Below are 72,089 nucleotides of genomic sequence, written 5' to 3'. Positions count from 1 at the left end.
CCTACCTGCTGGGAGTGCTGTTACTGTTCCGGTTTCCCTGCCTGGTTGCCGGCCGCTGCGCCACACCACGCCTCGCGGCCCCCGCTCCGCGGGTGCCGCTCGCAGGCGCAAGACTTTGTTGGGGACCTTCTGCCACCTGGTCTCTTGTGCATTGGAGCACCAACGAGCCCTCAGGAACTTCCCATCCACACACGAAGGCCGGAGGCGGGACTGCGAGGACCAGCGTGCTGAGCGGCGCTGATCGGCCGCAGCTGGTCCTCTTCCCGCCCCCTTAACCTGCCCTTGATTTCCAGAGCCAGTAACGCGCACGCGGGACGCGCGCGGGGCTTAGGCCGGGGCTAAGACCGGGCAAAGAGCGGGCCGTTTGAGGCCGTTCGAGGACGGCAGAGAACGGCCCTGGCCCACTCCCCTTATTGCCACCAACTTGATTATTGTATTATCGTGCTGATATAGGCAAGCTTAAACTGTTATACCTTATCTTATAAGTTGAGTGACGACCCCCTCTCCATCTCAAGCATCATGAGTACTAGGGTGACACGCAGTAAGGCCTCCAAAGGTGCTTCACAAATCTGTGGCCCTATGGACGACTTCATTACCCGCACAAATATAGCCATAGATGAAGAAATATCTAAACTTCAAACCCGGGTTTCCTTAGAACTAGTAGCTGCAAGAAGGCTGTCTCAAGTAATTGCACTCTCAAAAAAATCATCCCTAGGCCATATAGCCTCTTCTGTTACTCCAGAGCGTCCTGTTCGCCCTAACAGTATCATTACTCAGGTCGATGTACATCAGTCCCCGATTCTTCTTACTTCCACCTTGCCCTGGGAGCAATCACCTACTGCAGAAGGGACTAATTGCCCTGTACCTTCTAATGCCCAGAGTCCTACCCTTAACCCACCCCCCCAAGCATTCCCAATTACTACTTGCGCTAGCGGCATACAACCTAAAAGAAAACGCCGCTCACGCTCAGTCTATTCTCGGAAGAAGGCAAAAGTTGCAGTCTCTCAACATCTGACACTGACTAACGCCCCGGCACGTAACGGTTTACCGGAGTGTTTGTCGAGCATACAGCCATCATGCCAAAGCAAGGGAGAGGGTATAGCTACACCCCCTACCACCACCCTAGTAGTTGAGGGCCCGCAGGTGGAGGACCTGGGTAGGAATGATAGGGAATTTATAGATCAAGTCTGGGAAACATTAAAAAAACTTCTCTCACCTCTTGACCTAAGATTGTCGAGGATAGAAAACAATCTGCTCGAGATGGAGAAGAGCGTTATTGCGCTGGCCACTCTCGGCCTGAGAAGTCTTGAAAATCAGGGCCTGTCCCCAACTGACCCAATACCATTGGCTTCTGTCTTGCAAGCTGAGCAGCACCCCCTTCCAGCTCCAGTTGCTGCAAGGCCTGTTCCTAAACCGAGGTCTGTGGTCGTGGATCAAGTTAACACTACCGCTAAACCTCAGGCCTCCAAACCCCAGGTTCCCAAACGGAACTCCAAGTCTCAAATAGTAAATCCAAATCCGGGGGTAGCTCCTAGACCTCATACTGTTGAAACCCAGGGCCATTGTCCAAAAGATAATTTTAGAGGGGGTTACATTGATCTCCCCCCAGAGGCCAATGACTATGTGGTTGTGTTGACAGGTGTTCCTGTGATCGACATTGCCCAACACGAAAATCATTGGTCATTGAAAAATAAGATTATGCATTGGCTCAACGTTAACAGGCCGATTCCCAATGGTAGAAGAAGTCGAGTACTGATGGTCCGCAGAACACCCTGGGTGGGTCCAACCAAGAAATCTAAACCAGGGGACTGTGTAGTTGTGACCTTTGAGGACCCGCACACGGCACACCATATCTGTTCCTGGCCAAGCAGTGAAGAATCCTCAGTCATACCAAGGCCGCTATCCTACTTTTACCCTACACGGCAAGTCCACACTCAAGTGGATAACTGGTCATTGGTACAGTACCACCCATGGAATAGCCATCCGATGAGGCAAAACAACACTCTCCTACATTGGAATGGCCTTTCAACCTACAACAGATTTCGTGGCTTAGAGGAGGTTGATTGACTCTCTATGTTCCCTGTCTGCCCACAATTGGAAAAAGCAACAGTATTCCAGGCTGTAGACAACGCTGAAAATCTAACTCATGGCCCTTTAACTAGCCAAGGCGGGCTTTTGAACAGCTTGCCCCGTGACATGGGGCCGACTAAATCGAATACTCTAGATCGCAATGGAGTGGAAACAAGGACAGATCTACCTTGCTTGATCCCCCTTCTTCCTGTCCAAAGTGAACTAGTGGAGATTAACCCGCTTGATAGAGCCACAACCTCAGTTTTCCGCCAGACTGAGATTCTCCCAAGACCATCTGCACCGGCTGTGATAAACCCTCCCTCACTTATCCATTCACCTAAAAACTCTACATGTGGTGAACCTTTTCTGAAGATCCTAAGCTGGAATGTGGCAGGTCTCGCGCATAACTTTGATATCCCGGAATGGAATGCCTTCCTGGCACCTTATGACATTTGTCTCCTACAGGAAACCTGGTGCCAGGAACCAAGACATAGAGTGGGTTTTTCGACCTTCTTTGTCCCGGCTGTCCATCACCTAGGATCTAAAGGACGCCCGTCCGGCGGTCTTCTTATATGGATCAGTATAGCACTAGGTCTTAGAGTGTCCCAAAGGATTACTCAATCATCTGACCTTCAATGGATATCACTACACTGTAAAGGGGGAAGGAATCTAGAACTATTTAATCTCTACCTAAGGGGCACCAGGAGCGGAGCATCACTTTTAAATTCAATAGGCTTAAGTAATAACTTGGCTGCCTGCGACGCTGATTCTCTTGTCCTTCTAGCAGGCGATTTTAATTGCTGTTTTGAGCCTTTAGCTAAGGAAGATATTCTGGATACCTATGATGAGGATAACAGGAGGGGTATACCTATCTTGAACCTTGAACCGATTCCTAAATGGACTCAAAGCGCAATCGATATAAACGCTCTTTGTATGGAGCATAACCTGAGATCAACGAATGGTCGTTCCAAATCGGACCCCATGGGTGCCCATACATACAATAGGACGGGTCACTCATCCAGAATTGACTTTATCATGCTCAACTATAACCTCTGGCCATACCATCACGACATGGAGGTTATAGAGACCTGTGATAGCGACCACAACCCTCTTTCTTTAACCATCTCTATCCCTTGGCAAACTGGGAACCAAGACGCTCTTGATCACACATGGAAAGCTTCACATGAGATTCTTCCCTCAAACTGTGGCAGGCGTTTGAAATGGGCTAGAGTCTCAGCAGATGAGGCAAGGATGACGCAAGCCGGAATCATTGTATCAGAGGCAGAACCTCGGCTAGATACCACAAACTCTACTAGTAAGATGGTTTTATCGCTATTTACAGATACTATAACGGCACTAAGCGGGTTGTTCATCATACCTAAACCCAGCTCCAGAACTGCTTCAAAAGGAGCTCCAAGGGCAAGAGAAAAGTGGTTTACATCTAAATGTCGAACTGCTAAGGGTGATCTTGTTGCTGCAGTGAAAAAAAAAGATCAAGCCAACATCAGCTCTGCAAGGAAACTTTATAGAAAAACTGTGACTGAGGCCAAGCAGGCACATGATTTCAACTTTTGGCGTGAATTAACGGAGGCGAGCACAAGGAAAGATGCCAAGGGGTTTTGGGACTTGCTAAGATCTAGAGAAAAGCCCATTGACCAACAATTGACTTGTAATATTCCTGGCGATGCTTGGTTTGCCCATTTTTCGAAACTGTATTCGGCTCCTTCAGGGCCACTTCATCCAGATCTGGTCCAATTGTCCAGCCCCACAGATTTTCTATCGAAGGATGGCTTATTCACTAGCTTAGAAGTAGAGAAGGCAATTGGGTGTATTGTTCCTAACAAAGCTGCAGGCCCCGATGGGATCCCGGGAGATCTGATAAAGAATAATCCCCTATTTTGGAGCAGATTAATAGCTGCGCTTCTTAATGAGGTTATGTTGGGGGGGTCTTTCCCTGATTCATGGAGGGGCGCTGAAGTCGTCCCCATTTTTAAGAAAGGCCGCAGGGAAGACCCAGCTAATTATCGCCCCATTAGCTTGCTGGACTCGACGCAAAAGGTAGCGGGGAAAGCGGTATTGGGCAGGATTTTGCAGTGGGTGGATGAAAATCAGATTTTGTCTGATTTTCAAGCAGGGTTTAGAACGGGGACAGGCACCATCGAGCAGACATTCCGCCTTTTATTGCTTTACTGGAAAGTAGTGGTGCTAGGAGGGGGCAGTTTATATCTGGTCTTTATAGACTTAAGAACAGCCTTCGACCTGGTCCCACGCGCATTATTGTGGAAGGTCCTCGATGGGCTAGGTCTACCTCCCTACCTGCTGGCCTTGCTTATAAAATTTCATGATAGTAATTTTGCCCAAATCAGATGGGGTGCCCAGGGAGAAAAAACACCGCGTATCCCAGTAGACAGGGGCGTCCGCCAGGGGTGTGTGCTTGCCCCCACTCTGTTTTCTCTCTACGTCAACGGAGTGGTGGAGCACCTCCTCCAACATCCAGCAGATGCACCATCCCTGGCTGGAAAGAAAATCCCGACGCTCCTGTTTGCGGATGACACCCTTCTGATTTCGAAATCACCTGTGGGTATACAGTCATTACTCTCCAGTTTCAAGGCCTTTTGTGACACCAGGGGATTGGCCATAAACATCGGTAAGACCAAATTTCTTGTCCTCAACCCCCCCAACAAATCTGTTAAACCCCCCGCTCTAGACTCTGTTACATTAGAAAGAGTCAAAGAATTTGACTATCTGGGCATACGTCTTAGCGATAGTATGAGTTGGAAGGCACACCACCAAAAAGTGTTTCTGACCCACAAGAGGGTTGTTGGTGCTCTGCTCCAAGAACAGCGTGCTTCCTCTACGAAACCTATTGGGGCACTTCTTGATATTTATAGGGGAAGGGTTGTGAGTGCAGCACTGTACGGCGCTGAACTTTGGGGCACTCAGAGAGTGGACACTTTGGCCCACTTAGAAAATAAATTTCATAAAGATCTGATGAGACTACCCCGTAGCACTCCCACAATTCCCCTTTTGCTCGACGCAGGCACCCGCCCAATCTGTGAGCAAGCCAAACTACGCCCTCTTTTATTATGGTCCAGAATTTGGAATGTCCCCGAACTCCACAGCTATGCAGATGCCCTAAAAGATCTATTGGCTCTACCAGGTTGGCACAAGGTCACCTGGCTTAGGGAGGTCAAGAGGCTTCTGTACAAACTGGGCCTAGGTGCCGCGTGGGAAAATAAAACAGCACCTCCAAAACAAGTACTGAAGAAGGCCTATTGGTCATGGGTGGACAATGAGAGAGTAGGCAAAATAAATCATCCCAAATCTGTTGCCAATTTCTTGACAGTTAAAGAAAACCCCTATAGGGAACCCTATTTGGATCTGATCCATAGTTCACATGACAGAGCATTATATTTTAAATTTAGGGTCGGGGTACTACCTTTATGCCAGTTTACCTCTACTTGGAAACCACCCCTGCAAACTGTACCCTACTGCCCATTCTGTGAGCTAAAAGTTGAATCTGTTGCCCATTTGCTGTTTGAGTGTAGAGCCTATGTGGCCCCTAGACGGAGGTGGCTGAAGCCTCTTTGTAGGAGCCTGGGAACTCGCTCACATTTGGAAGCTATAAGAATACTGCTTTCAGATGCTAGACCCTTTTTTGCCATTTGTTTGGCAAAATTCCTAGGTTGGGCCTGGCGCATAAGAACTGCGAAACAACTGACGATCCAATAATGTGTTCCCTTTTATTTTGTCTATTTAATGCTTTTTTCGTGCAAACGATGAGATGCTTTTCTTTTTATAATAATGAAATGTAAGTTGCTTTATTTAGATTACTATTAAACTGTTTTTATGCTATGATGTTCTGCTTTTATGATATGTTTTTATATCGAAATAAAGCTTATATACGTAATTAGGGGGGAGGAGAAGTCGCGCTGGGGTGATTGCCTGAGGCTTGTGGGAAGGAGGCTGGGCTGCCTTTGATGTGGTAATGCGAGGCAGGCAGGCAGGCGGCTGGTGGCATTGTGCACGCGCTTTTTAGGGCTTGCGCTTGCACAATGACCTAAAAAGCGCACATGCACTGCAATGAATCGCCAGTGGTTAAACTCTGGATAAGCCACTATAGAGCTTCGCCAGCTATGCGCATGCGCATCAGCAGGCGAGCCCTAAAAATATATATTTTTGTAATGGGGAGGTGGCTGCAATTTTGGCCCTGGGGACCCCATCCCAAAGGATCTGGCCTTTTTTATAAAGTATATATAGATTTATTAGGGGAAGGGGCGTTCGGCCCACTCCCCAGGCCAATTTCAGACCCAGGAACCTCATCACCCGGGACCTGGCCTTTTAGAAAATATTTTATTTATTAATGGAAGGGTGTCCTTCCCCTAATGAAGGGGCCCAGTGTCTCTATTCTGGGTGCCCCTACCTAAGTTGGGAATCGTGGGTGGAGCCTCAAGGTCTCAGGGTCCCTGCTTCTTGTGGGAGCTGGCATTACTGTGAAGACAGGGGGCTGCTGAAAGGCAGCATCCAGTCTGTCAAAGCAATGTTTTCATCTGTTTCTCTGCACACATATTTGCGTACAGATAAACAGATGAAATATCCGCTTTTTGCAAGTCAGAGCTGTTTGACAGATCTGGCTTGCAGAAAGCTGGGTTGTGTTTGTTTTTGCTTGGTGGTAGCTGGCAGCTCTCACCAAGCAAAAGTAAACAGCTACCTCCTGAGGTTGGGCTCCTCGGGAGGTAGCAGGAGCCGGCCCTAGGGGTTGGCGCGTCCCCAGGGCTATCCACGGCTCCACGAGGGGGGCCGTGCAGCCTCCCTCCAACATACAAGTTAGCCCCAGGGAGAGTGTTGGAAGCTAATCAAAGCTCTGCATTTCCCTGCACAAGCTAAGTCTTTGCAGCCACAGATTTCATTAACTTTTTTTTTCTTCAACATTTACTGAACACATTTATGTCAAATAACTGAAAGCGTGGTCGATGTAACCAAATCTGCCTAACTGCCAAATTTGGTGTATTCCATCCAGTGCTTATGGTTGCAGCTTTGAGTAAGGTCCTATGGGAGTTAACATGGGAAATGCACCTTTTTTAGATCCCCCCTTTTTCTCAGGCCCTGCTTAACGGATCACCCCAGAACTTTCCATGCACAACAAGAATCACCGGGGAACTTTTTGGGGAAAAGTTCGTGAAGATTCGTCAAACGGCGCCAAAGAAATAGGCAAGTCAAAAAACGCTTTTCATATGGAGACATGGTCCTAACTATAACTACCTACTGGCGACCGTCGGTAGGTAATATATATATATATGATATATATATATATAGATATATATCTCTCATCAGTGATATCATTGACCTTGTCAAGAGTGATGTAATATGGATATCATCAGCAGTGTATTGTGCGGCGCGAATTATAGTTAGCTAAGCTAACTAAAACAGCTGAATTTCATAGGTTTTGTATAAGTGAAATGTTAGCCTAAATATAACGTTTCTGTGACCTGTTTTCTTTGTTGAATATCTAAGGTTTTTTTTAAATGTTAATTTCTAACTATGGCGTCCCTGAAAGCTGTGTTTTTTTTAGTACATTTCTAAGGTTTTATAAATGCTAATTCCTAACTATAACGTCCTTATAACCTTTGGGGTTCCCAATGAATTTCTTAGGTTTTTTAACTAGCAGTCACGTTTGCAGAGTGGCGGTGAAAATGGGCTGGGCCTCCAACCAGCTCTGAGGAATTCTGTTGCATAGGACTTACAAGAGCTACCAGGAGGGCTTCTTGGCCCCAATGTACCTCAGGAGCAAAGTGAACTTCAGCCCCCAATCAGTAGTGCGCCAGGAGGTGCGTTTGCAGAGTGGTGGAGAAAGGGGGCGTGGCCCCTGAAGACCTCTTAGTAATCCCACTGTGTGGGACTTACTCGCGGTAACAAGAGGGGTAGTTGGCCCCTAGGATGTCCTTGTGGGACAATTACCCCTCCTGTTACAAGTCCCACACAGCATGATTGCTGAGTTCTAATAGCAGGTCATGCTCCCTTTCTCCATCAGTCTGCAGACCCGCCTCCTGGTGCGCTCTTGGTTGGGGATGAAGTCCCCTTAGCTGCTGGGGGTCCTTAGGGGCCAACTAGCATACCTGTTACCTCCAGAAAGCCCCACACAGTGGGATTGCTGAAAGTGGACGCATGCCACACCCCCTTTCTCCACCACTCTGCAAACGCGCCTCCTGATGCGCCCTTGTTTGGGGGATTAAAGTCCCCTTAGCTGCTTGGGGTCCTTAGGACCCAACTAGCCTACCTGTTATCTCCAGTAAGCCCAACACAGTGGGATTGCTGAGAGGTGGTCTCAGGCTACGCTTCCTTTCTCCACCACTCTGCAAATGTGCCTCGTGGCGCTCTCTTGGTTGGGGGATGAATCCCCTTGCCTCTTGAATGTCCCTGGGGGTCAACTAGCCCTACTGTTACCTCTATTAAGCCCCACACAGCTGGATTGCTGAAAGGTGGTCAGAGGCTACGCCCCCTTTCTCCACCACTCAGAAAACGCGCCTCCTGTTTGGGGGATGAAGGCCACTTTAGTCCAGATGCCCTCAGGACGCAAAGGGACCTCATTGCCCCACCAGCAGTGCGCTGAGAGGGGCGTTTGCAGAGTGGTGGGGAAAGGGCCTTGGCCTGCGGCTACCTCTCAGCAATCCCACTGTGTGGGGCTTACTGGAGGTAACAGGTGGGAGCAGCCTCCCTCCCGGGCTATTTTCGGTCCCGGATAACCCATCCCTCAGGGTCAGGCCATTTCGTTTGACATTTAAATTGTTAAAGGCGGGCCGCGCGGCTCCCCTTCCCAGGCCAATATTGGCTCCGGGGACCCCACCCCCCAGGGCATGGGCTTTTTTTTTAAAAATAAAAAAGGGAGGCGGACGAATGGCCCCCCACCTGGACCATTTGCGGCCCTGGGGACCCCCTCCCACGGGGCATGGCCAGCTGGTTGGGGACCGCTCGGGGAGCCTAAATGCCCCCAGGGTCCCGGATGGCTCCTGCCTCATGCGGGAGCCGACATGGCTTTTTACCCCTGGGTAGCTGCTGACATGCAGCTCCCAGGAGGTAAAAAGCAAAGTGTACTCCCTGTGAACAAGCAAGAGCAAAGTGCCAACATTTCCTGGTTTGAAGTGTTGGCAGCCAATCAGATTGCAGGCACAAGATCTGGAGGGTTCGCGGATTCTCCACGTCACCAGTTGTATATCTTAGAAAAATGTTAATATGCCAGGAACTACGGAATGGATTTACATCATTTAACAAAAAAGAGTGCTTTCTGAACCAAGAGCTATCTTTTTGCCAAATTTGGTGTAATTCCGTTCAGCAGTTCGGGCTGTAGCCGTGTCTAAAGTTTCCTATGGAAAGTAACATAGAGAAAAAGCATTTTGGGACACTCCCTTTTTCTCGGCCCCCGCTTGACTAATCACCCCGAAACTTTCAACACAACAGCTGAAGTGTATGGGCCATTAGTTGTGAAAAGTAAACAAAGATTCGTCAAACGGCACCAAAGATATTGGCAAAAGACAGAAGGCTTTTTCCATAGAAACAAGGTCCTAACGATAACTACCTACTAGCAACCGCCAGTAGGTATATATGGTCCAGGAGGGGGGCCATTCGTCCCCCTCCCTTTTTTTATTTAAAAAAAAAAAAAGCCCATGCCCTTGGGGGTGGGGTCCCCGGAGCTAATATCGGCCTGGGGAGGGGAGCCGCGCGGCCCGCCTTTAACAATTTAAATGTCAAACGAAATGGCCTGACCCTGAGGGATGGGTTATCCGGGACCGAAAATAGCCCGGGAGGGAGGCTGCTCCCACCTGTTACCTCCAGTAAGCCACACACAGTGGGATTGCTGAGAGGTAGCCGAACGCCAAGGCCCTTTCCCCACCACTCTGCAAACGCACCTCTCAGCGCACTGCTGGTGGGGCGATGAGGTTTCTTGGCGTCCTGAGGGCCTCAGGACTAAAGTGGACTTCATCCCCCAAACAGGAGGTGCGTTTGATGAGTGGTGGAGAAAGGGGGCGTAGCCTCTGACCACCTCTCAGCAATCCAGCTGCGTGGGGCTTAATAGAGGTAACAGTAGGGCTATTTGACCCCCAGGGACATTCAAGAGGCAAGGGGATTCATCCCCCAACCAAGAGAGCGCACGAGGCACATTTGCAGAGTGGTGGAGAAAGGAAGCATAGCCTGAGACCACCTCTCAGCAATCCCACTGTGTTGGGCTTACTGAAGATAACAGGTAGGCTAGTTGGGTCCTAAGGACCCCAAGCAGCTAACGGGACTTTAATCCCCCAAACAAGGGCGCATCAGGAGGCGCGTTTGCAGAGTGGTGGAGAAAGGGGGTATAGCATGTGTCCACTTTCAGCAATCCCACTGTGTTGGGCTTTCTGGAGGTAACAGGTATGCTAGTTGGCCCCCAAGGACCCCCAGCAGCTAAGGGGACTTCATCCCCAACCAAGAGCGCACCAGGAGGCGGGTCTGCAGACTGATGGAGAAAGGGAGCATGACCTGCTATTAGAACTCAGCAATCATGCTGTGTGGGACTTGTAACAGGAGGGGTAATTGTCCCACAAGGACATCCTAGGGGCCAACTACCCCTCTTGTTACCGCGAGTAAGTCCCACACAGTGGGATTACTAAGAGGTCTTCAGGGGCCACGCCCCCTTTCTCCACCACTCTGCAAATGCACCTCCTGGCGCACTACTGATTGGGGGCTGAAGTTCACTTTGCTCCTGAGGTACATTGGGGCCAAGAAGCCCTCCTGGTAGCTCTTGTAAGTCCTATGCAACAGAATTCCTCAGAGCTGGTTGGAGGCCCAGCCAATTTTCACCGCCACTCTGCAAACGTGACTGCTAGTTAAAAAACCTAAGAAATTCATTGGGAACCCCAAAGGTTATAAGGACGTTATAGTTAGGAATTAGCATTTATAAAACCTTAGAAATGTACTATAAAAAACACAGCTTTCAGGGACGCCATAGTTAGAAATTAACATTTAAAAAAAAACTTAGATATTCAACAAAGAAAACAGGTTACAGAAACCTTATAGATAGGCTAACATTTCACTTATTCAAAACCTACGAAATTCAGCTGTTATAGTTAGCTGAGCTAACTATAATTCGCGCCGCACAATACACTGCTGATGATATTCATATTACATCACTCTTGACAAGGTCAATGATATCACTGATGAGAGATATATATCTATATATATATCATATATATATATATATTACCTACCGACGGTCGCCAGTAGGTAGTTATAGTTAGGACCATGTCTCCATAGGAAAAGCGTTTTTTGACTTGCCTATTTCTTTGGCGCCGTTTGATGAATCTTCACGAACTTTTCCCCAAAAAGTTCCCCGGTGATTCTTGTTGTGCATGGAAAGTTCCGGGGTGATCCGTTAAGCAGGGCCTGAGAAAAAGGAGGGATCTAAAAAAGGTGCATTTCCCATGTTAACTCCCATAGGACCTTACTCGAAGCTGCAACCATAAGCACTGGATGGAATACACCAAATTTGGCAGTTAGGCAGTTTTGGTTACACCGACCACCCTTTCAGTTATTTGGCATAAATGTGTTCAGTAAATGTTGAAGAAAAAAAAAGTTAATGATATCTGTGGCTGCAAAGACTTGGCTTGTGCAGGGAAATGCAGAGCTTTGATTAGCTTCCAACACTCTCCCTGGGGCTAACTTGTATGTTGGAGGGAGGCTGCACGGCCCCCCTCGTGGAGCCGTGGATAGCCCTGGGGACGCGCCAACCCCTAGGGCCGGCTCCTGCTACCTCCCGAGGAGCCCACCCTCAGGAGGTAGCTGTTTACTTTTGCTTGGTGAGAGCTGCCAGAGACCACCAAGCAAAAACAAACACAACCCAGCTTTCTGCAAGCCAGATCTGTCAAACAGCTCTGACTTGCAAAAAGCGGATATTTCATCTGTTTATCTGTACGCAAATATGTGTGCAGAGAAACAGATGAAAACATTGCTTTGACAGACAGGGTGCTGCCTTTCAGCAGCCCCCTGTCTTCACAGTAATGCCAGCTCCCACAAGAGGCAGGGACCCTGAGACCTTGAGGCTCCACCCACGATTCCCAACTTAGGTAGGGGCACCCAGAATAGAGACACTGGGCCCCTTCATTAGGGGAAGGACACCCTTCCTCTAATAAATAAAATATTTTCTAAAAGGCCAGGTCCCGGGTGATGAGGTTCCTGGGTCTGAAATTGGCCTGGGGAGTGGGCCGAACGCCCCTTCCCCTAATAAATCTATATATACTTTATAAAAAAAGGCCAGATCCTTTGGGATGGGGTCCCCAGGGCCATAATTGCAGCCCCCTCCCCATTACAAAAATATATATTTTTTTAAATGTAAAAGCTGTCCTGGGGAAGTCGCCGTAGGCCCCGTCCTCTTCCTCAACCACTCTGCAAAGGGGCATCCTAGAGCAAACTTGCTGGGGGATGAAGTCCCCTTGGCTGGTGAGGTTCCTTGGGGGCCAACAACCCCTCCTGTTACCTCCAGTAAGTCCCACACACCAGGATAACTGAGTGCTTGTAGGAGGCCCGACCCTTTCTCCACCATTCTACATATGCGCCTCCTGGCGCACTACTGGTTGGGGGGATGAAGTCCCCTTAGATGCTGAGGATCCTTGGTGACCATTAAAGTAATGGGGTGACCCAAAAAGGTACTGGACCTGGGTTTCTTATGATACAGAAAAATGGTCCAAGACCTCTATATTTTGCAATGCATGAATAAATCAATAACTTTTCTATTTCAACCGAATCAGAAGCTTGTCACTACGGATCAGCTCTAATCAATAAATGTATTCTCATTATACACAACACAAGAAGTATAAAGAAAGCAGCCGGAAGAACACAATATCCAATCCAGAGTAATGTTTAATATCTCAAGGTCAGCAAGTTAATCACTTCAAACATTATTTTAGTTAATAGCAATGGCTGCCCCAATTAGAGCGTGCAGATAGAAAAGGTATAAGTGAAACAGTGTGTGAGAGATTAAGAAAGAAAAGGAATTCACAGAGAATATTTGTGACATACAATATTCATAACAATTTATTATACAACATACGAAAAAATATATTTGATCGTACTGTACAACCTGGCCAAACGGATCCTTGGTGGCCAACAACCCCTCCTGTTATCTCCAGTAAGTCCCACACAGCTGGATTGCTCAGAGCTTGTGGGAGGCCCTGCCCCCTTTCTCCACGACTCTGCAAACGTACCTCCTGGCACACTACTTATTGGGGGATGAAATCCTCTTGTCTGCTGAGGGTCCTTGGGGGCCAACAACCCCTCCTATTACTTCTGGTAAGTTCCACACAGTAGGATTGCTGAGAGTTTGTGGGACGCCCCGTCCTCTTTCACCACCACTCTGCAAACGGGCCCTACTTGTTTGGGGATGAAGTCCCCATGGATGCTGAGGGTCCTTGGGGGCTAAGAACACCTCCTGCTACCTCCAGTAATTTCACCCAGTGGGATTGCTGAGAGGTTCTGGGAGGCCCGCCCCCTTTCTCCAATAGTTGGTTAAAAGAATTTTAAAAACCTTAGAAACTTATATATATATATATATATATATATATATATATATATATATATATATATAGTTGCACTTGGCCCTATTTGCTGGGTTATCCCCAAATGTTTTACTTCTTCCTCCTATATTTTCCTGACCTGGTGTTGTTTGTTTTTTTGGACTCTGGGCACTTTACAACTGCTGGTCAGTGCTAAAGTGCATACGCTCTCTGTGTAAATTGTGAACATGATTTTGTATCCATGATTGGCATATTTTATTTACTGATAAGCCCCTAGTAAAGTGCACTGAGTGTGGCAGGGCCTGTAAATAAAATGCTACTAGTGGGCCTGCAGCACTGATTGTGCCACTCACATAAGTAGCTCTGAAAAGGTGACTTAGACCTGCCACTGCAGTGTCTGTTCACAGTTGTTAACTGCCATGTCGACTTGGCAAGAGCACCCACTTGCCAGGCCCTAACCTTCCATTTTCCTTCATGTAAGGCAACCTTATGGTAGGCCCAAGGTATGCCCCTGGGCAGGGGGCAGCATATGTGAAAGGTAGGACATGTACTGGTGTGTGTGACATGTCCTGATAGTGAAATACTGCCAATTTAGTTTTTCACTATTGAATGGCTATCTTGCCCCATAGGTTAGAATGGGAAATGCTTTGTAACATCTTACAAGTATAACTTCTTATTGGGACAAGATAGAGAAATAACGTTTAGGCTCTCTGAACTCAGAATGTAATAACACGTCTTTTAGTAAAGATGGTTTTTAAATTGTGTGTTGAAAATGCCACTTTTAGAAAATAGGCATTTTCTTGTTTAACCATTCTGTGTGCCTCTGCCTGTTTGTGTATTGACTGTCTGGTTTTGGAGTGACAGGGGCTGGGGAGGTGCATTCTCTCAGACAGCCACCGGGAGGGGGTTGATGTGTGTCCTGCCTTTCCTGAATGACTCAAAGTGGGGCTGAATAGACCCTGGCCGAATTTAGAGTAGTAGGGGGAGATTTCCTTGCACCTGAATAGGATCTGTCTCCTTGCACAATGCTGTCTCTACCCCCTGTGGTCATGCTGCACTAGTGAGGACAGAACTGGTTTGGACTGGGCTCAGAGACCCTTGCACAAAGAGTACAAATACATTTTGGGGTATAAGTATTACACCTGAAACCCCAGAACTTTAGGCTACTTCTATAATCAAGAGGAAATGGCCACTATGTTGGTTTTGGATTGGCTAGCCAGCTCCACAGTTTCAGGTTTGACAACCTGGTATTGTTTGGCGGATGGCCTCTTTTTACTTTTGATAGTACGCTGGTACTTACACCATAATCTTTTACTAAAGTCGTCAATGATTTTTCCCCATTGGTCTTATGGAACTTTGTTGGTTGACTTGAAGCACTGTAAGGGAGAAGACATCATTAATATATTTCTAGGTTGTAAAGCCAATGTGACTCTGAAATAAGAGCAAGGAATCACCAAATATGGTTAAAGGGATTTTAATTTGGATTACTAATCAGTCCAGTATATAAGCAAACCGAAAGTAAGTTCACAAGAGACAAGCTGAAATATCTCAGTAGATTGAAGTGTAATAAAATAAGATACAGAATAGTGATAGCCATGTCAATAAAGAAACAAATTAAAGCAAACAGGTGTTCCATAAAGAAACTTCCCTTCTCTCTTCTTAACATAAGTTAGCTATAGGGATATTTACCCAGGGTCTATATTGCAGGAGATTAGAAGGTGTGAGCTGGATCAGATTTCAGTAGAAGTTTTGGAAAATAAATGTGTTTAGCCTAAAGCTTCACACTTGAAAGAATAAGGCAAGTAGAGAGGTCTGTCCTTCTCTAAGGCTAAAGAAAATCTGCCGTTCTTACTGTGAAAACCCCTATTAAGATAATAGGAGATTCAGAAATGCCTTTATCTCCTTTCACACCACCAGGAAGAAACCAATCCATTACTTGAGAAGAGTATCTGCAACATCCCTTCAGTTTCCCATTGGAATTTGGGCTGTCATTTGCAACCTTGAAGATCACTCCGTCTTAGTACATGATGAACAGAAGGCGCCTTTTGACCATTAATTCTCCATGTTCACTGCCAAGTTCTTCTCTCCAGGCCTCACTATCAGCAGTCTAATACAAACAATTAGCCTACCCCCTAACTAATGAGAATCACGATAATGCACGTGCAAAAAGAAGGAAAGAATATGCTGGCAAAGCTAAATGCACTTCACTTGAGGCCTGTATTCAACAGTTATTATGAACTGTGAATACATGGTTATACATACACATGTATAATGTCAAGAATAAATGTAAAACGTGAAGAAAATGACATGATTAAGTGTTTCAACTGAACATAAGTGTACATGTATATAAATCTCTAATGCCTAGAATGGTCACAGTTCATTAATATGTTTAAATGTTTCACACACGTTAATAAAGTTAGGGTACAAAGTGAATATAATGTCAGTTATTAGTATATAATTGCAAAATCGTGACAAATAAGGATGGAGCCTAAATTGCGCTGCTCCACTTTCAAACGTTTGCTGAGATTTTTCTTTTCTGTTCCATGCCTACCTCCTCTATTCACTTTCCAAAAAGTATAATCCTTTCCTTTGATTGTGAAATTCGATTATCTGTATCAAATTTGTAGATTTGCCTTCAAAAAGTTTTTTTTTTGCTCAAGTTCATTTGGACATAAATGTTTCTAAGTGTGTTGTGTGAACGTTGATATTTTGGGGGTTTAAATGTTGACAAATGTGGTGTTATAAAAGTATTCTGCTGCTGCAAAAAACCTCTTACTGTAATGTACTAGGTTTTGAACTTGCTTCTTCAAAGATGACACCCATTTGGTATCCTGAGCATTGCTGTTTACTGGAATGGTTAGTGGGCTAGCCTATGATTGGCTAGCCCGACCCATCCGAGTTTTTCATGAGGCAGTATTGTAACCTTTTTCTTCACATTTACCAAGGGGTTCTATTTCCCCGGGCATATTTTGGTTACGGGCGTATAAGGTGAAGAGCAACTCTGTGAAGCAACTCCCCTGTTTGGGCCTGGACGAAACTTGGGTCAGAACCCCTGCTCCTGCAACAGCAGGTCACATCATTCCCAGCAAGAACTGAAACGACCCACCATTTTAAAAAAAAACAATCTTCAAGTGCCACCATAAAGAGCATTGTAATGCCAATCATACAACTTTTGTAACAATAAACGTTTCTGTGTCACATATTTTTTTATTTTGAAATTTTTATATAGTGTGAACATTACCCTTGCGGGTATCAGAGTGCTTCACAATTGTTCGCAGAGCAAAGGCAAAATAAATCAATAATATAATGGTCAAGAAAAATACAGGATAAGGCAGCACGCAGATAAGGGAGGGTACAACACACTATAGATCAAAAACAATAACATAGCAGGAGAGCAGGAGTCATGAGTGTCATTGACATGTCATGAGAGATACGAAGGGAGGAGATCCTAGGATCTGGGGCAGAAATGTGTTCATAAGTAGCACTTTGACTAATTTCTTGAAAGATGCAGTTGAAAGATTCAGTCTGATTTCAGGGGGCAAAGCATTCCAAATTCTCAGGCGATCCGAGAGAAAGCTCAGTTGTTGGTTTTCTTTTTGAGGAATCTCTGAGCTTTCAGCAGTGAGGTGTTAGAGTTTCTGGAGGATCTGCCACCACGAGAACATTCTAGCTTCTAAGCGATGGATTTCTGGGTATATGTATAGACTAGTTTATCTGTCGCTAATGGGTGGCCCCATGGGCTTTTTTGCTGCTGACTGTAAACAGTGCACACAATGTACTGCTCCTCTCAGTCCTGGGCAGACCAAATAGTAATTTGTCTGGCTGTCTCTGACCAGTACACACCAGGTCTGGCCGCTCTTTTGCTGCTTGAGATTCCAGATTATATTCTGGTTGCTTGTAATTAAGGCTCCCTGTTTTCCGTTTTTACGGGGTTTTTACAGATAGAGACAGAAAACAGTTTTTTTTTCTGTCTGCATTTATTTTTAAAAATGGGTAAATACAGAAAATGTGCTTCTTTTAAGTGGCTCTTTGTGCTGTCATTCATGAATTATAGCCCAACAGCTGAGCAGATGGACAGCATGGAAAATTAAAAAACAGGATGAAATTTCTTCAAATAAGTGCATATGTCAGCATACATTTGTGGTATAATGCTAATATTTGCCAGTAAATATACTGTTATGTAATATTTGGCAACTTAAATAGCTAAAACACGAAAGGCAGTATGAGGGCACGTCTATCATTTAAATAAATATGGAAATGTACAGTTTTACACCTACATTTATACGCAAAACACAAAATAAATATGGATAAATACAGATAAAATGGCCCAAAAATAAATATGGATCAATAAAGACGGAAATGTTAAAAAAATAAATACCATAAAACCGAGAGCCCTACTTGCAATCAATACATGCCACATTCAGCTCAGCTTTCTATCCTGAGTACGCTCAGTGGGCATTTACTTGCGGCCTGTAGCCAGTACATTCCATGTGCTATGCCTCTATCATTCCTGGAAACAGCACTTGGCATTGATCCTGGATGGAGTTAACCGCTTCATCCCTCAGACGACTGCTCTGTTATTCCTGGGAGGAAATAATAGGCATTTATCTGACTGCCTATAATCAGTGCACGCCATGTGCTGCTCCTCTGTTGCTCATGCGTGGACCCTATAACCATTTATCTGATTCTACTAGGTTGAGTCCATATTGTACTTCCTGGTGCTTCTATCACACCTAGGTTAACCCATTATTGTACTTCCTGGTGACCTAACATTACCTGGGCTTCTATCGCTTCTAGTTATTTCACTCATGGTTACTGGTATTGGTATTTTTATGACGTTTTGGTGTACTTGCCTTGAAACTCCTCCAGACCCATCAAACTACCTGTGGGCCCATTCCCAAAGGTCAAAGTGCTCATTAACAGATTTGGTAAGCAAGTGAGTTGGGCAGAGGTGTATGCACAGGCCATTCCTGGTGCCTGATAACTGGGCACAGTCATCTAGAATCCTACAATACCATGTGCCAGGCATTGGGGCAACAGCTTATGTCAGTGCAAGCTCATCAAAATATCCTAATGCACTTTACAATCCGTGCCACCTTAACGCATGGACGCGCTGGGCAGTTGCCCGGGGGGCCACATGAGCATAGGGGACCCATGCAGAACAGAATTTAACACTAATTTTCTGTTAAACATTTGTATTCCTGTGAGTGGTTGTGTAATCAGGGCCCTGTGCACTCCTTTGTCCAGGGGCCTATAATGGTGTTAAGACTGCCCTGATTACAATGTACCTGCTGCGGTGTTGGCTTGGGGTCCGACTGTATATATCTCCCGAACCACATTTGCTAGTCCAGGGACCTCTCTAAGTCAACAGGCCAGGTGTCAGGATTAGAACGGAAGATTAGGAAGTGGAGGAACACACACGCTATCACAGGTTTTTGCCCTTCAGTTAAGATCCGAAGAGGGTAAGCATTGAAGATATGGAGTAAGGAGAGTTGGAAACTAGTATGAGAACTCACTATCCTCACTTCCAGTTTAGAGGTGGGACTTCAAGGCAAGAGTGGTAGATCTGCTACAAAATATACAAATAGATTATGGCAAGGTGCCTTTCATCATCTACCAATTGTTTCTGCACTTAATACTTACGTCAGCTCGTCACCCATTATTGTGTGCCTATATTTTATTTTCTCCCCTTAATTCGCTCTGCAATTAATCCCTTCCTCTTATATTTTCTGCTTGTTCCTCTTCCCTCATCTGTTAATTCTGTATTCAGCCATAGCTGTATTTGCTGTGCTCTCCAAGAACTCCTGGCTCTATGTGACATTTTTCAGGTTGATTGCACTTCGCAGGCCTCCTCACTGTATGAGGCTGTGGGCTTGTATACTTGTAAATACATTTTTTATAGGTATTTGCAACCAAAATGAGCATCATATATAACAACACATCAGGTCGTTGTATCGACATGGTATTCAACAATAAATGACATTCTGAGCCCGCAAAAACAATCCTACCTCCCTCCCCCCTTCAGACCCCCCACCCCCTGTCAGTGCGCCTGCGACCAATAACCGAAACGTACAACCTACATGGGCTACCACCGTACATCAAGAATTCTCCTCAGTGTGTGATGCAAAGGGGATGTCTTTCAAGCTAAGCTGGAAGGGGAAAACCCCACCCACCCCTCCTACGCCAGGTGCAGGTCCAGTGGGTAATGCATCCCTACTCTCCATCTTCCTCTCCTTCACTTGATCCCTCTGCAGGAGTCTGTAGCGCTGTTACCAGCGCTTCCCAAGCTCTGGCTACAGCTAGGGATTTATCGTTATCTAACCATCTGGCCTGTTGCAGCCGGAGCGTTCCCTCAGCTTGCGCCCAGCGCAGTAGATTCGCCTTCCACCTCAGATAACTAGGGCCTATGTTCGATTTCCAATGCATGGTGAGTTCCCTCTTGGCCAGAATCAGACCCAGGTCGTAAAACTTACTAGTAACTTTTGTCCGGGATGTATGCGGGAACCACAATAATAGACAGGTTCCCATGTCCGCCTCAAGCTGCCGACCTGTGACAGTATTTAAACAATCCACCACCGCCTTCAGTACCCTGTCAGGTGTGGGCATGACCAAAACATGTGGGAGAAATCAGCCCCATTGACTCTGCACCTCGGGCATTGCGAAGGAGCGCCATTAAAATACTGTGAGATCTTGACCGGAGTCAGGTATGCCGGATGTAAGGTAAAAAACTGTACTAATTGAAATCTAACATTCCGAGTACCCTTCCAGGCGCGTCGGATCAACTGGGGCCATGTCGACTCAGGAATGGGCTTTCCAATATCCGCTTCCCACTTACTTCGCAATCCCTCGAGCGGCAACAAAGTCTCTGTTAAGAGCCTCCTATAAAGGTACGTCACAGCTTTGTAAGTACCAGCGGCCATAACCACGTATTGGCAGCCCAGAGAGGTCGGAGGCTCAGAGAGCCCCACACTCCAATGTTTCTGGATGCCAGCGATCAACGCAGCATGAAGCAAATAATCTCCCCTCGGGAGCCCGTAAGCAGTCTGCAACTCTTGAAAAGTCAGTAGGGCCCCGTCTTTATATAGATCGCCAATCATATGCAGCCCAAGGTCTTCCCAACCAGCCAATGTCGACCAATTGCCGCCGTGCGGGAGAGCTGTGCACATTCCCAGATGGATCTCCGGTGCATACGGATGAGTGGCACCCGATCGTTTATGACACCGATTCCAACAGAGACTAATGGTGCGTTCCTCAAGTGTGAGTTGATCTAAGTCGATCCTCTGGCGTAATACTATAAAAGAGAGTATATGTCTGGGAATCAGTCTGCCCTGCGGACCTTCCGCTCCCCTGAACTCCCGAGCCACTGCCTGCGTAAACCATTGCAATTGTGCCGCCAGATAGTACCATTCAAAATCAGGGACTGCTAGGCCTCCCTCAGCTCTGGGACGCAGCAGGGTGGTCAAAGTGACTCGTCGTCTGCCCGAACCCCAGATGAATCCTGTGGTCAAAGAGCGAAGTTTCCGAAAAACCGACGCTGGGATCCATATCGGCAACGTGCGAAAAAAATACAGTAGGCGAGGGAGCACCACCAATTTCAGCAGGGCCACCCTCCCCGCTACCGAGAGAGGCAGGGTACGCCAAAACCCCATGCTACTCTGTAGGTTCCTGATCGCCCTGTGCACATTACCCTCCAGTAGATCTAGTTGAGAGTGATAGATATGGGTGCCCAAATAAGGGAGACAGTGATGCTCCCAGCGAAGGTTTCCGGTGATCAGGGGTGCAGTTTCTCTGGGGGCCATTGGGAAGAGACAAGACTTTCGTCAATTGACCTTCAGTCCCGAGAGGTGGCCAACCTTATGAAGCAGGAGTTCGGCTCTGTGTAGGGAGTCGCGTATATCCGCCAGGAACATTAGTAAATCGTGAGCGTACAGGGAGATATACTGGGTCTCGCACCTCAGTATCAAACCTTCGTACGCCTGACCTAGCCGAGCATGAGATGCTAAGGGCTCAATGGCCAGCGCAAACAAAAGGGGGGATTGTGAGCACCCCTGGCGCGTCCCACGACCCACCCGATATGCAGCCGATATTGTGGCTCCCGTCTTCAGCCTAGCCGTAGTTGCATTATAGACAAACGTAGTCCATTTTACAAACAGGTCGCCCAATCCGAATGCTTCCAGAACTCGAAACAAGTAGGGCCACTCAACACTGTCAAATGCCTTTTCAATGTCGATTGAAAGCACAGCAGCCTCTGGGAGCCCTTCGAAATTCTCCCCCATTAGTCGAATGAGCCGGCGTATACATGTCGCCGTGGTGCGCTGGGGAATAAAACCCACCTGATCCGGATGAATCAGCGCCCTCATGTGTGTTAGGAGACAAGTCGCTAGAATCTTGCTCAAGATTTTATAGTCAACCGTAAGCATGGATAATGGGCGATAAGCTGAGCGAGAGCTGGCATCCCCCCCACGCTTCAATAACAGGATTATAAGGGCCTCCCGGGCAGTCGCAGGCAATATCCCGGTGTCCCACGCTTCCCTGTAGACAGTTCGCAATCGTGGGGCAAGTATGTCTGCATATGCTGCGTAAAACTCGATTGGTAAACCATTCGTACCAGGGGCTTTACGGCGAGCCATATGTTTTATTGCTGTACGAATCTCGCCCTCTGTGATCTCTCCTCCCAAGCTATCCGCCTGTGCCGGATCTAGGCGCGGTAGATGGGCCGCGACTAGGAAACCATCAAGGTCTCCAGGTATGTCCGGCATCGCACTTTTATAAAGGTGTTCATAGTAGGCAAAGAATTGGTCATTAATTTCTGTCTGGGCGTACACCAAGCGGCCTTCCATAGTAGACAGGGACAAAATCAGGGTGCCACGGGAGGCGGGATTAGCCAACCAGGCTAGCAGAGAGCCCACCTTATCCCACTCCGCATGAGCCCGAGTGAGGTATTCCTTGTGGTCAAAACAGCGGAGTCTCTCCATTTGCGCTGCGACTTCCTCGCGCGCTGCCGAGACCGCTTCATGAGGCCCCGAATCTGTGTAACTGGTCCGCTCTGCCTGACGTAATCGATCTTCGCTCTTCACAAGATCCCGCAACAGAGTCCTACGAGCCCCGGCTGTGGAGGATATACACCCCCCCCGAACCACCGCCTTAAAGGCATCCCATTCGAGGGCCCTACTTGTTGCCGTCCCCTCATATTCGGTAAAGTAACTCTCTATACCCTCCTGCACACCCGATTTAAAAACTGAGTCTTCCAACGCCAGCGGGTTCAACCGCCAGGTGGGGATCGACTGTCGCTGTCTAGTCCATTGGAGCGCCACCAGACAGGGATTATGATCGGAGATCGTTCTCGCCAGGTATTCGCTATGGCGGGCCAAACCCTGAACATCTGGTGAGCATAAAATACTGTCTAGTCGGACATGCAAGTCATGTGGAGTGGAATAAAAGGAATAGTCCCTCTCCGCAGGGTGGTGTGTCCGCCAAGTGTCGACCAGGCCCCACGTGTCTTGCCAATCTCGTCTTCCCTTCGCTATCCTATGCACTGCAGACTGAGCTAGTGGTGGGTGTGACCTATCGAGTCCCACATCAACAACAGAGTTAAAGTCTCCCCCAAGTAGGACCGTGCCAGCCAAGACCGTCGCCAACTTGCCAGATAGGCGAGCAAAGAAGGCAACCTGCTCTACATTTGGGGCATAAACACTACATAGTGTCAAGTCCCTCCCATCTAGTAGGCCCTGCACTGCCACAAACCGTCCTTCGGGATCCACTATTGTAGTCAGAGGCTGAAATGGAACACCCACTCTCACCCATATCAGAACCCCCCGTGCAAAAGCAGAAAAGGTAGTATAAAACAATTGGCCCCGCCACCTGCGCTGCAAGGCCCGCCCCTCAGTTTGATCAAGATGCGTTTCCTGCACTAAAGCCACCAGGATCCCCCTGCGCACCAGATAGGCATGCACTTTGTGACGCTTTACCAAGGAGTTCAATCCCCTCACATTCCAAGTTAAACATTTCAGTTCAGGTAGGGTCCCCATGCAAAAGAATATACATGAATCGTCTCTTCGTCAAATCCCCGGGCGCACTGACAGTCCCAAGAAACCCCAAAACAGCCCAACAAACCCCCTTCTCACCTACCCCCAGAACGGGCACTAAACTGCAGGAACCCATCCAAAGCCAAAAATCCCCAATTAAAGAAAGTCTCTGGTTGCCACCAGAGTCTCACAGCAAGTGCGAGAGCGAGGGGGTCTGGCACCACAGTATCATGGACACCGAATCTGTCGTGGTCTGGTGACCCACCCTCCTAAATAAGTCCCCTGTTGTCCCTTAGACTTTGGCAGCCATCGTAAAGTTGTTCAACACAATTTTGCCATCACCACATCAAATCTACAATCCCCCCAAGCCACCTTGGCCTCCCCCCGCCGCAGGCCCATGATCACATATTCGTACTATACCATAATGAGGGGGGTACAGGGGTTACTCGTCCAAACGGCCATCGGCAGTTCGCGGTGTGACACGGGGCAGTGTCTGGTCACCCCCGCCTGAACCCTAAGATGTTGCGTCTCCTGAGCCCCTCCGAGATCCGGAGTCCACCGCCGAAGCAGAGGTCACCGCCTTGGAAATAGTGGAGACCGCTCTGAGGGCCTCCTTGCGTTCCACTTCAGTTTGCGACTCAGAGGGCCTCCGCGCCAGTTTTCCCCTGTTCCGTCGGCTCCGCCTAGGTTTAGGTGTAGTGATCCGCGACTCCCTAGTAGTCATGTGAGCATCCGCCCCCGTTTTATACAACTCCAACCAGGTCCATACTTCCTCTGGAGTGTCATAGAAGGAGGATTTGCCATCCATCATTATCCGCAGACGGGCTGGAAACAACTTACTTACTTACTTACTTACTTAAGTGCAATTTGTATAGCGCACTAACACCGAAGGCTTCTTGGCGCTTTAAGACAGAGTGAGTGAGGGTGGAGCGTGAGTGGCAAAGTTTTAACCAAGGGGAGGGAAAAGGTGAGTTTTAAGCAATTTTCTGAAGTTCAGGAGAGAAGGGGTGGATTTGATGGAGAGAGGGAGGAGATTCCAAAGCCCGGGAGCCAGGTGGGAGAAGCGGCGACCGCCGAATTTCTTTGCTTTGGCTTTGGGGGTGACTAGTAGATGACGGTGGGCTGATCGAAGGTTGCGCGTTGGTCGATGAGGAGTGATTAGGGATTTGAGAAACGCGGGACCAGAGCAGTGGAGAGCTATGAACGTGAGGCAGGCCACCTTGAAAGCTGCCCTTTGGCCTATTGGTAGCCAGTGCAGTCTGTAGAGTAGAGGTTTTGCCGATTGCCATCTAGGAGTTTTATGAATGAGGCGGGCCGCTTGGTTCTGGACGACCTGAAGGCGGTTCAACAGGGTTTGTGGGAGCCCGTAGTAGAGGGAGTTGGAAAAATCCAGACGGGAAAGTACAAGTGAGATGACAACCTGGGTAAGTGCAGCGGGTGGGAGTATGTGGCGAACTTTACGGATCTTCCGGAGCTGGTACATACAAGATGAGATTACCGCACCCACTTGAGCTTTGAGGGACAGTTCGAAGTCGATAATCACTCCCAGGCTCTACACTGATTTAACCAGGACTGGGGGGGGACCTAGCTCAGAGGGCCAGAACTGCGGACCCCAGTGAACATGGCTGAGTCCAGGGAGGAGTAGCTCAGTTTTCCCGGGGTTTAGCTTCAGTTGATTCTGGTTCATCCAGTGTTGGATGTGGATCATGACTTCGTGAAACGTATTGATGGCTTGAGGTGAATTGAGAGGGAGGACAATCTGTAGGTCATCGGCATAGTTGTAGACAATAATGTCCCATTTCTGGAGTGAATGGATCAAGAGCCGGAGGTATAGGTTGAACAGCAACGGAGACAGAGAGGAGCCCTGAGGGACTCCACAAGTCGTGGGGGGTTTTGTTGCGGTATAGGGGCCCAGGCGGACAGCCTGTGTTCTTCCAGTCAGGAAGGACTCGACCCACTTAAGGGCGGTACCCTGGATGCCTGACTGTCCGACACGGTGGAGGAGGATGTTATGGTCCACCGTGTCGAACGCGGCCGACAGATCCAGGAGTAGGAGGGCCTGGGGGAGACCCGCATCCGCGTTGCTCCTAAGTGTGTCCAGGACTGCCAGAATGACGGCCTCAGTAGAGTGGGCAGGTCTGAAGCCGGCTTGGTTGGGCTCAAGATGGCAAGAGGATTCAATGAAATTTGACAGACAACGGGTAACGTTGGCCTCTATTAATTTGGAGAAGTAGGGCAGGAGGGAGATGGGACGATAGCTGGATGGTTCAACGGGGTCGGCGCCAGGTTTCTTGAGGAGGGGTACTATGATGGCCTCCTTGAGGGAGCTGGGAACGATGCCACTGCTGAGTGAGCCATTCAGCAGGGGTAGAATACAACCAGGTAGATTGAGGCAGATATTCCGTAAGACAGATGGAGGACAGCAGTCATTCCGGGAGCCAGATTTAACACGAGTAGCGAGTTCCCCTAATGAGATAGGGTTCAGAGCAGGGAAAGTAGTAAGGGTCAGGGGGTTATTAGAGGAGGTATCCGAGGGGTGTGGGTGGGGTGTGGAAGGGATAGAGTTTTTAATTTTTGTGATCTTTTCCACAAAGAATAGGTTGAGCGTGTCGCATGCCTCTTGGGTTGGGGTCTGGGCTGGGAGGGTTCTGTCGTCTGTGGTAAGTTCATTCATGACTTTGAACACCTCCTTTGATTTATTGACCGCAGACGAAATCCTATTGGAAAAGTGTTCCGATTTGGCTAGGGTGATGGCAGTTTTGTATTCTCTGCGCGCAGCCATGTAAGACTGCCTGGCTGAGTTGGAATATTCGCGTCTCCAGGTTCGTTCCAACTGGCGCGTTTTTAATTTGTGTTGTTTAAGGTCCTCAGAGAACCACCTGTGGGAGTTGTGGTGCCTAGTGCGGGGAAATTTGATTAGGGGGGGCGAAGTGGTCGCTGGACGACTTCAGCCAGGATCCGATGTCATTTTCTCTTACGTCGATGTTATCGATGGAGTTAAAAACTGGACGGTTGTCGGCCAGGGTCGTGAGGAAGCCCTGGGAGTCATATGTGCTCCATTTTCGTGAGGAGCCACCAGCCATCAGAGGAGCGAGAGTCCGGCCGATGACATTGATGGAAGTGTCAACTAAATAGTGGTCTGACCAGACACAGGGGGATATAACTGGCTGGGACAGAGCCAGATTGTAGGTCCAGATCTGGTCCAGGATATGGCCCTTGACGTGAGTGAGTCGGGTGACCTGTTGGGTGAGGTTCAAACTGTTGAGGGTCTCAAAAAGTTCTATGGCATGGGGACCGGCGTTGGTATCATTGAACCAATAGTTTAGGTCGCCAAAAAGGGCGAAGCTGGAGTGTTGCGTTAGTAGATTGGACAGCTGTTCGCTCATGATGGTAGAGAAAGATGGCATAGGATGTGGAGGCCGGTATAAAAGGAGGAAGGTAAGGGCACCGGTGTCAGTTTTCACGCTAATAAGTAAGTTGTCCACCTCAGGAAGGGGGAGGGAATAAGAAGAAATAGAGTTCAGGCGCTTAGATAAGATGGCTGCCACCCCACCCCCGGATCGGTCGCCTGGGCGATCGGCATGGAGAATGTAATAGTCAGGGGGGAGGGCCGCCAGAATATCTGGGAGGGACTCTGACGTTAACCATGTCTCCGTAAGCAGGGGTATATCAGGGTTGTTATTAGACAACAGGATAAAAATGTCCTCATAGTGTTTTACTAGAGAACGGGTGTTCAAATATGACACCCTGATGGAAGTAGCGTTGCTGGTCGGTTTGACTAAGCGTGTGCGTCCGCATAAAGGGTATGGGGCAGGGCGCATAAGGCCGGCTGTGTGTATACGGCAGTTGGTATTGGGAGACAGCGGGGGGGGCAAGATGCTGTAGCTCTCTGAGAGATTGTGACGAGTAAGAGATGAGATGACCAGCGTGGCTTGCCCTAGGGCCCGGCCTGGCGCGGACGGGCGCAGACGGGCTTACCTTTGGCGCGCCTTCGGCGCCCAAACGGCGCGCCCGCTGCGCGTCCGAAAGATATACATTATTTATAGGTGTGGAGGGGCGTCGTCGGTGGGCGTGGCCTCAGAAGGGGGCGTGGCCTCCATCCTCGCCGAGATGGCGGCAGGAAGGGATTGCTTGCTCTGGGGGCCGCGTCAGCGCTAGATCCACAGCGCGAGCACAACCGGAGCTAAGTAAGTGCCAAGTGCAACAGGTTAAAGTGACAATCAATGCATTAATAATTTTTTTTAATTAGGTAAAAAATGCTCTCGGCTTCCGCCTCAAGAGCTCGGTTCTATCTTAATGGAGGGCGCTTGTAAGCAGCGCTATTTGTAGGGCGGCGTCGGTGGGCGTTGCCTCGGAAGGGGGCGTGGCCTCCGTCCTCGCCGAGATGGCGGCAGGAAGGGATTGCTTGCTCTGGGGGCCGCGTCAGCGCTAGATCCACAGCGCGAGCACAACCGGAGCTAAGTAAGTGCCAAGTGCAACAGGTTAAAGTGACAATCAATGCATTAATAATTTTTTTAAATTAGGTAAAAAACGCTCTCGGCTTCCACCTCAAGAGTTCGGTTCTATCTTAATGCAGGGCGCTTGTAAGCAGCGCTATTTGTAGGGCGGCGGCGGTGGGCGTGGCCTCAGAAGGGGGCGTGGCCTCTGTCCTCGCCGAGATGCCGGCAGGAAGGCATTGCTTGCTCTGGGGGCCGCGTCAGCGCTAGATCCACAGCGCGAGCACAACCGGAGCTAAGTAAGTGCCAAGTGCAACAGGTTAAAGTGACAATCAATGCATTAATAATTTTTTTAAATTAGGTAAAAAACGCTCTCGGCTTCCGCCTCAAGAGCTCGGTTCTATCTTAATGGAGGGCGCTTGTAAGCAGCGCTATTTGTAGGGCGGCGGCGGTGGGCGTGGCCTCAGAAGGGGGCGTGGCCTCCGTCCTCGCCAAGATGGCGGCAGGAAGGGATTGCTTGCTCTGAGGGCCGCGTCAGCGCTAGATCCACAGCACGAGCACAACCGGAGCTAAGTAAGTGCCAAGTGCAACAGGTTAAAGTGACAATCAATGCATTAATAATTTTTTTTAATTAGGTAAAAAACGCTCTCGGCTTCCGCCTCAAGAGCTCGATTCTATCTTAATGGAGGGCGCTTGTAAGCAGTGCTATTTGTAGGGCGGCGTCGGTGGGCGTGGCCTCCGTCCTCGCCGAGATGGCGGCAGGAAGGGATTGCTTGCTCTGGGGGCCGCGTCAGCGCTAGATCCACAGCGCGAGCACAACCGGAGCTAAGTAAGTGCCAAGTGCAACAGGTTAAAGTGACAATCAATGCATTAATAATTTTTTCAAATTAGGTAAAAAACGCTCTCGGCTTCCGCCTCAAGAGCTCGGTTCTATCTTAATGGAGGGCGCTTGTAAGCAGCCCTATTTGTAGGGCGGCGTCGGTGGGCGTGGCCTCAGAAGGGGGCGTGGCCTCCATCCTCGCCGAGATGGCGGCAGGAAGGGATTGCTTGCTCTGGGGCCGCGTCAGCGCTAGATCCACAGCGCGAGCACAACCGGACCTAAGTAAGTGCCAAGTGCAACAGGTTAAAGTGACAATCAATGCATTAATAATTTTTTTAAATTAGGTAAAAAACGCTCTCGGCTTCCGCCTCAAGAGCTCGGTTCTATCCTAATGGAGGGCGCTTGTAAGCAGCGCTATTTGTAGGGCGGCGTCGGTGGGCGTGGCCTCAGAAGGGGGCGTGGCCTCCATCCTCGCCGAGATGGCGGCAGGAAGGGATTGCTTGCTCTGGGGGCCGCGTCAGCGCTGGATCCACAGCGCGAGCACAACCGGAGCTAAGTAAGTGCAAAGTGCAACAGGTTAAAGTGACAATCAATGCATTAATAATTTTTTTTAATTAGGTAAAAAACGCTCTCGGCTTCCGCCTCAAGAGCTCGGTTCTATCTTAATGGAGGGCGCTTGTAAGCCGCGCTATTTGTAGGGCGGCGTTGGTGGGCGTGGCCTCAGAAGGGGGCGTGGCCTCCGTCCTCGCCGAGATGGCGGCAGGAAGGGATTGCTTGCTCTGGGGGCCGCATCAGCGCTAGATCCACAGCGCGAGCACAACCGGAGCTCAGTAAGTGGCAAGTGCAACAGGTTAAAGTGACAATCAATGCATTAATAATTTTTTTTAAATTAGGTAAAAAACGCTCTCGGCTTCCGCCTCAAGAGCTCGGTTCTATCTTAACGCTTAACTCTTAACAAGAGCGAGTATCTGATACCCTCCTCTCGAAGAGCCTTCTTCACTGCTAGAAAAGAGGAGCGGTGGCGTTGTACTTCGAAAGAGTAGTCGGGGTAGATGGAAACACGTGCATTGTCTACTTGATAAGGCCCCATCGCCTGAGCTCTCCGCAAGATCAAGTCTCTATCCCTGTAGTGCAGAAGGCGCGCTACAACCGTCTGGTGGGGTCGCCCAGGCACCGGGAGATTGGTCGGGACCCGGTGAGCCCGCTCCAGCGTGTAGAATTGAGTCAGCCCCTCAGGAGCAACCACCACACGCAACCTGGTCTCCAGGTAGCCCACCATGTCATTCCCCTCTGTTTTTTCCGGCAAACCGACTATGCGTATGTTGTTGCGCCGGTTGCGACCTTCTGCGTCTTCAGCCCTCTTCTCCAGCATCTGTACCCTCCTCTGAAGGTCCCCTAGGGCGGCATTCGTCGCTTTTTGAGCCGGCGCCAGCGAGTCCAGCGTAGTTTCGGCTTGCGTGACGCGGTCCACCAGCTTCCCGTGGTCCGCTCGCAGGAGCCCCAATCCCGTGGCTACCTGGGCGATGTCATGATGAAGGGCCTCCCTCGTGTCAGCAATGGCTTTCAGGATTTGTTCCATCTGGCTCTGCTGTAGTCCCGCTGCAGGGTCTCCAGTCTGGCCCGGGTCCCGATCTTTGGGGAGGTCCACCGCAGGGTCAGGGGGCATCGTACCAACGTCCAAGCAGTGCACCGGGCCCGTGTCCGCAAACGAGCCCCCAAGGCCAGCTTGCCTGGAGCACCCCTCTATAATGATAAAGCGTACCTATGAACACGGAGGCGATAGGGCCTTTCCCATCAGCAGTTTCCACACCAGCGCGGCCGAAGTCTGTCCGGGCACCAAGATGGCCCCAACCGGCCCCGCCGCCAGGCGTCCCGGGGAGCCGCCGGAACACCCCAGGTCCCAGATGACCCGCAGTGCTTTCAGGAACAGAAGCCAAGACGATCTCGAAGCGCCTGTGGGTAAGCCAGTCCCAATCCAGTAGCAGCGTCGCAATGCAGACATGATGGCGAGCCACAGGCAATCCTCCAACCGCGCAGAGTGGTCTGCGTTATGTAGTCAGGGTCCCAGCATTCACAACCCCAATGTCCGCCCGGTCGCAGGGCTCCAGAGAGTGCTTCCCAGCAATAATGTCCCTCGGCAGAAGAGGCGGGCCTCCGTCACTGTCCCCGGGTCCCTCGCCGCTAGTGCGTGGACCGTCAAAGGTCGCCGTTAGGTTGACCCACTCCCCCCCTCGGGGCCGCAGGTTCGCCACTTGGATGGTGAGGAGGAACGCGCAACTCCCGCCTCCAGTACCCACCGGTACTCCGGGCCAGCAGGGAGAATCAGGGCCACCGACCAACACCGTCAATTAGGCCCCTGCAGAATCCTGGCCAGGGCCTAGGCCAAGAGCTCCAACTCGCGTGGGCGTCTAGCGCTGTCTCAAGTGGGTATCAATTGGGGCCCCTCTAATTCTTTCCCAGACTCTCCCACCATGTCGCTCACTCTGGGCCCAGGGGCTGACGGTCCAATGGTAGTATCCGCAGGTATCAGGGCCCAGCCGGGTGCCCCGCAACCTCACCTTAAGGTCTAAACAGCACCAGAATGCAGCGCCTCCTCTGCTCACCAGGGCCACCGCAGGGCACTGCCGGGAGCTCCAGCCGCTCTGAGGCTCGCCGCTCCTCCGGTGACCTCACCTCAACGTTCGCCGGTGCACGCACTCCGGCCCGGCCAGCCAGCAACTCGAGGCCGGGGACGAGCTCGCTAACGAAGGCCGCACAAGATGGCCGGCGTCGGACGGAGGGACTCCGGGGCAATTCGGCGCCGCTCAGCTGCAGGTCGGCCCTCGCCACTCCGGACGGCTCCCCAGGGTCTGCGCAGCCCGAGGTGATGACTGCCTGCCCCCTGTAGAGTCCTAGCATGAACACGGTCTAGTGTTCAGGAGTGATGTAACATACTTGACACCCACCCACCACAGACGTCATGGTGTCACATGACGCTGCCAATAAAAGGGGCCGAGCGCACGTGCTCGTGGCCATTCCCACTACCCCTAACTGGTGTCCGTGTGCATGTGATTGCTGCTGTCCACCATGCGGGCCTAGGGCCCTTCCCAATTCTACACTGGCGACGAGGCCGGTAGTGCAGCCCATGCGTGCCACTACCCACAGCACATCCGGAAGAAAAAGGGGAAGAGAGCTGCCCGCCTAGAGGGCATCCCCTGCAGCGAGGCGCAACGCGCCGAGAAGCCGGTGGGCACGTCGGAGCCCCGCAGCGACCGGGAGCCCCACAGCAAGCCGACCGGAGCCCACCCGCGTCGACCGCCACCAACGAGTGCCACCAGAAACAGCGGACCGCCCAGTGCCCCCCTGCGACGGCCGCGAGGCTGCAACCCCCACCGGAGAGGTGCACGGGCCGGGCGGAGCCCACCCGCCACGACCGCGACGGAGCATCTGGCCCGCCGGCCGAAGGTGAGCTCCAGGGGCGAAGTGCCCGCCATGAACAATGCCAATGTATGAGCAGGACCAGCGGAGCCCACCCGCGGCCTGCCCGAGTCGTCCCCTGCCCCCGCCGCGTGTGTAACCGAAAGCGGCAGGGCACAGAGACTAAAGACGGCGTGGGAAGGGGTGACCGGACCCGCAGCCAAGAACAAGGGGGAGGGAGCGGAGTAGCTACCCGTCTCCTGACCCCCCTCGCAGTGTGGCCTGGACAGTTAGCGGGCCAGCGGAGCCCACCCATGGCCCGCCGGTAGCGACACCCCAAAGAAAGACTCAACAGGCCAGCGGAGCCCACCCGTGGCCCGCCGGTAGCGACACCCCGAAGAAAGACTCAACAGGCCAGCGGAGCCCACCCGGGGCCTGCCGGCAGCACCCCCAGTGACGAAGGACAGAGCAGAGCCAGCGGAGCCCACCCGCGGCCTGCTGCGAGCATGGCGGGTCTCCGTCGCGCAGCGCGAGAAAGGTGAGGCTGCTGCGGCGGGAGACCGTGAAGAGCGGAGCATGCCGGGCCGGAGAACCACTGACACTTAAATAGGCAGAGCCGGCGGAGCCCACCCGCGGCCTGCCTCGAGCGCCCCCGCCCAGCGAGGAGTGAAGGGGGCGACGCGCTTCCCCTGCCTGCGGGGAACACCACCATTTCCCCCCCCCGCCCGCGTGAGGACTGCCAGAGACTGCCGCGAGCGGGGAGGGTGGGGAGGTCTACAGAGCCTGCATGCGGCCAGGAGCCGCCGAGTCCACATGTGCCCTCACAGGGACATTAAATGAAAGTGCCGGTGCACCCGGCACGAAACCCCCTTGGTGCAGAGCACTTTAAGCACAACAGTGCCTTACACCGTAAATCTGCCCCAAAGAAAAGTGTGCAGAACACCTTAAGCACGGCAGCGCATTCCACAGGAAATCTGCCCCAAAGAAAAGTGTGCAGAAGGAAAGAGACTCACTGTGCATGTGCAGCAGCTCCAGCCCCCTGTGCACTGAGAGAAAGACAGTAGAGTACACGTCAGGGGAAGACAAGAGACACAAGACAGGCTGCTACTAGAATCCAGCATCACTGCCACCCAGTGGCCAAAAGCAAGAGTGCACCTGCATCCATAAGGAAATAAGCATTGCACAACCCAAGAGAAATCAGCAGCAGCAAGGGGCAACAGACTGAATAGCGCCCCCAGGGAGAATCTACTTACAAGCAGCAAGTAAGTGCGCAACAGCGCAGGTGACACCCACACACACCAGCAAGGAGTCGGCGGCTACCACTCCCAACGCGACGTGGGAAGAGGCGCGAACGCCCCACTTAACGTCCAAGCACTGACGTCTGGAGGAAACGACTGCCAAGCACTGGAAGAACGTCCAGGGAAAAGACTGCTACGATCAAAGGACGGAGAGAGCAGCGACGCCTTGTGGCCACAGGCGCTCACCGCAGCATCAACTACTCCCGCCAACGGTCCAAAGCATCAAGTACCTGACGACAGCCAAAGCAGCAAGTACCCAACGTCACGCAACAGGCGTCCCAGAACCCTGAACAGTAAGTGCGCAAACAACGCGCCACGTGGCGACGCACAGCCACCGCAAGCAGAAAGAAGAGCGCAAGCAGCGCCACCGCACAGAACAATTATCGCGAACGACCACACAACGTGGCGTCTCCCAGGAGCCGATCCGCAGCATGATCGCCCATCAAGTGCTGACCCACGACGGGTCCCCAAAACTGTTGTAGCGCAAAGTCCGACAGGACGACCGAAGGCAACCTGCCAGGCATTGGCAGAAGTGGACCGCCAAACGGTCCAGGACGTTCAACCATGAAAAGGTCTACGGACGTGGACCCACGAACGTCGCCAACAAGCATCAAGAAAAGAAAGCATCAAGAAAAGAAAGTTCGCGACACCAACTCTGGCTGCTGAGGAAGAAGGAGAAAGTGTTCCCGACGGGGACAAGACCAGGGGTACACATGCAGAGTGCGCGCACTGCATGGAGGACCCAGGTCAGGAGAGAAGACACAAGATCGGTCCAAGTGATGTCGCGATGCAGGAGGAAGAAAAGGAGAGATCCGAGTGGCACGTCTGCCACCGCGAAAAGGGAGGAAGAAAAGGAGAGATCCGAGTGGCACGTCGGCCACATCGAAAAGGAAGGAAGAAAAGGAGAGATCCGAGTGGCACGTCTGCCACCGCGAAAAGGAAGGAAGAAAAGAAGAGGTCTGAGTGGCATGTCTGCCACTGTGAAAAGGAAGGAAGAAAAGAAGAGATCTGAGTGGCATGTCTGCCACTGTGAAAAGGAAGGAAGAAAAGGAGAGATCTGAGTGGCACGTTTGCCACCGTGAAAAGGAAGGAAGTATATCCATGTGGCCTGTTGCCACAGTTAAGAGTGGAAGGAGAAGTCAGTGCGAAGCAACGTCCCCACAGTGAACCAACCAAGGAAAGAGAGAGGAGTGCAGGAAGACCACTCACACTCCCGAAGAGAAGGAAGGCGACAAGTGCCAGGACAACGGTGCGAGGAACACGAGGCCGGAAGAACACCAGTGGCAAAGAAGACCAGCTGATCGACGATGTTTCCGCACATTCAGGATCTGCGGAGAGGAGCAAGCGAGACCGTTTGTGACATCCACCTTTGGGGTCACACGGACACTGGACAGACACTGGACAAATGCCAGCCGTGGTGACTCAGGGGCAGAGGCCTCCGGGACACAAGTCCCCGCGACGAGAGACGGTCCTCCGACGCCCATCCGAAAAGGTCCGGGAAGGGCGAAGACATCGCAAGCAAAGACAGAAACCAACAGCTACCTCGGGACAAGGCTGCGGAATCTGAGGTGAGGCACATCGTCTCCTCCCTACCCCCACTGACGGTGGCGTAGGAACAACCTGATGTGGCACATCCAGCCCAGCGCAAATCCGAGAAAGAGGACCTAAGGATATCCCGTGGCAGGGGAACACCGACGAGAGGGGTCATCCTGGTGAGAGGGATGCCTTGCAACGGATCTGCCTTTTGCCAAGTAGGACACAGACTACTAATGAAGCTAAGGCCACGACCGGAAATCGTGCATCATTCCCCGGCGGACGACAAGAACTCTAACTGCACCCGTCGCCATGGGAGTTAGCAAAAGAAGGACTGTGAGGACAATTTTGTCGCAGAGTCGTCAATAGACTGGTTCCATCGAGCACCCCAAAGTGGTGCCACTGTGAACTGATGTTCCCCGCAGCAGATTGAACATCATCTGTGATTCCAAGCAGCGGCGGATAAAAGGACTCAGCGGAAGTTGAACACTTTACTGCATCCTGATACAGTTTGTTTTCCCACAGGTTGATTTCTGTACGTGGGTTTTTGCGATTAAAAAATGGGAGGGATGTAGAGTCCTAGCAGGGACACGTTCTAGTGTTCAGGAGTGTTGTATCACACTTTACACCCACCCACCACAGACGTCATGGTGTCACATGACGCTGCCAATAAAAGGGGCCGAGCGCACGTGCTCGTGGCCATTCCCACTACCCCTAACTGGTGTCCGTGTGCATGTGATTGCTGCTGTCCACCATGCGGGCCTAGGGCCCTTCCCAATTCTACACCCCCCAGGGACAGCAGGGCCAAATTGGACAGGATAAAGCGGAGGGTGAGCACGGAGCTTCGTGCTCACGCGTCTATTCCTGTTGGTGGCCAAGCCACGCCCCTCTGGGCTTGTATACTTGTAGGACTAGGGTTAGCCACAGTAATCTTCCACAGAGTGAGAGATGATCCATTTCAATTATTCTGTATTACATTTTTTGGCTGACTTGTTTAACAGAGTCTAAGTGTTTGTTTATCTGTGTCTTTTGTCATGATTACCAAGCACTGGTTCTGAGATGATTCAGGATGCTATTGGTGCCCTTCTGAACCAGGTTTGGAGGTGGACCCTGCCCTACGAACAGCTAGCATTTCGAACTGGTTCTTTGCCTTATTTAGTCAGTTTTACCTGCCGGTAAAATGCAAGTTTAGAGTTCTTCCTGCATTTTTGTAGTAGCTCCACGTCGTTATGTTTAGTTCGGGTTAAAACGCGAGTAGCTGTGTTTTTATTGCGTTTTCCCTTGGTTTCTTCTGCTTTAGTTATAGTGGCCACTATAAAAAGAAGAAAGTGGGGTTGAACACATTTTGCATCATCTCTAAGAGGGGTTTTTCTTTGAAATCAAGAGTTCTTTCCCCTGGATCCTGACAAAGCTTTGTTATGGAAGTCAGTTGCGTGATGGGACATTGAGTACAGTCAAGAATCTTAAAGGGAATATCAGGGACTTTATGCTCAGCGCGAGTGTGATTGCGCTTTCAGCATAATTCTTGGCGCGATTTTAAAAACATCCTGTTTTGTCATTTCATTTTAATTATTTTGACTTTTCCCCTGCTTTTAGCCTGTCCATTCCGCATACACGCATTATAATAGTTTACTTCACCGCTCTTTAAGCGGGTCCCCTCCCTTGCACTACTGAATCTGATTCAGCGGCCTTATTGGGGGAAGAATGGGACGCGGCGATTGAGGCTGCTGGCGTGTCACGGCGCTGCAGTTCGTTTTAAATTATTTTCGATAGCTGATTACTAGCTGCATTGTTTTTAATCTCTGAAACTGTTACCCAGCGCTAACGTGCATTTGTGCATTTGTATTTTATAAACTATTGGGCTGGGGCTTGTCTTACCTGTCTCCTCTGCTCTGGACCCCGTTCCGCCCCGGCATTGTGCCGTTTGTGCGGAGGGTCGTAACATCGAGCACCACTTCCTGCCCTACCCCATTTCCGCCCTGCTTCTCCCTCGCGCAGGTCAGCAGTCTAGTGGCTGCTGCCCTGAGCTTATATTTAGCGCATCATCTCTGACACAATTTAACTAGCGCGGCGATTGAGGCTGCTGGCGTGTCACGGCGCTGTAGTTCGTTTTAAATTCTTTCGACAGCTGATTACTAGCTGCATTGTTTTTAATCTCTGAAACTGTTACCCAGCGCAAACGCGCATTTGTGCATTTGTATTTTATAAACTATTGGGCTGGGGCTTGTCTTACCTGTCTCCTCTGCTCTGGACCCCGTTCCGCCCCGGCATTGTGCCGTTTGTGCGGAGGGTCGCAACATCGAGCACCACTTCCTGCCCTACCCCCCTTCCGCCCTGCCTCCCCCTCGCGCAGGTCAGCGGTCTAGTGGCTGCTGTCCTGAGCTTATATTTAGCGCATCATTTCTGACACAATTTAACTAGCGCGGCGATTGAGGCTGCTGGCGTGTCACGGCGCTGTAGTTCGTTTTAAATTCTTTTCGACAGCAGATTACTAGCTGCACTGTTTTAATCTCTGAAACTGTTACCCAGCGCTAACGCGCATTTGTGCATTTGTATTTTATAAACTATTGGGCTGGGGCTTGTCTTACCTGTCTCCTCTGCTCTGGACCCCGTTCCGCCCCGGCATTGTGCCGTTTGTGCGGAGGGTCGCAACATCGAGCACCACTTCTTGCCCTACCCCACTTCTGCCCTGCCTCTCCCTCGCGCAGGTCAGCGGTCTAGTGGCTCACTTCCCTTTTGGATATAATGGCGACCTGGTGGAAGCGCAGCGGACGAGCGCAGCGGGAGCGTCGACTTCGCGCCGAAGTTGCGCCAAAGTCGAGCCCGTCTGCGCCCGTCCGCGGCCGACCGGGGCTAGGGTCACCCCACTCTGCTCAGCTGATTAGATACACTCCATCACAGCTTTGCTCCTACTGGACCCCTGGTACCATTCCTGTCACTTTATTCAATCGTGTGACCTCCCTTGGTTTGTTTACTTCGTCTCTTTGTTCTCCTCCGGAGATTGTTACCTAGTTGACACTTTTTCCTTCTACCCTACCCCCCACCCCACCCCCTTCCTTCAATCCTCAAATACCGGTATTTAACATCTCGGCTGCCTTACTTAACACCCTGTCAGCTGTTCAACATCAGTACGAGCTATTTGATTATATTGACACGCATGAACCTGATCTATTGTTTTTAACCGAGACCTGGTTCAGAGCAGACTCCCTGCCCAATGTTCTAGCTGCATTGCCCCCTTCACATTCTGCCATCCGAGCGGATCGGCCTGAGGGCAAGACGGGCGGAGGAGTAGCCTTGATAGCTCGTGCTAACTTGCACTTTCAGATCCTTCCCTCTCCTATAATCCCTGAAGTTGACTACTTGGTAGCGCGCTCGACCTCATACCAAACCCCTTTGACCTGCGTCCTTGTCTACCGCCCCCCTCAACTCACTCCATCTTTCATTCCTAGTTTTCAAGATCTCCTGGCCGAAACCTCTTACTCCAAGGATTTCACTGACCTCATGATTAGCCTCAACTTCGTACCTCACATTCATAGCCCCACTCATATTCATGGTCATGCACTGGACCAAATCTGGGCCCTAAATGTCCCTACAACGCCCCCCACCATCTCTCCCTGCCCTTGGTCGGACCATTCTCTCATTTCCTTTTCCCTTGCACTATCCCCTGAGGTTAAGCCCCCGCTCCCCAAGAACACCTGGATCAGGAAATGGGGCAAAGCCGATATGCCGTCCCTCTGCTCGTCCTTGTCCGAGTCCAGCCGTGACCTCTCAGGCCTTGCAGCCTCAGACCAATTGGAATCCATCAATAATTGGCTGATTCAATCGGGCGACGAATTCGCTCCCCTGAGGCGGATTACGGTTAAGCGAGCCCATGCAGCTAATAGGTGGTTCCACTCTGACCTTAAGGTGAAAAAACTAGCTGCACGGAGAGGTGAGAGAGCTTGGAGTAGAGCCTATAGCCCTTTACTGAAATCCGCATACCATTCTGCCTTACAGACTTACAAAAAAGGCATTCTTGAGGCTAAGACAGAATACTACTCAGGAAGGATTTTAGCGGCAGAGTCCCAATCCAAAGAGATCTTTGCTGCCGTCCATGAACTGGCAGAATCCGATAGAGTTACGACAACAGTCCCTCCCTCTCAACATCTCTGCGATTCGCTAAATGAATTTTTCATCGAGAAGGTCGCACAGACAAAAATTAATATACCACCTCCTTCGCTAACCTTTGTTAACCCGCCCCCTCCCCCCTCTACTTCCAAACTGGCTAGCATTCCTCTGCTGACCAAGGACTCACTCCTCCCTCTGCTTCGACGGGTGAAGTCGGGCTCCCCCTTGGACTTTGGTCCCGCCCATGTTTTAAGAGAGATCTTCTCGGCCTGTCCTACCCCTCCCCTCACGTTTCTTAACGACTCACTAAGCAATGGTGTGGTTCCCTCCTCTCACAAATCAGCAGTCATCATCCCGATCTTAAAAAAAACTGGCGCTGATCCCTTGTCCCCAGCTAATTACCGCCCCATCTCCCTCCTGCCCTATTTGGGAAAGGTCTTAGAAACCCACGTCACGAGTACCCTGAGCACTTATGTGGAGGCAAATCATTGCCTCTCCCCTTGCCAGGCGGGTTTCCGACCTCTACACTCCACAGAGAAGGTAGTGATCTCAGTGATGGACGGACTCCGCGAGGGTATTGACATCAACCTCCCGCAAGCCCTTGTTCTCTTGGACCTGTCCGCCGCTTTTGACACGGTGGATCATTCCATTCTTCTCACTCGTGTCAGGGCGGCGGGCATAGAGGGCTCTGCCCTCTCCTGGCTCAATTCCTTCCTGTGTGACAGGGCACAGGCTGTTCATCTCGCTGATTTTACTGCCTCCTCAGGAAAGGTGGAGTGCGGCGTCCCTCAGGGCTCTTCCTTATCCCCTCTTTTGTTTAATTTATACATCTATCCCCTCATTTTTTCATTGCAGCAGCTCAAGGTCACGGTGTTTAATTACGCCGATGACCTCCAGCTTATCTTTAATCTCTCTCACTCCCCCTCCTCTGTTCAGAATTTTCAAACCGTTATGTTATTCATCCAAGATTGGATGAACTGCAACCACCTTAAACTCAACCCTGACAAGACAGAGCTGGTCTTGACAGGAGGTGGTTGCAGCCCCTGGTCCCCCTCGTTTTGGCCTCCTTCACTTGGTGTCCCCCCCCTCCCGGTTCCTAAAGTTAAAACCCTTGGGATCTTTCTCAATTCCCAACTATCTGTAAACCCCCAGGTCAGTTCGGTGGTTTCCTCTTGCTTTTTTTCCCTCCGGATAATTAGGAAGATATCTCGCTTCCTCTCCCTCCCGGCACTGAAAATAATTGTGATGGCAATGGTGCTCTCGCGCCTTGATTATGGGAACATAATCTATAACGGTGCACCGGCCTATGCCATACACCGATTGCAGCTAGTGCAAAATCAGGCTGCCCGCCTGATCCATGGGCTGCCCAAATTCCATCAAGCAACCCCACTGCTGAAATCATTGCACTGGCTACCTGTGAGGGAGCGGGCCTTATTTAACCGCATGCGTGCGGGCGGAATTCCGCTCGCACGCTGAGATATTTAAAAGCGCATGTTACGTGACGAGCTGGGCTCGTCATCAGCGTAGCAGGAGGCTACCTCATGACGAGCCCAGCTCGTCATCAGCGTCGAAGGGGTTAAACTAGGTTGCCTCACCTTCCAGGCTAGGATGGGCACTGCCCCCGAGTTTATATGCTCAGCCATCAAACCCTACCTGCCGGGCAGAGAACTCCGCTCTACCCACATGGCACTCCTGGTCACACCACGCTTTAAGAAAAAGAAAACAGGTGGGGCGAAATTTGCGGTCCTTGCACCTGTCTTCTGGAACTCCCTCCCCATGACACTCAGATCCGCAACCTCCTATTTGGAGTTCCGGAAGAATCTAAAAACCTTCCTTTTTTCCAGAGCTTTTGCTGCCTAACCTGCCCCTCTTGCTGCTGTTGCTAGTAGTAGCTCCTGTAGCGCCATGAAACCGCTGGGTATAAGCGCGCTAAATAAATGCTTTTAAATTCAAATTCAAGTCTTATCCCTTGCCACATTGTTCCCCAGGTTCCTAATTGAAGTATTTAAATTCAGTACTTCGGTTAGAACAGGTGGACCCTTAGGACTGTTGGCCCTTTCCTTTAGCCTATTCTCATAATCTGACACCAGAGAGTGAACCTGAAGTAATTCTAAAGGCGGCTGGAGGCAGCTGGATGATGTAAACAGGCGTTCCTGCTGCGCAGGAGGGGTCGGAATAAAGGATGTTTACCAATCCAGAGTTGGTTCTTCCGCTAGCACAAGCACCACCAGAAATGGTGAAGACAAGATATCAAGCAGCTGGTTGTTGGGCTCCTCATGTCAAAGAGCTGGCGCCGTTCCACGCAGTTTATCTGGGCTCTGCACCTCACAGGTAGAAAGGTGCATTCTGAAGCCTTTTTTAACTGGTAGCAGTCTCTACTCGCACATGATCTTCGCAACAACATCTTGGTCTCAGGTTTACTCATGGTCTGAAAGGAAGGTAGTCACTAGCAGAGTGCTAGCTCTGGAACTCAGTCTTCTCACCAACATCTAGGTGCTGCTCCATCTCGGAGTAGAGAACATTCATGAAGAACATACTGATCACGTGACACAATGTTTATGGTCATGACTCCCCTATTCACTACTTTTATAATCTTTGAAAACTGTGGACCCCTCTAATCCCAAAAGGCATAGACACTGCTGTGCCAACGCATTCAGGGGTCATGATCGAATGTAAGCCTCATAAAGAGGGCCAGATCATTCAAATTTGCATAGCTAGGCAGGAAGAGTGGGAGTAGAGGGGGCAGCCTAGCTATTTCAATGGGCCTAGTGGGCCAACCGACACCCCCAACTACTGGAACTAATGTATTGTGGGGAAAGGAGGGGTCTGGAATGTGACCATGCAGGCTCCCAGTTGTGAGTTGGATCGTGGATATTTTTTGTACAAAGTCAACCACCATTTTGAAGGTCACACACAAATGTAGTCCAGCATACACCACCGTGCAGATCGAGCTCACACTCATCCACAAACATACGCAGGCGTGTACATTCAACCTCCACACATCACCACACAAAATAGAGGTAAAGAACACCAGTTAATGGCAAATGGATGGACGTTTTGCCTGTGGGAGGCCAGATAGCATATCCCCCTGAACAGTGCATGTAAACAGGCCTGTACCTCTACTATAACCACACTGCCACACACACCAGCGGCTCAAAACTCAGGTAGAAACGGCCACATTTGGAACCAAACCCCCCCTCCCCCCTCCCAACCTCAGAGAACAGCTTTCTTAATGACCTTGTATCATTGTCGAGTTAATTTAGGGTAAAACAACGGAAGCCAGAAGGAATCAGCACGCAAGGGCAGCACAGCTCCCTAGAGCCAGAGGGCTTACTGCCCAAACACAGACCAGGCAGAGGAAGGCCCTGGCTCAAGCAGGGACAGATGGTTCCTAGTGTCACAGTTCCTGATTAAGGGGGGGTGAGCTCCCTGCATCCAATGGAAAGGGGCAGCAGCCTGCAGGCCATGTGGTGGGGAGCCTCTGCCAAGCAGCTCGGTTCTCACCAGTGGGCAGTGATGCCATGTCGTTTATCAACTTTTTTTTCATTGTATCTTTCAGTTGAAATGAATGCAGAAACATGGATACAGTTCATACAGAAAGGGTAGCAGATTCTTACACCTGAGAGCTCAGCAATCTTACGAGGGGCAGGCAGAAGCAATAAGCAGCCTTGCTTCACAGAGTGCACTCTCTGTCAAAACGCAAACATTACAAGCAGTCAGGCTTTCCCTAGGGCCAGGCCTCACATAGCAGGGACAGTGCAAGCAGCCAGAGTCCCAGAGCGTGGGCATTACAAGCTCCTAGGCCCGTCTTTGCCAGAGCACGGCCATTACAAGCAGCTGTGCTGCTAGAGGTCAGCCTCTGTCGGGAACATCAGAATGACACTTCTGAGATGCTGCCGCGGCTCCCTTCAGCAGTGCCTGCAAACCCCTATAAATAGCAGCTGCGCCTCCCTTCCTCTCCAAAGGATGCGAGCCCTGAGCCGAGACACAGGGGGTGGGAGGGGAGGAGGGGGCGCGCGCAAGAAAGCCGACATCACAGGTGAGCGGAAAAGCTCTCTCACACAAATCTGCTTCCGCCAGCTCTCCACAAAGGGGGAAAAAAACATAAAACACCGACGCCTTGAGGGAAGGAGAAGTGGAGGTCCAGGGAGAGAGCTCCAGCCGCGCCAGGCCCCGCGCATCCCTGGCAACGCGCCGCGTGCGTCGAGATGCAAGAAAGGGGCTACGTCATCCCGGCCGCCGCGTGGGAGGCGCCCTGGCCCTGCTAGGCCTCGCTCTCGCGAGGATTACAGCAATGGCGTGACTACTCGGATTTTCTCGGGAGTGTAACTGAGCTTGTAAATGGTTAATTAACTTATTTGAGAGAACCTTTAGCATGGGGACCTTGCATACTACATGCCCGCTACTTAAGGAGCCTGCCACCCCCTCTCAGTACGGTTTATTGCTGCAGGCTACACTCAATCCGTGCCCACTCATGGTGAATAATCATCTATGAGTAGCTGAGTGTAGGATTCGTCGGGATTCTATTACAGGACGGGGGCTTCAGATTATGCTTCTCTTATCTTTACTGCAAAACACAGCAGCCAATGAAAACATACAATTTAGTGTAAAACAACTACATTGCCCATGATGCACACATATAAGCCACGCCTCCATAGTCCATAAAGCCCCTCTGCGTGGTCCCATCATCCTCTTTCTTTGCTGCTCACAGCAAGAGATAAGTGTGCCTTTCATGGGCCCTTTCTTTGCCTTTCATGGGATTTGATAGATGGTTTATTGATTTTTATTGACTTTGATTAAGCTTTGTATGCTCTATTACTCCTTGGTGTTTGGTGTTTTTTCACTGAGTAGAGGTTTAATTACTGATCTCAGGTTTCCTCAGGAGCGAACGCTCCGTTTTTCATGCCCGTATTTGTAACCCCGTTGGGGTTAAGTGCGCGAATGCTGTGTGCCCGTGTTTTTTATTGATGCGACATTCCTGAAACCAGTCGCGTGTGTTACCGTCTCTGACCGGGCAGGGGCGGTCACCGCACACCACCGAGCCTGTTTTCTCCGGCATTGTCCCCTGTTCGTTGCGCTTAGTGCGCCGGCGCTGGACTTCCCTAATCGCCCTCCTCTGCCGCAAGCGCCAGGTGTCTCTCGGCGGACACGCGCTCCCCATCGCGCGCAGTTAGGCCGCTTTGGGCTCCTTTTGAGCACGATTGGGCGGCGTGCCTCGGCGCGAATTCCAAGTCTTTTCCCACACACATTTTACTGTCGGTTGTACCGCCCTGCTACAGATCGCCTCACCGGTTGTAAAATCGGGGCCTCTGGAGTGCGCACACGCTCCCTATATCTTGATTACCGGGCCCAGGTCTCTGACCATTGATTACAGCTTTGCTTAGGGGGTTCTACAACTCTACTGAGTAATATTGTTTGTGTGCAGGTGGGCTGACCCCCCCATTACCCCTCCTGGTGGTTGTGGCTATAGGCCTACATTGTTAAACAGAGACAGTTCATCACTCCACCTGAAGTCATGGTTGACTGGGTCAAATATCCCAATGAAGATGAGGAGGAGGTGCATGAGGAACAGCAGGAGACTGTGATGGAGGACACCCTGGTAGAGGCTCTGGACGTCGGCGTCCATCACCACCCCCTTTTGTACCGCTTTTGGCCGCCATAAGTGTGGCAGGGTATGCTCAGACGTGAGTCCCTTGCTCACTTTGCCACTGGATTCAAGCAAGCCGGGCTGAAGACGGCTGGAATGCCAGAAATCGGTCCTCGGAAGCTTGTTTCCGGTCCAGGGAAGACATGGCTTGGCAGTTCGGGCTGGACTGTTCCCATGAGGCACAGGGTCAGACTAATTTGCATATGGCCATGTCAGAACTGGGGTGGCAGAGTGGGCTAAAGAACGGTGATGGATTAAACCCAGATCTTTTGACTGGGTGTGAGTGTTTGATTGATTCAGATGCTCCGTCCATCACCACCCCCTTTTGTACTGCTTTTGGCCACCATCAGTGTGGCAGGGTATGCTCAGACGTGAGTCCCTTGCTCACTTTGCCACTGGATTCAAGCAAGCCGGGCTGAAGACAGCTGGAATGCCAGAAACCGGTCCTCGGAAGCTTGTTTCCGGTCCAGGGAAGACATGGCTTGGCAGTTCGGGTTGGACTGTTCCCATGAGGCACAGGGTCAGACTGATTTGCATATGGCCATGTCAGAACTGGGGTGGCAGAGTGGGCTAAAGAACGGTGATGGATTAAACCCAGATCTTTTGACTGGGTGTGAGTGTTTGATTGATTCAGATGCTCAGTCCATCACCACCCCCTTTTGTACCGCTTTTGGCCGCCATAAGTGTGGCAGGGTATGCTCAGACGTGAGTCCCTTGCTCACTTTGCCACTGGATTCAAGCAAGCCGGGCTGAAGACGGCTGGAATGCCAGAAACCGGTCCTCGGAAGCTTGTTTCCGGTCCAGGGAAGACATGGCTTGGCAGTTCGGGCTGGACTGTTCCCATGAGGCACAGGGTCCGACTGATTTGCATATGGCCATGTCAGAACTGGGGTGGCAGAGTGGGCTAAAGAACGGTGATGGATTAAACCCAGATCTTTTGACTGGGTGTGAGTGTTTGATTGATTCAGATGCTCCGTCCATCACCACCCCCTTTTGTACTGCTTTTGGCCGCCATAAGTGTGGCAGGGTATGCTCAGACGTGAGTCCCTTGCTCACTTTGCCACTGGATTCAAGCAAGCCGGGCTGAAGACAGCTGGAATGCCAGAAACCGGTCCTCGGAAGCTTGTTTCCGGTCCAGGGAAGACATGGCTTGGCAGTTCGGGCTGGACTGTTCCCATGAGGCACAGGGTCAGACTGATTTGCATATGGCCATGTCAGAACTGGGGTGGCAGAGTGGGCTAAAGAACGGTGATGGATTAAACCCAGATCTTTTGACTGGGTGTGAGTGTTTGATTGATTCAGATGCTCAGTCCATCACCACCCCCTTTTGTACCGCTTTTGGCCGCCATAAGTGTGGCAGGGTATGCTCAGACGTGAGTCCCTTGCTCACTTTGCCACTGGATTCAAGCAAGCCGGGCTGAAGACGGCTGGAATGCCAGAAACCGGTCCTCGGAAGCTTGTTTCCGGTCCAGGGAAGACATGGCTTGGCAGTTCGGGCTGGACTGTTCCCATGAGGCACAGGGTCCGACTGATTTGCATATGGCCATGTCAGAACTGGGGTGGCAGAGTGGGCTAAAGAACGGTGATGGATTAAACCCAGATCTTTTGACTGGGTGTGAGTGTTTGATTGATTCAGATGCTCCGTCCATCACCACCCCCTTTTGTACCGCTTTTGGCCGCCATAAGTGTGGCAGGGTATGCTCAGACGTGAGTCCCTTGCTCACTTTGCCACTGGATTCAAGCAAGCCGGTCTGAAGACGGCTGGAATGCCAGAAACCGGTCCTCGGAAGCTTGTTTCCGGTCCAGGGAAGACATGGCTTGGCAGTTCGGGCTGGACTGCTCCCATGAGGCACAGGGTCAGACTGATTTGCATATGGCCATGTCAGAACTGGGGTGGCAGAGTGGGCTAAAGAACGGTGATGGATTAAACCCAGATCTTTTCACTGGGTGTGAGTGTTTGATTGATTCAGATGCTCCGTCCATCACCACCCCCTTTTGTACCGCTTTTGGCCGCCATAAGTGTGGCAGGGTATGCTCAGACGTGAGTCCCTTGCTCACTTTGCCACTGGATTCAAGCAAGCCGGGCTGAAGACAGCTGGAATGCCAGAAACCGGTCCTCGGAAGCTTGTTTCCGGTCCAGGGAAGACATGGCTTGGCAGTTCGGGCTGGACTGTTCCCATGAGGCACAGGGTCAGACTGATTTGCATATGGCCATGTCAGAACTGGGGTGGCAGAGTGGACTAAAGAACGGTGATGGATTAAACCCAGATCTTTTGACTGGGTGTGAGTGTTTGATTGATTCAGATGCTCCGTCCATCACCACCCCCTTTTGTACCGCTTTTGGCCGCCATAAGTGTGGCAGGGTATGCTCAGACGTGAGTCCCTTGCTCACTTTGCCACTGGATTCAAGCAAGCCGGGCTGAAGACGGCTGGAATGCCAGAAACCGGTCTTCGGAAGCTTGTTTCCGGTCCAGGGAAGACATGGCTTCGCAGTTCGGGCTGGACTGTTCCCATGAGGCACAGGGTCCGACTGATTTGCATATGGCCATGTCAGAACTGGGGTGGCAGAGTGGGCTAAAGAACGGTGATGGATTAAACCCAGATCTTTTGACTGGGTGTGAGTGTTTGATTGATTCAGATTCTCCGTCCATCACCACCCCCTTTTGTACCGCTTTTGGCTGCCACAAGTGTGGCAGGGTATGCTCAGACGTGAGTCCCTTGCTCCCTTTGCCACTGGATTCAAGCAAGCCGGGCTGAAGACGGCTGTAATGCCAGAAACCGGTCCTCGGAAGCTTGTTTCCGGTCCAGGGAAGGCATGGCTTGGCAATTCGGGCTGGACTGTTCCCATGAGGCACAGGGTCAGTCTGATTTGCATATAGCCATGTCTGAACTGGGGTGGCAGAGTGGGCTAAAGAACGGTGATGGATCAAACCCAGATCTTTTGACTGGGTGTGAGTGTTTGATTGGTTCAGATGCTCCGTCCATCACCACCCCCTTTTGTACCGCCCTCAATCTCTTCAGCTGATCCACTTTGGTAGAGATTCCTCTTGACCTGGAAGCTTCCTAATCTCCCAACCTAGGATCTAAACCCTCAGGTTGCACCGGGGTCAGAAGTACACCGTCCCTCTGCACCCCCTTCCAGAGTTCTGCACCCTCCACTTAGGAGCGGTACCCCTCAACACCAGGACCGCTGGAGTTCTGGTTACAGACACTCCCCGTCCTCTAGACACAGGAAGATCCTCCTCAAATGACCTGTAAGTACAGCCTAGGCCCCTGACCTGGCGCTCCCGGGGGAACCCTCCAGGCCCAGAGACAGGGTTTCGGGCCAACGTGGGACACACCGTCCCACACTCACTCCGCCTCCACTGAGACAGGACGTGAGCCCCTACACCCCTACCATCCTAATGGGACCTAGCTGGGCTACACATGAACCTCTTCACCTACACAGGATCATCAGATACACAAGCCACTACTTTTAGAATCACTCCCTAATGCCTCTGCAAGACACCTAGCACACCGCCAGACGTCCACCTTCTTGTCCAGTGCCTCTGCAAGACACCTAGCACACCGCCAGATGTCCACCTTCTTGTCCAGTGCCTCTGCAGGACCTCCTGCACACCACCAGAGGTACACCTCACGTGCAAGCTCCTTAAAAAAAACTCACACCAACTCCTCCAGTTCAGCACAGCACTCATCCACACACTCCCCCTCCAGACTGGCGAGACAGTTCCTCACTGCCCCGGACTCTCAACCTGTACCCCTCTTACTGAGCACCAGGCACCATACTCTGGGAACTGGGAATGGGACTTCACTCACTGGACATATTTAAGCTGCCACCACTGGATCCTATCATACTGGGGAATCCTACACTCAGGGGATAACCACCCTCCCAAGCAAGCCATTTCTCCTCCACACTCCCTCTCTTCCATTTACCCACACAGGAACAGGAACAGGGATTGGACACTGGACCCAGCAAGGGATTCCTAATCTATGGGAACCTCCCCCTCTACTGGCGTCCCGCCCTGTCATTTTCTCTCATCTGCCACTAAACATAAAGCGCAGGAACACCATCTGAAAATGACACTCTTGAGGAAAAACAAAATCAAAAACAATAATCCCAAACATGTGACTATCTAGAAAATGCAGAGTTTTGTAATGTAGCCAGTTGTCGCTGTGGCACTGCGCAAACACAAGTCCAAATCCGCACCGCTGACCAACAATGTTAGAACTGGCTATTTCTGGTAGGCTAAGGCTGACGCCAAAGCCAGGCAGACACCACCCTTCTAGTCAGGGCAAGGGAGTCACACGCCAAGATAACCCCTGCTCACCCCCTTGGTAGCTTGGCACGAGCAGTGAGGCTAAACTCGGAGGCAATGTGTAAAGCATTTGCGCCAACGCACAACAGCAACAACATCCTAGGCACACCACAAAAGGAACTCCACACAAGGTTATATTAAAATAACTTTTGTATTGTCAAAACACATCAGATAGAAATCACACATGTACATTGTGCCAACTGGCACGGGCAATATTCATAAGGGATTATTTACAAGACAGGGCCACATAGGCCACTGTCATAATCAACACTTTTAGAAATAGAAATACTGTCAGAAATTAGAATAAAAGGATATAAAATCACTGTAGCACAAAATAACAGTTATAAATCACATCCAGTAACTACTGGGAACAGGTAAGTACCACCTACGCAACCCTAACCACCATAGGAGAATGTCACGCAGGGGACCAGAACCTCACTAGGACCACCTGTATTAGAAAGAACAACCACCTAAGAATAAAATACATTTAGGGGTATAAACAAGAACACATTACCCATGATGCATGAAACACATTCAGAGGAGTAGTAAAGGAAAACACATGATGCCTAAAAACATTCAGAGGTGTACGGACAACCACCTAAGTATCACACAGCGTTTAGGGGTCTAGAAAAGAACACATTACCCATGATGCATAAATATACATTCAGAGGAGTAGTAAAGGGAAACACATGATGCATAAACCTACACATTCAGCGGTGTTCAGAACAAAGCACATGATGCAATAAAATACATTCAAAGGAGCAGCGCCAGAAGACACATGATGCCTAAAACATTCAGAGGTGCAGCGCAGGGAAAAGGAAGGCACATGATGCCAAAAAACATTCAGAGGTGCCAGAACAATACAATAGCGCAAAAATCACATGATGCCTAAAAACATTCATAGGTGCAGGAATAATCACACAATTACGCAAGACCTACATAAGCCACCACCTGTGGCCGTCCCTAGGCCAACTGGCCTTGTTGGGGCTAGGACGCCCTGTGCCTCAATGTCAGGGGCCTAAACGGTGCAGGTGCCCACTACTTGCTGGGCACCTGTGAACAGTCACAAGACCTAAACGGTGCAGCTGCCCACTAATTGCTGGGCAGCTGGGGAATAAAAACTGCGACGGGCCCTCACTGACCCTTAGGCGCAAACTGCACCCACTGCTGGAGCCACACAGGCTCTGGGCATGTCACGTGCCCCAAACGTTGGAGCCACACAGGCTCTTAAACACATATGCCCCAAGTCCCTCGGGGGGACCCTAAAAACAATCATGTGGGCAGGGAGCCTCTCAGGACTCAAACACACATCTCGCAGGCAGGAGGGGGCGGGCACCGGCAATATGCCCCGACGCCCCCTCTAACTAATATGGCCCTCGAGCCTCGCTGGGCTCGTAAATCATGTATGCCCCCTAGAGCCTCCGTGGCTCTAAACACAAAAATGGCCCTCGAGCCTCGCTGGGCTCGTAAATCAAATATGCCCCTGGAGCCTCGGGGCTCCCAACAGAATGCAGCCTTTGCGGAGCCTCTCAGGCTCTATCCACCGTTGGAGCGGCCCGCTGCCATCCGGGGCCGCTCTGACCGTTCCTCTGAGCACCCAGCCCTCCCACACTCACCGGCTGCTCCTCGACTCCTCCGGTGGCGGTCCTGGGCGGCGGCACTTCCCTCACAGCGCGGGGCTCCTCTTTGGTAACGGAGCCCCGCCGGTACCTCCAGCCGCCTCTTCTCTGGGTGCGGGGCTCCCCCTGGGTCACGGGAGCCCCGCAGCGGCAGGCGCCATCTTCCTCTTCTTTTCCCCGGGCTTCCAAGTAGTCGCCTGGGGAAGCCCTTCCGGCCAGCCAATCACGGGGCTCCTCTCCAGTGACGCGGGAGGAGTCCCTGCCGGCTGGGCCAATCCCAGCACGGCCGTTCAGTGACGTCGGCGGCTGCTTCCTCTCGGTCCGGGGCAGCGGCGGTGATCGCACGGGGGCAGTAACGAGGGGTGGGCACCCTCGAATTTAAAATAAAATAAAGAAGCGAGGTGGGCACTCGCAAAATAAGTAAATAAACGGGCAAAGTCGCAGGGTAGGCACCTGCCAAACCTCACGCAAAATGCGTGACGGCGACACGCTCGGATTTCAGCATAAAGCGCTCTCAAGCGCTATGGGACAAAATAAAGCGCTTCCATCGCGCTGGGGGCACTAGCAGCACCCACAGGCCCCTAGAAATGACCCCTATAGCAAGAAGGGTCCACAGAAGTTCTTCAGGGGATGCAGCAAGTCCTTCCAGGCATTTTAGGCTATAACAAGCCTTGGCAAAAGCAAGAGAAAGTTCCCAGAATTCTGCAGCAGGGGACCACAGGCAAAGGTCCCCAGGGAAAGTCCATCAGGTGTCCAATGGCTGGGCAGGGCCCAGGGATTCCCCTGGGCCCAAGCAGCAGCACGCCCCTGGCAGATTCAAGTCCAAAAACAAGAACATTTTGGAAATGGGACACAGCCCCTTCTTATACACAGAAAAGTCTTTGAAGTCTTTGTGCAGGCAGTGTGAGAACCAGCTAGAACTGGTTATAGGGAAGTCCTGTCAGTATCAGGGACAGAGGTGACAGTCGCCCAGCGGGGGGTGGAGCCAGCATTTTGGCAGGCAGGCACAGCCTCATTCACTCTCAGGTGCTATCTCCACCCACTTCCTTGGCAGCAGATGCTGCCTTTCATCCACGGGCTGACTCAGACAACCTCCCGGGGCTCTGCAGCCCCTGTCACCCTCAAACCAGACAGTCAATCCACAAGCAGGCCCAGGCACTCTGGGCCAGGCTCACCAGCCAATCACACGCCAGGCACAAATTACACAAATATGCCAACTTCTCAAAGTGGCACTTCTAGACTAGACACAATCATGCCGCATACACCATTACGCAGCATTCAATCTCACGAGTTCGCACATATCAACCTCGACCCTGCACTCCCCACACATCAGGAACTACCATGGGCATACATATTCCCCATTCATTCCTATGGGAGGGCAGGTCACTCACCACACATACACAGAGAGCTCAAGCACTTTACACTGTACCACAGTGAAAAAGTGTGCAGAGGCCTAAAATCACCAACACCACGTCACAGAAACAGGCTAGGAAAAAGCAAAAAAAGTTTCGGGGTGAACCTGCCAAAAGGGCCAGGTCCAACAAAGTCCAAAGAAGATTCTAAAGATGACGCTCCTGCCCCTGCCCTTCCACAGTCATCTCCTATCCCTGTTCTCGATACCACTACTGATACTAGTACTGACACAGATTCGTCCCAGGTTTTTAGGCCTCGCAAGTGCGCAATGAAGCGTAAGCACGCTTCCCCTCCTGTTAACCCTTCTCCCTTCATGGTCGACCCCTCAGACATAGTCCACCCTAGATCCTCAGACTGGGTCCCTCCACCTGCGGTGGCTGAGTATTTGCAGACCCATCTGGGCAAAGGTTTTGACAAAGAGGTTAGGGCCCGTTTGAAGTCAGAATGTCCACGTCCAGACGTAGCCCACAAGATGGCTCTTACCCCAGACATAGATACCTCGATGACTACCTTTTAAAACAAGCATTTACAATGCAATGGTTTTGCCTTTGTTAAAGTTAGAGCTATTGTCATTGCTCTTGACATTACTTTTATTTATGTTTTTTTTAACAGAAATAAATGGCATTGTCATTTACAATGCCAATAGCTTAATCTCTCGCAAATGCCACACACAAACACCCACAGAGAGCCCCCCACACACAGAGCCCCCCACACACACCCACACAGAGCCCTCCACACACACACCCACACAGAGCCCCCCCACACACACCCACACAGAGCCCCCCACACACTGCGAGCCCCCCCCACACTGCGAGCCCCCCCCACACACTGCGAGCCCCCCCCACACACTGCAAACCCCCCCCCATACTAAGTTTGGCGGACTGCCTGCGCTGTAAGCCTGATTGCCCCCGGACAACGTCGGGCGGGCTGCTAGTATTTGTATATAATGCTTATATTTACTTCTCGGTGTGTTATGTTTGGCTGTTTAATTTTCTAAAATGCTTATGTGCGTTCATCAGTTAAATAAACATGCAATTGTACGGCCTCTATGTATTCTCAGAACACAAAATAAATATGAATACCTATACGATGAGTGAAAAAGAAATGGAGAAATACAAACGGAAATATTACTAAAAGAATGTGCATAACACCGGGAGCCCTAATTATGATGGTACTGCTGGGGTGGGTCGTGGGTAGACTACAGGGTGCAGATTTCAGTATTTTTTAAGTACCCTCCGTGCTCTGGCCGATACATGTCTCGGAATGCCATGGAGCCGTAATTATGATGGTATTGGAGGGCGGGGTAGGAGGGGGGGGGGGTAGGGTGCGAAGTACTTTCTAATTACCTTCCGTGCTCTGACTGCAGAGTGAGTCATTTCGCACAGTGTGATCTTCGGCGCACGGCACCAGCCAGTCCACCGCCGGGGCTGCAGCCTCCATGCACAGGATGCAGAGGTAGCCACAGGAAACGGCTTGTGCAGTGGCAGTACGGCACACACTGCTCTTGGATGGAGGTGCTACTCTTGCATGTCCACGGACAGCACAGTACCCCTGCTTCCACACAATGGCAGCATTAGACACACTAGTCTCAGCTGGAGCTGCTGCCACGATATGAGGTGTGATTTTAAAATAGCGTTCGAAGAGGAGACCACGGGTGCCGTCGCCGCCGGGAACGGGCAGTGTTGAGCAAAGCACGGGCACCAGCGGGAGGGGGGCGGGAACGGGGGCCGGAGACATGGAGAGCGGGAGGGGGGCGGGAACGGGGGCCGGACACATGGAAAGCGGGAGGGGGGCGGGAACGGGGGCCAGAGACACGGAGAGCGGGAGGTGGGCGGGAACGGGGGCCGGAGACACGGAGAGCGGGAGGTGGGCGGGAACGGGGGCCGGAGACACGGAGAGCAGGAGAGGGGGTGGGAACAGCCAAAAATAAAAGGCCTGAGGCTGACATTTTAAAGCAGTGGGTCTTAAATACACCACTGATGCGCAAGTGATCCAGGCAGCTGCAGGAGAAACAGGGAATCCTGTTGCCAAAAAATCGAACAGACAGGTGGCGGCTCTGAGAGTGAGCGTTTTTAGGCAAGAGGGTCGATTCCGGGCAATAGAGATGTGTTATGGCGCCTGAACAAAGAGGGGTATACAAGGCTTGGTAGGGTTGAGGAGTATGGAAGGACTAGTGCCCTGGTCCAGCCCTCTCTTTCTCACTCATTCTCTCAGGCTCTCGCTCCTTTTTTTTCTGTAAAAGAGAAAAAGTCAGCCCGCTCTGCCTTGTTTATGTCAGGGGTAGGGGCTCTGCTTTTGTGAAGCTTTTTTTTCCACCCCCTCCCCTCGGTGGTGTTTGTTGGAGAACACACTCGCAGGCATTCTTCGAGGCCGGACAAAAGAGCTGTATTTGGCCAGTGCTGGACGGCCTTCCGTACCATGGGGACACCCATCTGCTGCACAGCTAGGGGTGTGGTGTGAGGAGGGGGAGTGGGACTGAAAGACATTTTAATTACATGTTTTCATCTACATTGGTCGCAGCATCTACTGTGGTCTGTGTATGCCTCCCGCGCAATTTAAGGTCGCCTACCAAACGTTGGGCCCCACCAATACATAATCCACCTAACCAGTGCCATGGCCACCTTGGGCAGCCCTCCAAGGGCCCCACTAAAGAGTCCATCAAGCGCCCCATTGGGTCTTCCCCACATCAGAGTGCATCCAACTGAACGCCAGAAGAATGACCCCACGCAAGCTAAGACCCCAACCCCCTCCCCCTTCCAGGAGGCATGTTCTGCTTAGCCCAAACCTGAGACCCTCCACCCAAGATATGCCCCCTAAAAATAACAAGAACCCAAAACCTGAGACCCTCCACCCAAGATATGCACCCTAAAAATAACAAGAACCCAAAACCTGCGACCCTCCACCCAAGATATGCACCCTAAAAATGACAAGAACCCAAAATCTGAGGACCCTTCACTTGAGATGTGCACCTTAAAATGCCATGGCCTCGTGCCCAGTGCAGATGGCATCAAAACCCTCGACTACATGAAAGGGGTGTATTTCTGCCCCTCCAGGTTTCAGAAGGCCCAGGGACGATCTTGTATCATAATGGGCATTTTTATGGCACATAATCTTCGACTAAAAATGAAGGGAGCATAGAGGACGATATCAATTGCATAACATTAATTTTGCAGTGGCCACCTCTGCATTCTTGCCAATGCTTCATCGTTTTATGATGAGCAAACTACTTCTTAAGTCAGACATGCCCAAAAATATTGGATTTGTGCTAATTTAAGGACCACTTTGTGGTGTAATGTATTTTTCTTCAAGTGTCATAGATTTCACATTATAGGAAAGGAGGTCTAGTAAATACACACCAGGTGTAATTTAAGAACAGATGTGGACTCGGGTAATGAGAGTAATACATTATACCTATTTCAGCCAACGGGGCTCTAAATTATGAGTGTTTTATGTGTTGTAACTTCACATGTCATGATTAATACGCCCACTTTTCCCGCAAATATCTCTCAACATTTCTTTAGCATTTAGATCGGCAGTAGGGTATAGCAAACAGGGCTGTGGGCAGAGACTGGTTGTGTGTCTTAAAATACCATACAAAAGTGACCCTTGTTTTCCAAAAAATGTAGTGCCTTCCAGAAATTTCTGGCCGTTTAGCCACTCTTCTTCAATGCTTCGGCAAAGTGCCTAAATAAAGGGCATGAAATTCTGCCACCCGGGCTTACAGCCAATATCCGGGAACAGGTAAAAAGCGGCTCTTTTTAGGTTTCGCTGGAGGGCGGAGCTCTTAGCTCCGCCTCCAGAGAAATCTGTAGTCTTCACAGTAAGGGCACTTGAATACGCCCTCTGTTCCATTGGCTAGCTCCATAAATGGAGGCTAGCCATTGGAACAGAGATCTGTCCGTCATTCACGGACCAGATTCGTGGGCGTTCCCTCGATTTTTTCCCTGGGCGTTCCCTCTGTGGAGTCATGCGGCGGTGGGCGGAGTTGTTTTTGTTTTTTTCGGCGCCATGTTGCTCTCATTCTGCGGCCGACCGACGTTGGAGGAAGTCCAGGTGGGTGAGAGCTTGTTTTTCCATTTCCTTGCCTTCCCGCCCCCCCCCCCGCTGACCGTGTGCTGTTCCCGCCCCGCCCTCGCTGTCCTGTGCCCAGTTCCCGCCCACCCCCCCTCGCTGTCCTGTGCCCCGTTCCTGCCCCCTCCCGCTGTCCGTTCCGCCCCCCTCCCCGTGTGTCCGTTCCGCCCCCCTCCCCGTGTGTCTGTTCCGCCCCCCTCCCCGTGTGCCTGTTACCGCCCCCCCTCCCCTTTCACTCTCCGTTGCTTGTTTCTAAATTGGCAACAATGACAGCTCCTCAAGAGAAGCAACGTAAGAGAAGGCGTATATTCTAAACACGTCTCCATTTCTTTGGTTGAGGGCAGACTGTTGACTCTGATATAAATAAATGCAGTTCCTGATGTCTTCTCGGTGTTATCGATTTCTCTTCCCGGATTGTCCTTCCTTCATTTCTTTCATTGTAGGCCAGACGGTGACGCGGTGTCGCGCGCCGGCCGCTGTGCGTAGGAGGGGTTGTGGTCTGAGCGATGCGGAGCCGGGCGCACTCACAGCGGCCGCGGCCGCGGCAGGCTCCTGGAGACGGCTGTGTGAGTAGCCGCGGCCCGGGATGGGTCTGCTGAGATCCGGGAGGGGCGTGGACGGCGCCCTCCCCCCCCTCGCTGTCCTGTGCCCCGTTCCCGCCCTCCCCCTCGCCGTCCTGTGCCCCGTTCCCGCCCTCCCCCCCCTCGCTGTCCTGTGCCCCGTTCCCGCCCCTTCCCGCTGTCCGTTCCGCCCCCCCTCCCCTTTCACTCTCCGTTGCTTGTTTGTTTTTGGTGCCCAGGGGGTTGCATTCAGACTTGTATCGCCCAAGCACGTGGTCGCCATACTATTTAGAGCAAGTTTAGGCTTACTATTTGACTGCAGTTAACAAGAAATCATCTGGAATGCACTCGGTTTACATTGCCACTGAAAACGCAAAGGTTTAAATGGTTTCTTCTGTATGGCTTTTATCTAATTGGGAGCAGGGCATGGTGCTATTAAGAGGATTATCAAACTTTTGATTAAATGCACTATGCCTTGAATTTCTTATGTTGAAGTGGACTCTTTTGGCAGTAATCACATCGCCAGGAGAATAATTGAACACCGTGTGCTGTTCCCGCCCCCCCCTCGCTGTCCTGTGCCCCGTTCCCGCCCTCCCCCCCTCGCTGTCCTGTGCCCCGTTCCCACCCTCCCCCCCTCGCTGTCCTGTGCCCCGTTCCCGCCCTCCCCCCCTCGCTGTCCGACTCCTGTACCAGGAGGTGAGTGACCAATACTCCTCTGACTGGATCCAAAGCCCACTGTGTACATCATTTTATTTTTATTATGTCTCACCTCTGTCTGTTGCCAGACGTTTTGGTACTTTACAGTGGACTTAGCGCCCGCCCATTTCTACTTCGGTTCATTGTCACTCTCCTTTGCTTGCTTGGAATTCTTAGCTTCGGTAGGTTTTCCTCCCTCTACTTTATTTCTTTGTTTTTTTTTCTTCTTTAGCGTTATGGACGCACTGCTGTCCATCCACGGCTCACTATTTCAGGTGGTACTTTTTTCTTTTTATTTAAGCACCACTTTATGAGAGTGCGTGTTTCCTCCAGCTGGCTCCCTTGTGTACTTCTCCCCCTCTGTGTTTCTCACTCATTCTGTTCCTGCCTTTCATCCTTTGTCATTTTGCTTGACCCAGCATCTCCTACCCATCCTTCGTTGTCAGTGTGCTCTCCCTACCCTCTCCTGCCCACCCTCCATTGTCCATGTGCTCTCCATACCCTCTCCTGCCTACCCTTTGTTGACATGTGCTTTCTTTACCCTCTCCTGCCCACCCTCCGATGTCCGTGTGCTCTCCCCACCCTCTCCTGCCCACCCTCTATTGCCCGTGTGCTTTCTTTACCCTCTCCTGCCCACCCTCCGATGTCCGTGTGCTCTCCCCACCCTCTCCTGCCCACCCTCTATTGCCCGTGTGCTTTCTTTACCCTCTCCTGCCCACCCTCCGATGTCCGTGTGCTCTCCCCACCCTCTCCTGCCCACCCTCTGTTGACGTGTGCTTTTTTTACCCTCTCCTGCCCACCCTCCGATGTCCGTGTGCTCTCCCCACTCTCTCCTGACCACCCTCTATTGCCCGTGTGCTTTCTTTACCCTCTCCTGCCCACCCTCCATTGTCCATGTGCTCTCCATACCCTCTCCTGCCCACCCTCTGTTGACCTGTGCTCTCCCTACCCTCTCCTGCCCACCCTCCATTTTCCGTGTGCTCTCCCCGCCCTCTCATGCCAACCCTCTGTTGCCCGTGTGCTTTCTTTACCCTCTCCTGCCCACCCTCCGTTGTCCATGTGCTCTCCCTACCCTCTCATGCCAACCCTCTGTTGCCAGTGTGCTTTCTTTACCCTCTCCTGCCCACTCTTCATTTTCCATGTGCTCTCCTCACCCTCTCCTGCCCACCCTTCGTTGTCCATGTGCTCTCCTTACCCTCTCCTGCCCACCCTCTGTTGCCAGTGTGCTTTCTTTACCCTCCCCTGCCCACCCTCCGTTGTCCTTGTGCTCTCCCTGCCCTCTTCTGCCCACCCTGTTGCCAGTGTGCTTTCTTTACCCTCTCCTGCCCACCCTTCGTTGTCCATGTGCTCTCCCCTCCATCTCCTGCCCACCCTCCGTTGTCCATGTGCTCTCCTTACCCTCTCCTGCCCACCCTCTGTTGCCAGTGTGCTTTCTTTACCCTCCCCTGCCCACCCTCCGTTGTCCTTGTGCTCTCCCTGCCCTCTTCTGCCCACCCTGTTGCCAGTGTGCTTTCTTTACCCTCTCCTGCCCACCCTTCGTTGTCCATGTGCTCTCCCCTCCATCTCCTGCCCACCCTCCGTTGTCCACGTGCTCTCCCTACCCTCTTCTGCCCACCCTCTGTTGCCCGTGTGCTTTCTTTACCCTCTCCTGCCCACCCTTCCTTGTCCATGTGCTCTGCCTACCCTCCGTAGTCCGTGTGCTTTCTCTACCCTCTCATATTTAATGTACTTATAAGACCTTTGGGATAGCTCCTTTCATCCATTGGTCTGTTTCTGCATTATTCACATTTTGCTTCCACCCTCCAACACATACACCATAGGCCTGCGGTCTGCGCACTTCAGTCGTTTGGATCCCCCGATTTATGTATGGCTCATGACAGCCCCAGCTCCTTCCCTATTCCTCTGCCTGGCTCACTGCGGTGTCAGTAGCTTCGCAGACTCGGCCTCCTACTCTTGTTGCAAATGGGAATCATTGCAACATGTGTTCTATTTTGTTCAGTATAAACATTTGTTGTCAATTTAGGAGTACTATTCTCAATATACTTTGTAAGGTGCACAGCGGTTACCCTAGACTCCCCCTATAACATGTGTATTGTGAGTATGTGAAGAAAAAGTTACATGCCTGTGGTAACGACCTATCTGGTGGATGCTCGGTCTACCTGCAGATTTCTTACCTGTAGAATAATCCCAAGGATCACACTGGATACGGAAACTTCAAAGCTTTCAGACTGCTGTTAGTGGTACGCTGGCTTTGTATCGATGCCGGAAGAGGCATCAGATGACATCACTAAACATCCTGGTGTAACAACATTCAGTTCCCATCCATTATTTCCAAGCCTTCAAGGCGAGCTGACGGATTGGCATTGACAAAAGTAGTACAAAACTAAATTTGAATCTGGGGATTTTATTAGCTTTCCCCAACAAAAATCCATTAGAGAGGCGGGCTGGTTGCTAAGGTATTATATATATGAAAGAGCTTAAAGATTACAGCCTAAATGGTATCAACGGTCAGCATCTTTTTTTATTTGCTACATATGAGAAAAAGCACATGGAGGTCAGCAACTGTCGTTAGTGACAGTGGAAGAGTAGACTCTATCTGACATTCGATACCCGACAATCTCTGTAGGTCAAAGGCCAGCGATTCTGAATATTCATTGAGGTAACCAATTATTCATGTATATAGGAACACAAAAAATTAGCGCCTGTGCTAATTTGGAATCATTCACTTAAGCGTTTTTTAGCTATGGTGTGGCAAAATACTCTTATGGGAATATGAAGGGCAAATACAACCTATTTCTCAGCTCTAGAATTCCTTCTCTCCCCTTCAATATGTATTCATCAATTCGCATAAGCCTTTTTTTTAATTAACTTTAGTTACATGAACTATTTTTGGTAAAGTTTCATGAAAATTATGAAGTGAAGTTATGGTTAGGTTATCGCACCAAAAACTGTTTTGATAAAAAAAACCTGGAAACGCACAAAAACACGCACGGTGCAGTTATGATTGTGAATTAAAGCCTAAAAATCCCACTGACATTAACAATCCATAAATTGCAAAATAGTCATGCAAACTATAACTCGGTCACCAAAGGAGAACTAGTGGATTTGCCAAAAAGAAAAAAAACAAGCATTTACAATGCAATGGTCTCGGCATTTTTAAAGTTAGAGCTATTGGCATTGCTCATGACATTATTTTTATTTATGTTTGTTTTTTTAAACATAAATAAATGGCATTGTCATTTACAATGCCAATAGCAGGGCAGAAGAGCAAGCACAACGAACGAGGGGGCAGGACAGCAAGCACAAGCAACGAGCTATAAACAGACACAGAGAGGAGGAGAGAATCCCCAGGTACATGGAACACTTACCCAATCAACAATTGTGAGACTAAAGGTATATAGGAAGGCACACAAAGCACCAGTTTCTAGAAGAAAGTATGTTGGGGAGCTCATGGGAGGTCAAATGAGAGCAGAAAGAGGTAAGGGGGCGCTTGAAGACTGGAAGGGATCGTCAGAGCAGAAGTCATGTGGGGAGAACAGATGGCCAAGAAATAAGAGTGCAACAGAGAAAGGTAGGGCAGGGAGCAAGGAGAGAAAAGGCAAAAACATTAAAAAAGTGACAGGTTAGGAGATCCTAATGATAAGGGGGTACAAATGAGGGCAGAGAAATGCACGCAAAGGGAAGGAAGTCAAGTTGTCATTTACAATGCCATTAGCTCTAACTTTTCCAAAGGCGAAGCGGGAGGTGGGCGGGAACGGGGGCCGGAGACACGGAGAGCGGGAGGTGGGCGGGAACGGGGGCCGGAGACACGGAGAGCAGGAGAGGGGGTGGGAACAGCCAAAAATAAAAGGCCTGAGGCTGACATTTTAAAGCAGTGGGTCTTAAATACACCACTGATGCGCAAGTGATCCAGGCAGCTGCAGGAGAAACAGGGAATCCTGTTGCCAAAAAATCGAACAGACAGGTGGCGGCTCTGAGAGTGAGCGTTTTTAGGCAAGAGGGTCGATTCCGGGCAATAGAGATGTGTTATGGCGCCTGAACAAAGAGGGGTATACAAGGCTTGGTAGGGTTGAGGAGTATGGAAGGACTAGGGCCCTGGTCCAGCCCTCTCTTTCTCACTCATTCTCTCAGGCTCTCGCTCCTTTTTTTTCTGTAAAAGAGAAAAAAGTCAGCCCGCTCTGCCTTGTTTATGTCAGGGGTAGGGGCTCTGCTTTTGTGAAGCTTTTTTTTCCACCCCCTCCCCTCGGTGGTGTTTGTTGGAGAACACACTCGCAGGCATTCTTCGAGGCCGGACAAAAGAGCTGTATTTGGCCAGTGCTGGACGGCCTTCCGTACCATGGGGACACCCATCTGCTGCACAGCTAGGGGTGTGGTGTGAGGAGGGGGAGTGGGACTGAAAGACATTTTAATTACATGTTTTCATCTACATTGGTCGCAGCATCTACTGTGGTCTGTGTATGCCTCCCGCGCAATTTAAGGTCGCCTACCAAACGTTGGGCCCCACCAATACATAATCCACCTAACCAGTGCCATGGCCACCTTGGGCAGCCCTCCAAGGGCCCCACTAAAGAGTCCATCAAGCGCCCCATTGGGTCTTCCCCACATCAGAGTGCATCCAACTGAACGCCAGAAGAATGACCCCACGCAAGCTAAGACCCCAACCCCCTCCCCCTTCCAGGAGGCATGTTCTGCTTAGCCCAAACCTGAGACCCTCCACCCAAGATATGCCCCCTAAAAATAACAAGAACCCAAAACCTGAGACCCTCCACCCAAGATATGCACCCTAAAAATAACAAGAACCCAAAACCTGAGACCCTCCACCCAAGATATGCACCCTAAAAATGACAAGAACCCAAAATCTGAGGACCCTTCACTTGAGATGTGCACCTTAAAATGCCATGGCCTCGTGCCCAGTGCAGATGGCATCAAAACCCTCGACTACATGAAAGGGGTGTATTTCTGCCCCTCCAGGTTTCAGAAGGCCCAGGGACGATCTTGTATCATAATGGGCATTTTTATGGCACATAATCTTCGACTAAAAATGAAGGGAGCATAGAGGACGATATCAATTGCATAACATTAATTTTGCAGTGGCCACCTCTGCATTCTTGCCAATGCTTCATCGTTTTATGATGAGCAAACTACTTCTTAAGTCAGACATGCCCAAAAATATTGGATTTGTGCTAATTTAAGGACCACTTTGTGGTGTAATGTATTTTTCTTCAAGTGTCATAGATTTCACATTATAGGAAAGGAGGTCTAGTAAATACACACCAGGTGTAATTTAAGAACAGATGTGGACTCGGGTAATGAGAGTAATACATTATACCTATTTCAGCCAACGGGGCTCTAAATTATGAGTGTTTTATGTGTTGTAACTTCACATGTCATGATTAATACGCCCACTTTTCCCGCAAATATCTCTCAACATTTCTTTAGCATTTAGATCGGCAGTAGGGTATAGCAAACAGGGCTGTGGGCAGAGACTGGTTGTGTGTCTTAAAATACCATACAAAAGTGACACTTGTTTTCCAAAAAATTTAGTGCCTTCCAGAAATTTCTGGCCGTTTAGCCACTCTTCTTCAATGCTTCGGCAAAGTGCCTAAATAAAGGGCATGAAATTCTGCCACCCGGGCTTACAGCCAATATCCGGGAACAGGTAAAAAGCGGCTCTTTTTTTAGATTGTGCAGGGTCCGACTTCCTCTGGAGCAGCAGGAGTCCTTTGATGGGTTCCCTAATCCAGCTAATCCGAGGTCACAACAATCTGTAAAGTGGCCCCTCCGCGCAGGGGGTTGCGTCGGGCACAGGAGCTGTCCGCCGGAGGACGGGCGAGGAAATTTCACTGTCACTTTTCATTTCCCCCCCCTCCTTCCGAATGCCTCTATCGCTTTTCTGCTCCGTCCTCCTTGCAAAGGGCCTACTTCCCACCTTGTGATAGTGTGGCCATCAATATGTAGAGGAAGTTACAATGATAATTACACGCACACACATCCTTATTGTTATCAGATTATACATAAATAATGTCTTGTAGAAAGTTTTCCTTTTTTTTCTTGTTTTTATAATAAATTGTATTAGAATTTAATAAACGTACAAGGAACCCCGTCTTGCCCTCACATAACCACACATGTTAAGTATGCTACCAGTTAACACACTATAACACTAATAAATAATAAACTTGACAGTTTCAACTAGGTTCTCAAACATATATACTCAAAGTTGTGTTACTTTGACATATACGAAGTAGGAACAGTAGCAGATAGGGAAATGCGAAGTACTTTCTAATTACCTTCCGTGCTCTGACTGCAGAGTGAGTCATTTCGCACAGTGTGATCTTCGGCGCACGGCACCAGCCAGTCCACCGCCGGGGCTGCAGCCTCCATGCACAGCACAGGATGCAGAGGTAGCCACAGGAAACGGCTTGTGCAGTGGCAGTACGGCACACCCGGCGGGAACGGGCATTGTAGAGCAAAGCACGGGCACCAGCGGGAGGGGGCGGGAACGGGGGCCGGAAACATGGAGAGCGGGAGGGGGGCGGGAACGGGGTCCGGAAACATGGAGAGCGGGAGGGGGGCGGGAACGGGGGCCAGAGACACGGAGAGCGGGAGGGGGGCGGGAACGGGGGCCGGAGACACGGAGAGCAGGAGAGGGGGTGGGAACAGCCAAAAATAAAAGCAAGCACTCACCTGGACTTCTTCCGGGTGCCGTCAATGCCGGACCAGATTCGGGGGCGTTCCCGGCTTTTGGCTGACGTAGCGTGACGTAGCCAAAAGGGAAAAATTCTCGGGAACGCCCCCGAATCTGGTCCGAGATTGACGGACAGAGCCCTCTCCCAATGGCTAGCCTCCATTTATGGAGCTAGCCAATGGGAGGAGGGGGCGGATACCCGACTCCACAGAAGAAAACATTAGATTTTGCTAGCGCATGCGTACTTCGTACGCATTGCCAAGCAAAACCTAAAAAGTATAAAAAGCATCCCAAGAAGGGGATTGATTGCGCCCTCCGGGCGTGCCAAGATAAGGTCCTGGACCTTTTGGGCCCTTTGGCAAAGATTCTTGAATTGGCCGTCCAAGCTCAGGAGACGCTATCCATCTCGAGGTGCTGGCTGGTTGGGCTCAAAGGGCGATTTGCATGCTAGGAAACGCTAACTGCGCCTTGGCTTTGGAACAACGGAAGTCCGTCTTGCTCAGGATTGATCCACAGTTGGTGGAATTGGCCTCATCTGAACCGGGCCCCTTGGCAGAGGGCCAACTCTTTGGTGACATATTTGTGAAAGATATTGCCAAGTTTGTAAGCACGTTCGCTTCCCTTGACAAATCTCAAGCTTCTCTGAAGAGAGTGTTACACCAGGTCGATGATAGGGCAGGGCGTGGTAGAGGACGCTCGACAGGCCGCTACTCGAATCCAAGTCCTCAGAGAGGATACGCCCCCATGCGTGGCAGAGGTTACACCCAGGAACCCGAACAGGCTGGTTTCTATCCCTCCAGATCGCGCGGCTACAGAGGCCGCTTCAACCGGGGTGTCAACCAAGGATATAAGAATTTCGACGCCCAGTCCTCTGGTAAGTGCTGTATGTCCATTGATTCCCCGAGGGGGCAGGTTGTTACATTTAGTGGTCAGTTGGACGAATCTCACCTCAGATGTGTGGGTCCTTCGACCGTACAGGGTTACCAAATAGAACTGTTAGATTGTCCCTGTCAGGTGTTTCCCCCTCTCCCTCTCCTTTTTTTCCTTCAAGAACAGAGTTTTATAGACTCAGAACTGGAAGAGCTTTTGGCCAAACAGGCTATTGCCGTGGGACCCTTCATCCCCGAAGGATTTTGCAGTAACGTCTTTTTGGTTCAAAAGCTAGGCGAGGTCAACGCCTAGTTTTGAACTTGAGAGATTTCAATCCTTATGTAGTTTATCGACATTTCAAGATGGAGGGCATCCATCTTTTGAGGGATCTTCTGCTGGAAGAGGACTGGATGGTCCGGCTGGACTTGAAGGATGCTTACCTTACTGTACCAGTTTGCCTCTTACATAAAAAATTCTTGCAGTTTCAATGAAAAGGGCGGTGGTACCGATATCGAACTCTCCCCTTTGGCCTGTCATCAGCTCCCTGGGTCTTCACCAAACTCCTGAAACCAGTGGTCTCCCGGCTCCGGGAGATGGGGGCGCACCTCATTGTGTACTTAGACGACATGTTAATTCTGGCGCAGGATCGGAATCTTCTTCTTACTCATTTGAAGTGGACGATGTCCCTGTTACAGAATTTGGGTTTTGTCATCAACACCAAGAAATCATTGATGGTACCGAGTCAACTGATGGAGTTTCTGGGCTTCCTGATAGATTCAATCTCTGCCCAACCCCTCCTTCCAGTAAGCAAGATCAGATCCATAAAGAGGGATATCAGATCCACTTTGTCCAAGCAAATGATTTCTCTGAGAGTTCTGGCAAGAATTGTGGGACTTCTTGCATCATCGATCCAAGCCATTTTTCCGGGCCCCTTGCGTTACAGGGCTCTTCAAAGACTCAAGATCTATCACATTCAAAAGAGGTTCCATTACGACCATCTCATTCCCTTATCCCTGTAAGCTCGACAGAGAGCTTCATTAGTGTTGGTGACTCCTTTGTGGAAGACTCAGTCGTGGTTTCCCACACTATTGGAGTTATCCGTGGATCTTCCGTTCCCGCTTCCGGTGTTCCCGACTCTTCTCCAGGACCCAGTGGGGTCAGGCCACCCAATGGTCCTGCAGAACCAGTTAACACTGATGGTGTGGACGCTCTCAGGAGACATGAGAGCATTGTAGGCCTTTTGCAGGCGGCTGCAAACTTTATGCCACAAGCTTGGGCTCCTTCCACCCGAATGCGATATTCATTTCCTGGAAAAGATGGTTGGGTTGGTGCCTTCAACGGCAGGTGGATCCTGTGGGATCAGATGTGACTGAGATTTTAAATTTCCTGTCTGAATGTGCAGAATCAGGTCTTGCTTACAGATCAGTTAATCATTTTAGGTCTGCTATTTCTGCTGGTCATGATCATGTTGATGGTAAACCTGTGGGGATGCATCCTCTGGTTTGTAAGTTACTTAAGGATGTCCGCGTAGCTAACCTTCCCCATCCCAGGTATTCGACTTTATGGGATGTTTCCAAGGTTCTCTCCCTTCTGGAATCCTGGCCGGATAACGTTGATCTGTCTTTGATGCAAATTTCTGCCAAACTTACCATGTTGCTATGCCTCATTTCATGCCGAAGAGTGTCTGATGTTCGAGCCTTAGACCTGGCTGGTAGGATGTTTTCTCCACAGGGTGTCTCTTTTGTGATCACGAGACGAGCTAAGACTATGTCACATTCAGTGGAGTATCCTTCTTTTCCTCATAATAACAAGTTATGTGTATTACAATGTTTGAATTGTTATGAAGAACGTACTATTACACACAGGTCTGATCCTTTGGGTCAATTGTTAATTTCTGTCCAGAAGCCATTCAAACCAGTCTCTGCTGCTACCTTAGCTAGGTGGGTTCGATGGGTGATGTCGGAGGCAGGTATTGACATTTCTGTTTATGGTGCCCACTCTGCAAGAGGGGCTATGGCCTCCAAAACCTACTTGTTAGGATCCCGTTTGGAAGACATCCTCAAAGCAGCTGACTGGTCTTCCGATTCTATCTTTAAAGTTTTTTTATTATAAACCTATTTCCCATGTTTCTGATGCTGTGATTGATGAGCTTTGAACCAGCATAATCAGAAGCCTCCGGTCCTGCTATAGAATACAAAATTTTCCAGCTATCGCAACAAGAATTTTAGATTCTATTAAGGACACGGAGGCGAGGATTATCCCACCCGTTGGGACAGTTTATTCAACTGTTAAGTTGTTTGATGTTATATTGTTCTAAAAACTTTATATGCCCACTCGATGAGAAATGAAGTTGTGGGTTCCCTTTTCTCAACCTTGTTTTCTGTTTTAGGAAATGATTCCAACAAGAGTTGATTGGCTACTCCGGATGGAGATACTTTGCCTTCGGGACAGAAGCAGATGACTGCGTTTGCTGTGGATTATTCTCCGTTGAGAATTCATAAAGGAACTGTTCATCTCTCCGTTGAGAGTTTAGGACTTTGTTTTGATTTGTTCTTATTGGACTGAGTTCGCACAAAGAAAGAGGAAGCCAGATTGGTGTCTCTCTACTTTGTATACTTCATGATGCAGTGATTGGCTGTGATGAAGGAGGCGTGGTTCAAAGCCTCATGGGTATTGATGTTTTTTATTATTGTAGTTTTACTTTCATTGGCTGCTGTGTTTGCAGTAAAGAAATTGAGTAAGCATATCCTCGCCTCCGTGTCCTTAATAGAATCTAAAATTCTTGTCGCGATAGCTGGAAAATTCTGTATTCATGTATAGTGAGCTACATAACATACCAATTTCTCATAGCTGCCAAGGTTTCATATCTCCATGTGTGACAGTTTCATAATTTCACTGTAATTACGAGTGACATTTCAATGACTATGAGTGGCTCTTTCTTGCGAGCAAAATGAAGCAATGAAGACGAGAGAAACATATGAATATCGCAAATTACACCCATTTGAGCATCAAGACACTCTAAGAATCTCCTAAAACTGCACCAAAGCACCGTTGGACTTGACTGTACCAAACAGGATGTGGGAGGCCACACTGCCTGCAAAAGAGCCTCATCTTCCATAACGCTTTCCTCCCCACCCCCTCCATAAAACCATAAAAATAGGTTAGATCTCCCATGGGTGGACTTAAGCAGAACCACATCATCCTCCCTCTGATCAGACTGTTCTGAGAAGCCCCAGCACAAACCATCACAGTGTATCCCGTTCCCGTACCATGTGACACTCACAGCCACCTTCCAACACAAATGTCACCTCACTAGGAGGGTTTGTATGAAGACTCCCCCGCCAATGCCCTTTGCTGCATAACTTCTATATAAATCTGGACCTTAATAATTAATGTAGGCAATATAAATGAAAATATACCACCCACAAAATGAGTAGAATAAGTAACTGCTAATAGTAGAAAAGTACAGCGTCAAGTAGATAATGTCACAGAGCTGAGTGAAAACATACGGATCCAGCAAGGATGGTATAAACTGAGAGGTCAGAGATAATTGTCACGGTGAGCTGCAGAAATCCTCCCTTCAGCCACTAACTCCATCCGGTTATGGCAGACTCACTCATGTCGCCACAAAGTAGGTGGTACAGACTATGGCAGGCTGCTGGTTGGACAGGTGAACTAAAATCACCATCAGACTCGCAAAGCAGATCTGAGTAATCTTTATACCCTGGCTTTCATGCGCACACACACACTCGTGTCATGGCCGGAGACATCAACGCTTTGACTTTAGGCAGTGACAGCGCCCTCCCCCATGCACTGAGGATGGATGGGCCCTCAGGCAGTGCAGCAGTGGAAAGCTGAAAGTCTGGTGGCCCGGCCTTGTTGTTTGCTAATGCTGTAATGTCTTGACACTTACTTTCAGCGAGCGCCTTTACATCCGGTCTGAGCAGCTCCGTGGTCCAGGATTACGCCAGTCAGCGAGAGCTGTATTTCAGGACAGTGCGGCCGCGGGATTTTAACGCAGCGCTGAAAGCTTATCATCCTTAGAGACAGCAACCTTTCCGGAAAGCTGGAAATATGCAGAGATCAACGCCTTACTCAAGAAACCAAAGGCGGACTGCAAGGACCTCAAGAACTTCTGGCCCATCTCCCTGCTCCCATTTCCGGCTAAGGTCACCGAGAAAATCGTCAACAAACAGCTGACCCGCTACCTCGAAGACAACAACATCCTGGACCCATCCCAGTACAGTTTCCGCAGCAACCACAGCACCAAAACCGCCCTCATCGCCGCCACAGATGATATCAGGACCCTGCTAGACAACCGAGAAACAGCAGCTCTTATCCTCCTGGACCTGTCAGCCGCCTTCGACACGGTCTGCCACCGCACCCTACGCACACGCCTACACAACACCGGAATCCAAGGGAAGGCCCTGGACTGGACCACATCCTTCTTCTCCCCGGAAGAACTCAGAGCGTCCGCCTCCCCCTTCCACTCCAATGCCACCAAGATCATCTGCGGCGTACCCCAGGGCTCGTCCCTCAGCCCGACGCTGTTCAATATCTACATGGCACCCCTCACCCACGTCGCCCGTCAACACGACCTCAATATCATCTCCTACGCCGACGACACCAAGCTGATCATCTCCCTCACAAAGCCAAAACCAACCTCCACGAAGGAATGAAGGCCGTCTCCAACTGGAAGAGGAACAGTCGACTGAAGCTGCACTCGGACAAGACGGATGTCCTCATCCTTGAGTCCACCCCTTCGGCCTGGGACAACTCCTGGTGGCCGATGACACTGGGAACTGCTCCGACACCCACAGACCACGCACACAACCTAGGGGTCATCCTCCACTCCACCCTCACCATGACTAAGCAACGCCGTCTCCTCCTCCTGCTTCAACACTCTCCTAATGCTACGTAGGATCTTCAAGTGGATCCCCACTGAAACAAGAAGAACAGTCACCCAGGCCCTCGCCACCAGCAGACTGGACTACGGTAACGCCCTCTACGCAGGAGCATCGGCCAAGCTCCTGAGACGACTGCAACGCATCCAGAACACCTCGGCACGTCTGATCCTCGACATCCCCCACCGCAGTCACATTACTCCCCACCTGAGAGACCTACACTGGCTCCCCGTCAACAAGAGGATAACCTTCAAGCTCCTCATCCACGCACACAAAGCCCTCCACGAGACCGGCCCAGCGTACCTCAACAGACGACTCAGCTTCTACACCCCCACCCGCAAGCTCCGCTCTGCCGACCTCGCCGCTGTCCCACGCATCCGAAGAACGACAGCCGGAGGCAGATCCTTTTCCCACCTCGCCGCCAAGACCTGGAACACCCTCCCCACCAACCAACGGCAGACCCAACACCTACTGGCCTTCAGAAGACTACTCAAGACCTGGCTCTTCGATCAGTAGCAGCACCCCCATCTCCTGCGCCTTGAGACCCTCATGGGTATGTAGTGCGCTTTACAAGTGTCCTGATTGATTGATTGATAGCAGCCTAGCCTGGCCTCTGCAACACTGGTGATGGTCTCTTTTGTCGGCAAACTTGCACGGCGTCAGGCTCAGCAACAAGCGCCACTGCTGCACAGTGGGCTCTACATGCGCTGCGGTCCCGTGGGGATGGATCCGGCAGTCGCGGCGGGTTCATGGCTGATTGATTTTAATTTACCACCATACGTGGCGGTGCCAGCAGCACTGCTATAATTTTCCATAGCCTAGGCCAGCCTGCCTCCCACAGACTTAACTGCACCCCGAGTCAGCAGCAGGACGTAACGTTGTGCAGGCCGACGCCTATGACGTTGGTCAAAATGTAATGCCACGACCGGGTAATCATAACGTCGTCTCCATTGATACATTGTAGCACCAGCAGCTTCTAGCTCAGCCATACCCCAAGAAGCCTAGTGATGTGAGCACGCACACCACGGCACGCTGCCAGCCACTCCATCTTCGTGCAGTCAGTAAGCAGCCCTACCAGCTTGACAGCCGGGCGCTATCAGCCTATTATGCGTGACAATGCATTTCAGTGCTGTGATGCGGAACACCACACTGAAATGCGTGAGCGTCACACCTTATGCATGATACTTGGCAGGCATGATTTCTACCCATCGAAATGAGTACTCAGAGTAAGATGTATAATGTGACATCACTTCCTGTGATTTCACTTGGCTCAGAGCTGGTGCCTTTTGAGACAGAGCTTAATGTGTGAAGGTGGAGGACATCAGCACTCATTTTTGGGGATTGGGACTTATTTTTTTATAGAAAGACTGAAAGAAAAGCACTGATGAAAAAGGAACTGCAAGAGTGAAATAAAAAGTCAGAAAGTATAAGGTGGTGAAAGAAAGAGGCATGAGGTGCAATGGAAACTAGGCGGTCTCAATTTACGGCAACCCTAGCATTCGACTGCTCTGGTAATAAGCTCCGAAGAAAAGATTGGGTCTATGCAAATTAAACACTACTTAGAGCCAATCACATTCTACTAGACAATGTGGGTATTGGTGCCTGTGCCCCATTGCAGTCTTTATTTTCCGATTTAGACTACTCTTTTTAATATTTCTGTTGAATTGCCGTGCCTCTAAGCACTATAAGGAGTCTTGACAGTGGCACATTGGTTCTCTGTGAAATTCACAGTATATCTTCACCTCCATTCTTCCGACTGTGACCTCTTCACCACTCTCCTAAGTATTATAGATAGTACAATGTCAGACCCTGGTCAGGGACTGCAGGGCATGCAGAGGCTATTCAGCCCCAACTGTAGCGGTTGCGGTAGTCTGCCATCGGTGTTGTGGGTCTGCCTTAATATGGCTCTGCGAACTGAGCCAAGTACAATCCTTTCTGTACTTGACTCTCAGGATAGTAAGAGCATGTAGTCACAGGCATCTCGTGGTGGTAGTGCGTGGGTGGGGGCATAGGAGCTCAGAACTTAAGAGTCACCCAAGAGACACAATAACATAAATTGAACCCAGTGCTTATCTTTGATGGTATT

Source organism: Lissotriton helveticus, chromosome 3_1 (assembly GCF_964261635.1).
Source record: "Lissotriton helveticus chromosome 3_1, aLisHel1.1, whole genome shotgun sequence".
NCBI lineage: Eukaryota > Metazoa > Chordata > Amphibia > Caudata > Salamandridae > Lissotriton > Lissotriton helveticus.
Note: the sequence above shows the minus strand (reverse complement) of the source record.